Here is a 72,089-nt window from a genome sequence, read left to right as displayed (position 1 = left end):
AGACACTGTGGCATATTAAGTCAGTCACTTGAAGCATCTTAATCTAGTGGACAGAGAAAGGTCATTTGGGAAACCAGTCTCTGGATAATGACTCTTGATACCAAATCAAGTTACCTGACTAAGACTCTGTTTCAAAACAGAATTGCTTTGAGTTGTCTTCAGCTGTGTTCTCAAAGTAATCACACTTCAAAGAAGACACAGTAAACCAGATGCCCATCTCATAGGATGGCAGATTCCCATTCCTGCCATCTCACACTTGGCAGACAGATGCCATGAATTATGCAGTGATTTCCTGGAGGGTGGTTTGCATTACCAGTATCCTGCTCCCTTACTGAGGTTCAGGACTGTACAGGACTTTGAAGCACTGTTAACTCCAACCAATTTGACTATCTAGTGCTGAAAACTCATAATTCAAAAGGCAGGTACTTATGACCATAATAAAATATTGACTTACATCTATATGTCACAAGCAAACATTAGAATATATTAAAAATTATGAAAAATGTAGTTTTGCAAATGTGTTTTTGCCACAACTGGCAATTTCATTAAACGTCTTTGATGTAGGCTCTGTAGTCTATTCAAAAAGAGATTTTGAAATTTGAAGAGAAATGATTCATGTATCTTTGCTGTCACTTTTAGGTTGTCTCATACTGAGACTATGGGACTTTTAATGACATGGAAACTGTTGACTTGATAGAACACAAGAGTGGGTGAATTGTGCCCAAATGTAGGACTATGTCCTGGATGCTGAGAGACACATAGATAAACTTGATGGAGGTTTTTCTCCCTTAAAAGAATTTAGTATTTCCAATAATGGTGAAGTCACGTGTATACAATAAAAGGTAGGGAGTGAGAAGTGTAAGAGTTACATCCTCTTGAGGACTGTAGGGGAGCCTTCATAAAGAAGGAGGGATAAGGACTTCCCTGATGGTCCAGTGGGTAAGACTTCACCTTCCAATGCAGGAGATACAGGTTTAAGCCCTGGTTGGAGAGCTAAGGTCCCATATGCCTCAGGGCCAAAAAACCAAAACATAAAACAGACACGATACTGTAACAAATTCAATAAAGACTTTAAAAATGGTCCACATTAAAAAAAAAAAAATCTTAAAAAAATAAAAAAAAATTTTTTTTGAAAAGAAGGAAGGATAGCTTGGAGAATGGATGGATTTGGATATGGAGATGGGGAGACATTCAGATGGGGAAATGCTTGGACATGAAGTGTGTAATCACGGGCATGCAAGGCAGCAAAGCTTCTACTTCTGTGTCATCATTGTGTCTGTCTCATTCGATTCTTTTGGAGCCTCAGGATTTCTCCTCCATTTCTATTTTCTTAGTTAGAATCATGTTAGTATCTTTATTCTCACATTTGTACAGTCTGCACTGATTCTCAAATGTGTGTTTGACTTCACAATTTTGATTAGATGCTGTTTTGAATCTATAGTTTTCTCTGTGTCTTGTTGTAAGCACGTTGAAGGTGAAGAATTTGCCTAATTTGCTTTTGAATCCCAGATCCTGCCACACAGTCATTACTAATAACAGTTTACTGAGGAAAACATGGTAGTTCAATGTGCAATAGTGCAGCTGACCTGGTCATGCCATTTTGCATATTAAACCTCTCTTGGTGCTTATCTTATAGAAATTGAGCATTTTCTAGCTCTGTTCTTCTCAGCAGTGTCTTATCATTAACTTGTTTGAGTTGAAAGGAGACTGATCATCTAAGGAGGACATCAAGAAATTAAAATTACAAGCTAGTATGTCTTATGGATACAGATACAAAAATCTTTAACAAAATATTAGTGAATAGAATTCGGCAACATACAAAAGGATAATGCATCATGTCTAGGAGCTGGTTGTGTCTCCCTGCCAAAATCATACATTGTAGTTCTAACATTAGAACTGTAGTTCTAATACCCAGGACCTCAGGGTGTAACTCTGTTTGGAAATAGTGTCTTTAAAGAGGGAATTAGAATATAATGCAGTCATTAGGGGGACCCTAATCCAGTATGACTGGGGTCCTGGTAAGAAGATAAAATTTGGACACAGACACACACAGAGGGAAGAACTTGTCATGACACAGGAAGAAGATGACCATCTATAAGCCAAGAAGAGAAGCCTGGAGCAGATCCTTACCTCGTGAACTTCAGAAGAAACCACACCTACTGGGCTGACACCTTGATCTGGGCCATGAAGTCTCCAGAGCTTGAGGAAATAAATTTCTGTTGCTTAAGCCAGCTAGTCCATGGCACTTTGTTATGTCCACCCTGGAAAAACCAATACGCATCAAAACCAAAAATTAGCAGAATAAAGAAAAAAATCATATGATTTCAAATAGGTTTAGAAAAGTCATTTGAAAGAATCACATGCCTATTTAAAATTAAAAACTTTCAGCAAAGTAGAAATACAAAGAGATGTTATCAATCTGGAAAAGGGCATCCACCGAAAACTTAAAAGGGAAACTTGAATACTTTCTTCTAAGATCTAGAATGGGACATGGATGCTTGCTGTCACCACTTCTATTTTATGTTGTTTTGAAGATTATAGTCCAATAAGTTAAAAAAAAGAAATAAAAGGCATAAATATTAGAAAAGAAGAAATGAAACTACCTTTATTTGCAGATGACGTTTACATACAACAAAAACCCTCAGGAAGATGGAAAAGAACAACTAGAATGAACAAATTCTCAGAAAACAAGGTCAATACACAAAAACCAAACATATTTCTATAAATAATAACAAATACATGGAAAAAATTTTTAAAATCATTTGCAATAGCATGAATCTTAAAATTCTTAGGGGTAAATTTAACACAAGATGTGCAAGTTTACTTCACTGAAAACCATGAAATACTGCTGTTCATGAATTGGAAAACTCAATATATGTTGAGGCATCAATTCTCCCCAATTTCATCTAGAGATGCCACTTATTCAAAATACAGCATTTGATGGGCAAAATTGACAAGCTGATTCTAAATTTGCATGGAAATGCAAAGGACCTAGAATAGTCAAAACAATATTGCAAAATAATAAAACTAGAAGACTTACATTACTTGATTCCAAGACTTAAAATTATGGCAATAAAGACATAAAAATGGCATCCTATAGACGATGGAATAGAATAAAGTTTAGAAATTAGCCCTTCACTTAACATGGCGAATTGATTTTGACAAATGTGCTGCAGCACTTCAACAGGGACCAACCAACACTGGACCTATTGGATAAACTGGATGAACTGTTGAGAAAACTGGAAAAAGATGGCAGAAAAGTTAAATAAATTACTCAGTGTAATGCAGATGGGTCATGACTCTTAATTTGATGGCTTGGGGTAGTTTCTATTGCCTACAGCAGATATTTTGAAAATAGCTTGGTACATTTGTTTTTAGTTTGTATAAAATATAGCCTGAATTTATGTGGCTAGGTAATATCTCCAGTATGTTTTCTGATATCTAGTTCATTACTTAGGATTATTGAGATTTAGCAATAGGTGTCCTCCCAGGATGGTACGTACCCAGCTGGCTGCATTACATATGGTCTGATTTAATAAAAAATCCTAACAGTGAGAATCTTGTTTCTCAAGGGTTGTTTTTACCTAGCACTATCTTAATGCCATTTAAGAGTATCTGTTTTCATTTTCTTTTTTTTTGAGTTCTTGGCTTCTTATATGAAACTCTTCAGATAAGCAATTAAAAAGAATGAGCATTAGTTTCTCCTATTGTCATTTTCTCCTATTTTGATAATTAATGAATTACAGTAGGATAAAGGTAGAATTGGACAAAGGCAGAGGGAAATGGATTGATCGACAGTTTCAGGTCAGAAACCCCTGGGGTCTGAGCATTGCAAAGTTTTATGTTTTCTGACAGCCTGAATCCACAGGAGATTTTTATTTTCTGAATCCAGCTGGATAGTTTTTAAACATGCTTTTAAAAAACAGTATCATGTAGAAAGCTATGTAAATATGGCAGAGCATGGGCAAAGAGAATACTGACGATTAAAGATGTTCATGAAGGTGAGGCAAAATGGGGTAGGTAGACAGGTTTCAGAAAACAGCAAGAAATCTGGATTCCAGGATTGGGTGGGTTTGTGGCCTACATTCACCTGGACAAGGGTTCTGACATGCTAGAGAAAGAGATACTCTGTGGAAATCTTCTGTATGTGTTTGAAAATTTCTGAAATTTAGGGGCTATATAGTATTTGCAGCAGCAATTCCATAGGAAGGTAGTATACTAGATATGGGAAAGGACTTTGAGATCTCCTTATCCAACCAAATACAGAATATAGAGGAAGAAACTGAGGCCAAGATAAGTTAATTATTCTGACTTGCTCAGGCTGATGCAGTCACTGACTCTTCCGGAGGTGGGGTCCAGGTGGTCTGATGCCAAGGGCAAGGTTGCTGTCTTTGCATCCTGTCACCTGACAACTTCCATACCTTCCCCCTACCCCCAGCATCCAGGCAGTTTTAAAGATATAAAAGAATATTAAATGAGACTTTTCTGGTCTTGGATTTTTAGCTGACAAGAACACATTCTAAAGACCAGGGTTGGCATCTCCAAGGGCAGGGCTTGCTAATAGGTGACTGAGACATAGTCATAGCCCCACAACCACCTGCAGCCATGTGGGTGAAGAGTTGCCACTTGAGCATCTTACACACGGAGAACACTAACATCTACCACTCAAGCACCATTCTGCCAAGACCTTTTGTCCCCTTAACATATTTGGATTCCTCTCATCCCAACCTTAGAGAAACCACTAGCAGCTCTTGATTGGGGAGGATGTTGAGGGAGGAGGAAAAATATTCCTACTCTAGGTTTTTGAATGTGGATAAGCTCTGAGCTATGGGGAATGGAAGGAGCTATAGGTGGGATGACAAATGGAAAATTTTAATACGTGGTTATGGACTATTTGTTAACATTCATTTGTTTATTAGGACCTAGGGTACCTAGAAGAAATGATAGATTCTTCTCACATCATGGTGGGGAAGGGAGAGCCATCAGAGCATCTTTGAAGAAGAGAAATCAAGTTGTTTCCTGTTTGTGAGTTAAGTGAGCCCTGCTATTCCATGACATTGGCTATAATTTTCTGGTTCTTTCTCACTCATGAAGCATCTGTAGTCTTATCTGACTCACACTTTACTGGAGGGGGACTTCCTGATTCAGCTGAGTTTGGGGTTGGGGGAATAGTCTAATCTATCTTCTTGGTGATCACATGGGGCTATACCTGCAGTCATGAAATTAAAAGATGCTTGCTCCTTGGAAGAAAAGCTATGACAAACCTAGATAGAGTATTAAAAAGCAGAGACATTACTTTGCTGATAAAGGTCCATTTAGTCAAAGCTATGGTTTTTCCAGCAGTCATGTATAGATGTGAGAATTAGACCACAAAGAAAGCTGAGTGCCGAAGAGTTGATGCTTTTGAACTGTGGTATTGGAGAAGATGCTTGAGAGTCCCTTGGACTGCAAGGAGATCCAGTCAGTCCTAAAGGAAATCAGTCCTGAATATTCATTGGAAGGACTGATGCTGAAGCTGAAGCCCCAATACTTGGGCCACCTGATGCAAAGAACTGACTCCTTGGAAAAGACCCTGATGCTGGTGAAGGAGGGAGGAGGAGGGGATGATGAAGGATGAGATGGTTGGATGGCATCACCAACTTGACGGACATGAATTTGAGCAAGCTCTGGGATTTGGTGATGGAGAGGGAAGCCTGGTGTGCTGCAGTCCCTGGGGTTGCAAAAAGTCGGACACGACTGAGTGACTGAACTGAACTGATACCTGTTGCAGCATGACTGATCAGGCTTCTATGAAAGAAAAGGAATTTCTGACTCTATCTTCTGAGAAATAAGTGAAGTTTCCTTCCTAGGCAATTGAACGCCCATAATAATATTGGTCACTGATTAGGAGGTGTGGCCCTAAATAGGAAGAGATGCTATCTGTTGTCTAAGAATTATGCTTCTCAAATTCTGTAAATGCAGAACTCTTGTAGTTTCTTAAATCATCAAAATTTCTACAAGGACATTAATATGGAAAAATTTTAAAAATAACAAGCAAGAAGACCCTTTAAGAGTGAAACATTATACAAGAGCTTCAGATTGCATATAAAACTGAATGATTCTAATTAATTCCCTAAAACTGTAAAATCTTTAAATCTGACATCATCTGAAACTGGTACAATCTCTAAAGTCTGATTCTTTGCTTTAAGTTTTTACTCAATTATTTTTGTTTCTGGGGAAAGTGTATTTTTAGCTTTGAAAAAATGTAATGATTGCACAAATTCTTTTCAGCCCTGTAATTCGGTTGGCAGTTGTTCTGTCTATGTGTATGTAGATGGTGGGAACATAACTTCCTGATGAATTGTTCTTTTTTTCCATTCGATAAAGGACTTTAAAATATATTCTTGTTCTGTCTCCAAATACAAGTGGGTCATTATTTCCACTTCATTGTATCCTCAAAAAGATGAGGTCTTGTTCATGAGCTGTGCAGATAAGCTGGTTGGCTTCAAGCATACTGTCAAAAGTGCCATATCTTGGTTCATTGTGTTTTCAAGCAACATGTTGCTCTCAACAGCTGTCAACCTAGGGTTAGGGCCAAACTTTGCTACCTAAGGCTCTGCCCTTTTTCCTCTTTATGTAGGATATTGACAAATTATGTTCCTATTCCCCTTCCTGAATACTTTCTTTTGTTTAAATTTTATTTTGACTTTTATTGAAATATATTTGATTTACAGTATTATGTGAAATTTGAGTGTTCAACATATGAATTCAGTATCCAACTCCTTGTGACCCCATGGACTGTAGCCTGCCAGGCTCCTCTATCCATGGGATCATTCTGGCAAAAATACTGGAGTGGGTTGCCATTTTTTCCTCCAGAGGATATCTTCCAGACCCAAGGATTGAACCCATGTCTCTCGTGTCTCTTGCATTGCAGGTGGATTCATTGCAGACAGTTTCATTACTGCTGAGCCATCTATAACTATTATTACTTTAATGGGCATTAGTGTATCATATCAATGAGTTGATATGATCAATCAGTGATGGAACTTAGGGCTCCAGAAATAAGCTGGTTGGTGAGATATTTTGAAGAGAGGAAATGATATTGAAGTCAATACCAGTTCCAGTATTTTCCAATGTCCTTCTGCACTGAAGGTGGAAAATGAACTCTCTGGCCAGAGACACCTATGCTGAGGTCCCAGTTCTGCCAGGTATGACCCAAATGACCGTGGGGAAGTGACCTTGTCCCACAGAATTATTTTGAAAACTTGCTCTAACTTTTTTCTCTCCAAAAACAGATTAGGTGCTCAACAAATGTTTTTCATTTGGTAAATATTAGCTTATTTCCTCTTCTGTTCTTTCAAACAAAATCATAAAAGCCAAGAAATGTGACCCAAATCAATGAAGAATCACAGAGACAAGAGAGCCAGGGTCTCAGTAGTCGTAGCAGTAAAGCTAAAACTAGCTCTGGGTGTTTAATTAGCTCTCTAATGCAACTTCTGTGATTTCCCAAATGTAAGCAGCTTCTCTGGGAGCTGGAAAGTCTAAAAGCACATTTGTTTAGCCCAGATATTCTCTTACTTGGATCAGGAATTAAAATCCTGTGACTCGGATTCTCCTAACAAAAATCTCAACTGTAACTTTATCTTTTCTAATATTTGGTAAACCTTAGGCAATGGCTCATTTATTGAGCCAAAGTGGCACCGTTAAGTATGTTAGAATCATGGATTCACAACAGAAATGAGAAATAGGTGGACTTCTCTTCAGTCATAGAGCTCGTTAGTGACCATGACATGACTCAGCCAGACGTTAACTGTCTCGTTAAAGTGTTCTTTTTAGCACATGGCTATGCTTTTTTTTTTTGTTAGAAAAAAATGATATTGAAAAATTCATTTATGCTTCTTGGCCTAGACAGTTTTAAGAACTGTGATGCTCTTCCTGTTAGCTTGGGGGAGCCGCATAAATGAAAATGAAGCTATTCATCTTATGGCATCATAGGTATGGAGAGTAGTGAATTTCTGTAATTCCAGCATAGCCCGTCAGATCTATCAGTGCAGGGAAACACTGTTAGGCTGTCTGTGGTCAAGTGAACATGGCCGGAGGAAATGGAGCCATCCTACTGATGTCTTCTAGTGGGTACTCAATAAACTTATATTGAACTAAGCTGGAGAATTGTGGCTTCACTTTCTGAATATGTGATTTTCTCACTGAGCTGGAAAACCAAAGTGACATCCATGTGCTTTCAACCAAGCTGTGCCTCTGCTGGTGAAAGTATTATTATTTTGAAATTGAAATGAAATATAAAAGAAAATACTTTAAGCAAAATAAAGTTAAATTTTACTATAAAATGTTATGTGAAAGTCTCTCAGTCATGTCTGACTCTTTGAGACCGCATGAAGTATATAGTCTGTGGAATTCTCCAGGCCAGAATACTGGAATGGGTAGCCATTCCCTTCTCCAGAGGATCTTCCCAACCCAGGGATCGAACCCAGGTCTCCCACCTTGCAGGCAGATTCTTTACTAGCTGAGCACCAGAGAAGCCCAAGAATACTGGGGTGGGTAGCCTATCCCTTTTCCAGCAGATCTTCCTGACCCAGAAATCGAAGCAGGGTCTCTTGCATTGCAGGTGGATTCTTTACTAGCTGAGCTACCAGGAAGCCCCATAAAATGTTATACTTGACCAAAGCTAGGAATATTGATATTTTGTTTCCTCTGTTTCTAATTCTATGGTAATTAATAAAATAAGGATACTGATAAAAAATGTTCTTATGGGTCCACAACTATTAGCTTCACTAATTAATTCACTTTAGGGATTCCTCATTAAAAGATTGTGTGGTTTTGAATTTGTAATGGAAAGCATCCAGTTTGGTTTTTTTGTTATTCATTGTCATAGCATCAATATATTGAAGTCACACTCTTGTCAATGGATTTCATGGTCATGACCTCTTGAGAAACTTGCTGTAGAATGTGTTGTTTTGAGTTTTCCTCCTAATGAAAGTATCTTCACAGTAATTTTGAGAATAACAGCAATAATTACAGATTCCTGTGGATGGAAATCAATGAAGAAAATGAAGGCCTGGCCTCTTGTCTAGTTACTATTGCTGGGTGACTTCAGTCATGTCTGACTCTTTGCAACTCTGTGGACTGTAGACTGCCAGGCTCCTCTGTCCATGGAATTCTCCAGGCAGGAATACTGGAGTGGGTTGCCATGCCCTCCTCCAGAGGATCTTCCCGACGCAGAGATCAAACCCATGTCTCTTACATCTCCTGCATTGGCAGATGGAGTCTTTACCACTAGTGCCACCTGGGAAGCCCTTAGTTACTATTGTACTGTAACAAATTACTGGAAACTTAAAGACAGAAAGCCACCATTTTATTAAGCTAATATAATGACTAGAACACCTAGGCATTGATTCTCCATGTGGCTGTTTGAGCATCCTCACAGCATGGTGCCTGGGTCCAACAGTGAGTGCCCTGTGGGAGCCGGGCAGTAGATGGATCATCTTTCGTGATCTGGCCTCAGAGGTCACATTGGGTCATGGAAGCCCTTGTCACAAGCCTGCCCAAATTAAGTGGAAGCACCATAGACCCATCTCTTGATGGGAAGAGTGAAAGAGGGCCAAATGTATGGAAGATACCGTGGGCATCTTTGGAAAACACAGCCTGCTCCATCTCTGCTCTGTGGGAATGAGGGATGCATGCCAAGACCCTGTGGCATGGTTTTCCCTTGGCCTCCTGCTCTGGTTTGGCTACTTCCCCATATTTTACAGAGTGTGGGACTAGCTCTCAATTGATTCTAGTTTACAGCTGAGGTTGTAAACCAAGGTGTGATGATTAATTTTGTGTGTCAACTTGACTGGGCCACAGGGTGCCTAGATATTTGGTCAAATGCTATTCGGAGTGTGTTTGTGAGAGATTTTTGGATGAGGTTAACATTTGAACAGGCTGGGTAAATTGAATGAAGCAGATTGCCCTCCCTACTGCAGGTGGCCCTCATCCATTCCTTTGAACAAAGAGCCTGACACCTTCCCTCAAAAAAGAGGAGACTCCTCCTGCTTGGATGCTTTAGCTGGGACATCAGTATTTTTCCTGCCTTCATATTTGAACGGAAATGTCAGCTCCTCTCAGGTCTTGAGCCTGCTAGCTTTCAGACTGAAATCAATACCATTGGTTCTCCTGGATCTTTGGCCTGCTAACCCCCAATCTTGGAAATTTTCAACCTCTATTGCATAAGTAAGTTTTGTAAGTAAATTCTCTATCTATCTATATATCTAACTTTCTATCATCTATCCATCTACACATCCTGTTGATTCTATGGAGAACTCTGACTCAAACACAAGGATTTAGGGTCTAGCTTCTTCTTCTTTTTTTTAATGTGGACTATTTTTAAAGTTTTTATTGAATTTGTTACAATATTGCTTCTCTTTTATACTTTGATTTTTGGCTGTGAGTATTGTGGGATTTCAACTCCCTGACTAGGGATCAAACTTGTGTCCTCTCATTGGAAGGTGAAGTTCCAACCACTGGACAGCCAGGGAAGCTCCATGGGGGTCTAGCTTCTTGCCAGCTCCAACACTGAGGTACCATTCAGGATAGATTTCAGGCCCTCCAAAGTAATGAGGAGTTATTTTCCTGGCCTCTCAGTTTTCCGCCTTGATCTTGAATGTGGAGAATGGCGTGGAAGAATGTGGGCTCCTGAGGGTGGGGATAACAGACAACGAGAGGCTGTCAGCTCAGTCTCCATCACTGTGATGATGAGTGACAGGAGAAGTCCTGGTGTAGGAGGTACTGGGGGACATGAATGCACCTGATAATGAGAGCACACCTCACGTCAGTCTGGATGTGGCATATGTTCATTGGCATTACGATGCAAGATAACTGGCTTAGAAAACGTTGAGTGACTGAATGAGTTAATTCTTCAAAAACATCTCCTTCAGCAGAGGTCCTGTGATATTTGAGAGGCTGTAGTGATGGATAGATGTATGCTGAAAGATCATAAAGAACTCTCAAGATTAAAATGAAGGCATCTGAGCAGAGAATGAAAGGGAAATCAGGCTGAGCATAAATAATGTGAAATCAAATGTGTCTCTGGCAATGGGATGCTTTGCCATTTGTGGGGGAGAACTAGCTGCAAAATCCACACAGTCAGCACGTGGCTGTTACGCAGTTACTGTTGGGAGAGGCACGGACTGTGATGTGGAAATTAGTTCAGCTCATCCCTTGCTCATGCTGGAAAGACGATTGACCTGTGCGCAGCATGTATTTTTATTCTCAAACAGGGAGTGATTTGGTAGTGTTTGTCAGAGACAGTGTTCATAAACCATTTGTCATCTTCTGATGAGAGAGTTTGCATTATTTAAACTGAAAATGGAAATTACTTCTTTTGTTTTTTTTTCCAGATGATTGAACAAATGCAGCATTTGAAAGGTTTGGCATACTCTGCCTCGTGCACTGAACACACGCGCACACACACACACACACACACACACACACACACACGAGCTCTTTCTATGATGATTAACTGCTTATTTGTGTGTATGGAAGAGGTAGGCAGGGAGAACGACATCACTGAAAACAAGCCACTTCATATTTTGGATGCCAAACCTGCTGAAAACCACAATGTTTTCTCAGTGTGAAATGAGACAGCTGATTCTGGATGAACTGTTTTCCAGTCCAGGGGTCCAAATAGTGTGAAGAAGCTTTCTGAAGGTCACATGAGGTTGAGAGAATTTGTCTTTCTACCCTTAGAACAGTGCCTGGAAAATTGTTCCCCAAACTGTCAATATTTCACAACAGTCCAAAAATATTCTTAGGTTATTGATCATGCCTAAGCTACTGCTTATAGTCATCCTTTTATCCTTTGATATTTTTCTTAAATGTTTCACTTCTAGCAGGTACATTTATACATTAGATTAGAAACTCAAGGGTAAATTAACTTATTTGCAAAAGTCTTGTTGGATTATTAATTTCTTTGAATAATTTCTAGAGTGAATTTTAAAATTAGAAACTCTCATTTGGTATTACTTTTGCTGCTCAAATCTTCCTTTGGCATTAAAATATTTTTTGTATAAAATATACAGCAATCATTAGGTCTCCATCTGTGATACATGGTATGATTCATGAAAAACTCCTCATTGATTGGAAAGTTAACTAGCCAGCAGTTAGTGACTCGGGTTATTTTGCTCCTAAGAAGGGTATTTGTTGATGCAACAGGAGCTCAAAAGCATTGGTGCTTAACAGACTACGGGCACCAACCCTCTGTGCAGTTAAGAATCTTCGTGTAACTTTACAGAAGTTTACAGCTGACCCTCTCAACCAATCGCAATCCACCACTATTATGTGGTACCATAATAAGTGTTTAGTGAAAAAAATCCACATGTAAATGGACTTGTATGGTTCAAATCTGTTATCCAAGGCTCTGTTTTGTTTATATTTATTTATTTAAAATGTATTAGTGGTTAAATTTTCTTAATTTTAATTTTTTTATTTATAGCATGCAGGATTCTTAGTTCCTCAACCAGGGATTGAACCCATGACCCCTACAGTGGAAGCAGAAAATCTTAACCACTGGATAGCCAGGAAAGTCCCAAAGGGTCCACTGTACTTAGAAAAAACACAAAAAATAATTAGACCAAGGGTGTTTTTTAAGGCAACTATAAACTAGGAAAAAGGAAAAACATTGTAATCATGGATTTACACTTAGTGTTTCAGGAAAAAATATATACATATTATATATGTATAAAATATATATGTATAAAATGTATAAAAAATAAATACATATGTATTTATTCACATAAATCAATAGCAAATAATGATTTACTTAACTTAATGATATTAATGGAAAGATGAGTGAAGGATGGTGTTGTAAGAATATTGTAAGAAAGATAAATCTTTATCATAATGTCTAACATTTAGAAAATTAAGATGCAAAAATAATAAAGCATGATAATTTAGAAAAACAGGTTACCAATGGAAGTCAGAGCTTAGTGAGTTAAAAAAAAAAAAATCAGGACTGGGAACCAGGCCTAGAGGTGATGAGAGATACACAGAAGTCATTTTGAGACATCTGATACTTTTTATTCTTTTCTCCTTTGATTAATGAAATTAAATTATGTAAATGAAAAATAAATTTATATATGTAAATTGAAAAGGAATGATAGGGTATCTTTCAGATGAACAAAGCTACTAAGAGCTGTAATCTAAGTGGCTTTTGAATAGCATTTTAAGTTAGGAGTAAATATAATCCAAAAGAGAGAGATCAGGAACTAATTTAATGATTTAATAGTAATCAGTTTCACTTGCTACTGAAATATCAACTCTTTGAAGGCAGTGGCAATCTGTTTTAGGAACAAACTAGACTTGTTTGGGTACAAGTCAGTAAATGACTTGTCTTTCACTGGTCTTTCTCCTGCCCGACTGATGTCTGAGCTGATGTCTCATAAAAACCAATTTCCTCTGGTTTTTAAAGGAAAGGCAATCTCTTTCTTTTCCATCCTCCCTCCTTCTCTCTCCTTCTGCCCTTCTTTCCTTTCTTCTCTCCTCCTCAATGTCTTCCTCTTCCTATTTTACCTCCTCATTCTTCTATTACTACTTCTTCTCTTCCTTTTTCTTTGTTAGATGAGTCCAGTGCACATCAATATTTCTCACTGGTTCTTGAAACTTCCTGTATAATAAGCTCATGAAAAACAGTTTAATGAACAACCTGGACTTAAGAGAAGTGAAGTTTTAGAGCACATTGATTTTTTCCTCAATGACATTCCTAGGATGGTATCTTTGATGATCTTATAGATTTTTCCTTCACTTCTGTGTGTTCACGTAGAGTCTTAGGTTCAGATTTTTAATGTTTATTTAGCCATAATAGAAAAAAAAAATGAAATGTAGCCTTATTGATCATGACTTTTCCCCCATCCTCTCAGCTCCCAGCCTGACATAGGATTAGAAGTCTACAGTGAGGAAGGGACTATGGCTTGACATTTAAGCTATCATCCTGGGTTTTTCATTTCCTGTCCTTCATGCTGCTGGTCCTAACTCCTCCAGGACTGGATGAATGGGGAGAAAGAGAGGAGAGCTAAAATCTCAGTTGGCTGCTATTGTCTGCATCTCTCCCTTGATTCCCAAATGCCCTTGGTCATGGTAAACATTCAAGACTGACTGTTTCTCTCATAGCAAACATTTCTTTCTCGTGAGAAAACACTCTTTCCCTTATTGGCTTTGAAACTGGTTGCTATGCTGTGAGCTGCCTGTGGAAAAGGCCCTGTAGCAACGAGCTGAGGGCAGCTCCCAGTTAACAGTAAGCAAGATACTGAAGCCCTCAACATGACTCTCATGAGGAACTTGAAGCTGCCCACCTCCACATGCGATTGGAAGTGGATCCTCCCCGAGTCGAGCCCCAGACGAGACCACAGTCCCAGCCAGCTTCTCAGTTGCAGCCTTGCAGAACACCCAGTTCAGCCGTGTCTGGACTTGTGGCCCACAGAAACTGTGCCCTGGTTCCAAAGTTTGCGTTCTTGCTTTTTCACAACCGCAGGTAACTAATAGCTCAAACAGATTTCTTCATACAGCCTCCCTCCTGAGGTTTCCTGTCATACTCTGACTAATATCTTATTACTTACCCTTCTGAGGCTCATCCCTCACAGCCTCTTTCGGTTGGGCTCACCTAATTCCTTGGCACACATCTTGGGCAGTGTATCTTTCAAGATAAATCAAGTCCAGCTAAATTCTGTGAGGTCTACCCTCTTCCACGGGTGAATTCATCACTGGAAAGGCATTTTGCTTTCACGACAGCTTCTCTACTTACTCTGCTAGCAGGACAATCCGGTCAGGATAACGTCTGATCTTTAGAATTTCTCCAAGCAAGTGTCAGGCAGAAGTCTCTGTGTTGCTTGAACTCAAAGGGACACATATTAGGTTCTTTCAAGATATCTGTCTCCACATCCTTCTAGGTCCCTTAGTAGAGAGGGACCCATGTATTTACATAGCTTGGCAAGCATACAGTCAGAAGATGTTTCTGTTCTAGAAAATGTTCCCACATTCTTTGAGCAGTTCTCCAGAAGCCTTCTTTACTTGGCTTGAGGTTGGGGTAGGGGAGCTGAGGTCACCTCTCTGTTTTTATTTGATTGTATTTATTTATTTGGCTGCTCTGGGTCTTAGTTGCGGTATATGGGATCTAGTTCCCAGTCAGGGGTCGGACCTGGACTCCCTACCTTGGGAGCATGGAGTCTTAGCCACTGGACCACCAGGAAAGTCCCTTGTTTGTTTAATTTTTTAATCACCTGTTACCATGTTTTATATTGATCATCCCCTTTCTTGAGAATATGTGAACACCAAATACTTTATATTCTCAACTCTTAAGCGTCAGCCAAAATTCTGTGATAACAAGACAAACTTAACACCTTGATAGAGTCCTCATTTTTTAAATTTTATATATGTTATAAATGTTCATCTTTCTCTTGCATCATTGTAGTGTGTGCAGGGGACCTGGAAGTGTCATTTTAAAAAAGGAAAAAAAGTGCAAACAAGTAACCTATTATTGCCAAGGGAATAGTCTTCCTTTTAACCTCTTTCACAGAAGCTATTAACTTCACTTTCAAAACACAGAGGAAAGAGAAACAGCCTGTCCAAATTGCTGAGCATAGGGTCTTGAGAGATAATTGGACAAAAGGATTAGAAAAATCTCCAAATAGTCACTGGGATCTGGAGGTCAGAAAAGATGAGAGGAATCCCTGAGAGTTAAGATTAAGAACAAGCAGGAGGAAAAATGGCAAATATTCTACTCCTTCACTCCGACACCATGGCAGGTTGGATATCCTTAAACTAAATGAAAATTAATTGTATGATTTCTTATGTTCCATAGTTCAGTTCAGTCGCTCAGTCGTATCCGACTCTTTGTGACCCCATGAATCGCAGCATGCCAGGCCTCCCTGTTCATCACAAACTCCTGGAGTTTACTCAAACTCACGCCCATCGAGTCGGTGATGCCATCCAGCCATCTCATCCTCTGTCGTCCCCTTCTCCTCCTGCCCCCAATCCCTCCCAGCATCAGGGTCTTTTCCAATGAGTCAACTCTTCGCATGAGTTGGCCAGAGTATTGGAGCTTCAGCTTCAGCATCAGTCCTTCCAATGAACACCCAGGACTGATCTCCTTCAGGATGGACTGGTTGGATCTCCTTGCAGTCCAAGGGACTCTCAAGAGTCTTCTCCAACACCATAGTTCAAAAGCATCAATTTTTTGGCACTCAGCTTTCTTCACAGTCCACCTCTCACATCCATACATGACCACGGGAAAAACCATAGCCTTGACCAGATGGACCTTTGTTGGCAAAGTAATGTCTCTGCTTTTTAATATGCCATCTAGGTTGGTCATAACTTTCCTTCCAAGGAGTAAGTGTCTTTTAATTTCATGGCTGCAGTCACCATCTGCAGTGATTTTGGAGCCCAAAAAAATAAAGTCTGACACTGTTTCCCCTGTCTCCCCATCTATTTCCCATGAGGTGATGGGATCAGATGCCAAGATCTTAGTTTTCTGAATATTGAGCTTTAAGCCAACTTTTTCACTCTTCTCTTTCACTTTCATCAACAGGCTTTTTAGTTCCTCTTCACTTTCTGCCATAAGGGTGGTGTCATCTGCATATCTGAGGTTATTGATATTTCTCCCGGCAATCTTGATTCCAGCTTGAGCTTCTTCCAGCCCAGCGTTTCTCATGATGTACTCTGCATAGAAGTTAAATAAGCAGGGTGACAATATACAGCCTTGACATACTCCTTTTCCTATTTGGAACCAGTCTGTTGTCCCATGTCCAGTTCTAACTGTTGCTTCCTGACCTGCATACAGGTTTCTCAAGAGGCAGGTCAGGTGGTCTGGTATTCCCACCTCCTTCAGAATTTTCCACAGTTTATTGTGATCCACACAGTCGAAGGCTTTGGTATAGTCAATAAAGCAGAAATAGATGCTTTTCTGGAACTCTCTTGCTTTTTTGATGATCCAGTGGATATTGGCAATTTGATCTCTGGTTCCTCTGCCTTTTCTAAAACCAGCTTGAACATCTGGAAGTTCTCGGTTCACATATTGCTGAAGCCTGTCTTGGAGGATTTTGAGCATTACTTTACTAGCGTGTGAGATGAGTGAATTGTGTGGTAGTTTGAGCATTCTTTGGGATTGCCTTTCTTTGGGATTGGAATGAAAACTGACCTTTTCCAGTCCTGTGACCACTGCTGAGTTTTCCAAATTTGCTGGCATATTGAGTGCAGCACTTGAACAGCATCATCTTTCAGGATTTGAAATAGCTCAACTGGAATTCCATCACCTCCACTAGCTTTGTTCATAGTGATGCTTTCTAAGGCCCACTTGACTTCACATTCCCGGATGTCTGGCTCTTGGTGAGTGATCACACCATCGTGATTATCTGGGTCATGAAGATCTTTTTTGTACAGTTCTTCTGTGTATTCTTGCCACCTCTTCTTAATATCTTCTGCTTCTGTTAGTTCCATACCATTTCTGTCCTTTATTGTGCCCGTCTTTGCATGAAATGTTCCCTTGGTATCTCTAATTTTCTTGAAGAGATCTCTAGTCTTTCCCATTCTGTTGTTTTCGTCTATTTCTTTGCATTGATCGCTGAGGAAGGCTTTCTTATCTCTCCTGGCTATTCTTTGGAACTCTGTATTCAAATGGGAATATCTTTCCTTTTCTCCTTTGCTTTTAGCTTAAGCTCTTCTCAATTAGACCCTCTTACTCGATTGTTCAAGTTTAAGTAGAATTCCCATGACCCAGGTGGGCATAGAGTCACCTAGAATTCCCAAGAATTGTTTCTGGACAGGAATGTAAAAAAAAAATGGGACCTGGTGATAGGAACCCATAGGCAAGTGATGCTCAAACACTAACCATCCTTAAGTTTTGGTGAGTCAATTGTTATTGATATGGTGACTTAAAAGGATCCATTCTTGGTCTAAGGTTGTGATGGGGAATTTGAACTGGGGCTATAGTTGATTGGGTGACCTAATCATTATCATCTCCCCAGTTTTCCACATATCCATATCCTGGGGTTTGCTAAAGTACTGTCTGGCAACCAGTGTGTCCAAAGCAAAGTGAGGTAGAAACCATTCTAGAAACAGGCATGCCGGTGGACATAGCTGGCACTTTTGCATCAATAGTGCAGGGCATTTTTAGGTCTTTCTCTTGAGTTATTTGCATGAATGTTGCATACTGGCCTTTCCTACAATCTTGTCCTACAAGCTTCAATAATACTGGCTTTCACCTCTTATAGTATGGGAAATGCCTATAGGAATCTTTTAAGAAACCTCTGCCTAACGAGTCTGACTTTTACCATAAGGGCTGTCTTGTTAAATGTGCCAGAAGATCTCTTTATAAACTTTGTTTTTATTATATTTTTAAACTTAGAATATAGAAGTAAAGTTTAGTATTATAGGATGTTTCTGGTATATTCTCTGTATTTTTTTTTTACTGCTCTGCTGAAACTGTACCTTCCTTTTGGTTATTATTATCACAGAGGAACCAGAAGTTAAAGAAAAGCCAAGTGATTTTTCTATTTTTAAAAAATGTCCTGCAAAAGTTCCTTCTGGCTTCTCTTCATTTTTGTGTTTCTTACTCCTGGAGTTTTTCATTGTGTGCAGTTGATGAATGCAGTTGACTGCTAATCAATATTAGCATCCAGAGTAGTAAAGATATTACTGAATTATAAATGATCTTTAAAGATACATTTCAAGAAGCAATCAGTTTTAGAGCTGCATTTGTTATCACATTGTTGACAACCTTGATATCAGGATTTTAATATCCTGTAGGATAATGAAATTTCTACCCGATGCAGATTTTCTCTGTCTTTGTACTATAATAACTGTATATTACTTCAGGTGGGTGGATGGTAATATTTTCTTGGCCTATTTTCATATTAAGGTTCTTAAGAGGGTTTCTTTTTCTTTTTTTGCCCCCAAGCCAGAGGAGTTCGTAGACCTAAGGATAAAGTAACAAAGGAGAGGTGCTTATCCGAGAAGAAAAAATCCTGTTCTCTTAACTTCCAGCTGGTCATGTGCTCCTGGCAGATAGCCTGCAGGTTATGTTGGGGCTGTTGATCTCTCACCAGCGGTTGACAGGAACAATGACAAGAATCTAGGGAAAGAAAGTGCCTTTGTAGAGGTGAACACTGAAGGGAAGCTTGCTGATAAGCTTGTTTCATGGAAACAGAAAGTCGGAGTATCACAGGATCTCAAATAGGTATGAATTACAGCAATTGCGAGGGCTCAGGAGGGAAAATGACCCTCACTCCACTCAACTTGCTCCTGCTCTTGACACAGTTCTCCTATGATGCAATGTGTCTTAAATTTTTTTGTTTCTTTATTTTGTTTTATTTATTAAGATAAAAACAAACGACCAAAAAAGATAAAAAGAGGAAGTCAACCTTTATAGCCTCTGTTGGTATTAGTGACCAGAACAACATATTTTTATGTTCTGAAAATCATTATCTTGGAATGCCAGGCATACACTTTCTAATGAGATTGGCTATAAATTATTACTGGTATTAGTTAATGAGCTTTGCTTGAATATCAGCTTGTCTTTAGAGCACTCAACCAGACCCTCTTAATTTTCAGCTCATACCTGCTGGCATTTAATTATATTCCACTGTATATAGACACCATTCACATGCATGAGCCTGGTTTCCTGAATCACCTTGTAATGTCTGTGAGTCAGAAACTGGTTATCTCTTCTCTTGATTTTTCCAAAGGGTGTAGCATGTAGTGCCCACAATAACTATTGATAGAATTGAGAGAAAACACCTTATGGTTGTTGTTCAGTTGCTAAGTTGTGTCCAGCTTTTTGCAACCCCATGGACTGCAGCACACCAGGCTCCTCTGTCCTCCACTATTTCCTGGAGTTTGCTCAAATTCATGGCCACTGAGTCAATGATGCTATCTAACTGTCTCATCCTCTGTTGACCCCATCTCCTTCTGCCTTCAATTTTTCCCAGCATCAGGGTCTTTTTCCAATGAGTCAGTTCTTCACTCATATGACTTAGTATTTAAAAAACATTAAAAATGGGCAGAAGGCCCGAATAGACATTTTTCCAAAGAGGATATACAGATGGCCAACAAGCACATGAAAAGATGCTTAACATCACTAATCATCAGAGAAATGCAAATCAATACCACAGTGAGATATCACCTTATACTTGTCAGAATGACTGCCCTCAAAAAAAATCTACAAATAACAAATGTTGGTGAGGGTGTGGAGAAAAGAAACCCCAACACACTGTTGTAAATTAATGTAGCCGCTATAGGGACCAGTATGGAGGTTCCTCAAAATACTAAAACAGATAGACCTACCATATGCTCCGGCAGTTCCACGCTTGGGTACCTATCTGAAGAAAACAAAAACACTAATTTGAAAAGATACTTGCACCACAATTTTCACAGCAAAATTTTTATAATAGCCAAGATACGGAAGCAACCATATATATATCTCCACAATGGAATATTACTCAACCATAAAAAAGAATGAAATCCTGCCATTCACAACAAGATGGATGGACCTAGAGGGTATGATGCTTAGTGAAATACAACAGATAGATATAGACAAATACTGTATATTGTCACTAATATGTGGACTCTTAAATATAAAACAAACAAATGAATATAACAAAACAGCTTACAGTTATAGAGAACAAGCTAGTGGTTACCAGTGGTGAGAGGGAAGAGGGGAGGGGCAAAATTGCAGTGAGGGATTAAGAAGCACAGACTACTATGTATAAAATAAATAAGCTACAAGGATTTAGTTTACAGCAGAGGAAATACAGTCAGTATTTTGTAATAACTTTAAATGAAATAAATCTATAAAAATATTGAATCACTATGCTGTACACCTCAAACTAATATAATTTTGTATATCAACTATACTTCAATTTAAAAGAAGAATAGATTTGAGGTATGAAATCAAAATAGGGTTATAGTTAGTACTAGTTCTTTTGGAAGTGAATTTAGAAACTGGGTCATCTTGGTGCACTAGAAACAAGAGTTAAAACTCACGAATGCAGTAGAAACTTGGGAGCGTAATCAAACACAGCAGACTTCCTTGCTTTAAGCAAAAAAGGAAGCTGGAATGGCCTGCATCACTTAAGCCTGAACTTCTGAAGATCTTGTTGAGGCCTAAGAGATTAGAGAGGAGTCTGACTAAAAAGATTCCTTAGTTAGGGAGCAACTAGAGTAAAAAGTGCTCATGAACTGAGAAGCAGGCAGTGGAACTAAAAGGAAATAAAAAGGAATTTTTATAAAATGATACTAGAAAATTTAAGGAATATGATATAGAAGCTGCAAATGAGACGTGCCATCAAAGGGATGATGACTACAGAGAGACATCAGAGAAAAATATATGCTTCTCTGTTAGCAGGGATTTTAATGAATGAGAAAAGTGTGGAACATATGAAAACCCTGCCTAACTAACAGGATATCTTTCCTACCAATGGCAAAGGCCAGGGTCATAGATGGGGATGTGTCTTATAAAATCATTGATATAATGAGATCCTATTATAGGAGGGAGCAGTTGTCTGTGGGGGTGAAATCTCTGGAGCCTGTTAGTCAATGGCAAGTGGTTGACACTGCATTCCTAAGGTATAAACAGCCTAAATTAATTACTAGGGGGTTTTAGAATCTAGTCATTCTAGACCACTGGCCCCTGAACCAACTCAGTCTCTTTTTTCCGCGTAATAGGAGCACTGGCAGCTACATTACGGAGAAAACAAAAAGGAATTGAGAATGTTCTAAGTCTCATACATATTATGTATTATGCCACCTAATTTTTTAAGCTATAGTGGAAATTTTGTTGCTGATGGAAAGCTAGATGGAGTGAGCAATTTGGGCTTCCACACTAGAATATGGTTTCTAGGTTTGTGAAATAATTTAGTATATACTCCAACGCCTGTGATTAACCATATAGAAGAATATCTGTTTTGCGTGCTTAGTGAAATTGAATTCATCAGTGTAGCTTACTTAACTGTACTTGAATTTCTGAGCAGATTGACTTTAAAATGAATTTTGAACTTTTAAAGCTTGTGATCTTACACACATCTTCCAAGTCTTGTCATTTTGGGGTGAATGGCCAGTTAGTCTCAGGAAGTAATTTCTTATTTCCACAGGCTTTATGTTCACCCATGGGGGACCCTGAAGGCCCATGTAGGGTATAGTTCCCTGTGGATTTTGAATTAGTTGATTCCTCTTGGCATTAGGGACCATTAGCTTAAGTAGAACAGAATGGAATAAAGAGAATGAAAGAACAGAAGACTGGTGTTCCGAGGTTACCTTCTCTCTGGCAAGCAAGCCACACACCCTACAGTCTCTCTCCTCGACTGTGAAACCATGTGTGGTTCAAGTGAATTCTACTTGTAAGTTTTCTCTACCAAAATGATCTTTGTAAAACTCAGACTGGCATTTCATCCTGTTTATTGGTGATTATCCCTATCCAAAATGTTTAAACATTTTATAACGAGATACTAGGGTCCAGAGCTGTATCTGAGAAGCCATAAATTCAGCATGTTGGATTTTGAAATTAGAAATCAAAACCCACACGAGTACTCATTTTATTTTATTTTATGGCTTCTTTGTCCAACATAACATCCTGTGCTAAATTTATATGCCTTCCTCACTGAGAAACACACGCCTTCTAATACTGACCACTTTACAGAGTTTCTCATTTTAAAATATGCTGTAGTCTTCAGTTAAAAAAAAAAACAACAAAAAAAAACCTACTAATTTCAAAGTGTTCCCGCTGCAACTGGTATTATTTTATTTGTTTTTGCTTATTTTGTGATACATGATTTTTTTTTTTTTTTTTTTTTGGTAACATAAAGGAAAAAGAAATAAAATGAAACATAACCTGGACTAGTTTTCAGCTATGGCAATTGCTTTTTACCATTTTGAAATTTCTCAGTCCCAAACCTTAAAAGTGCTATTTTAAAGATAAGGGCATATATCAAAAAGCAGAAAAAGGGTCAAGTTATTTAAAAAAAAAGTTTTAAAAAATGTCCTTAACAACTTAAAAACTTAGAGTTCAGTAGTAAAATCAGCAACTTGGGAATTGGTGATCATGGTAGAAAAACGAAGACATCCAAAGGAATGGGTAGAAATTACACAGACTATCTCTCTCTCTCTCTTTAATCGCTAAGTCATGTCTGACTCTTGCAACCCCATGGACTGTAGCCCGCCAGGCTCCTCTGTCCATGGGATTCTCTAGGCAAGAATACCGGAGTGGGTTGCCATTTCCTTTTCCACGAGATTGTCCCAACTGAGGAATCGAACCCGGGTCTCCTGCATTGCAGGCAGATTCTTTACCAACTGAACTATACAGAGTTACTACTTACTAAGTGCAGGAATCACTATTTCTACAGCTCATGCAAATGACCAACCAACCACTTCTTCAATAGAAACCCATATCCCCATGAGGTTGGAGAAATTGGGTATTTCATTACTGGAAAGGAATTATTCCTCCATTGGCTAAGCTAATATTTGTCCTTTATGACATATACTTTTTGCCCTTAGTTCTCCTCCTTCCTATAGCCTAAGTCCTCATTCTTCTTCTCACCTGGGCCTCCAAATAAATTCTTTCTTAGTAAATATCCTGAGTTAACCAAGGAGGTGGTATTCCTCCTACTTGTTTTGATTCATACTCAGAGTAGAAAAAATGATATTTTACATCATAACCCATCATATACACATACACACGTATATATATACATGTATATATGTGTGGATGATTACAATTTTTTTCATATGCTTTTCCTTGATGGTTTATTACAGGATTTTGAATATAGTTCCCTGTGCCATACCGTAGGACCTTGTTGTTTATCTATATGTACCAGTTTGCGTCTGCTAATCCCAAACTCCCACTCCTACCCTCTCCTAACCACTCCCCCTTGGCAACCACCAGTCTATTCTCTATGTTTCTGATTTTGTTTTGATTTCATAGTTAGTTTCACTTGTGCCATGTTTTAGATTCTACATGTAATGATATCATATGGTATTTTTCTTTTCCTTTCTTACTTACTTCACTTAGTATGATCATCTTGAGCTGCCTTCATGTTGCTGAGAATGGCATTATTTAATTCCGTTATATGGCTGAGTAGCATTTCATTGTATTTATGTACCATATCTTTATCCATTCATCTGCTGATGGACATTTAGGTTGTTTATGTGTCTTGACTATTGTGAATAGTGCTGCTATGAACATAGGGGTGAATGTATCTTTTTGAATTATGATTTTTGTCTGGAAATATGTCCAGGAGTGGGAATGCTGGATTGTCTGGTAATTCTATTTTTAGTTTTCTGAGGAACTTCCATACTGTTTTCCACAGTGCCTGTACCAACTTACAATAGTGTAGGAGGGTTCTCTATTCTCTACCGCTTCTCCAGCATTTTTTATTTGTAGAGTTTTTAATGATAACCTTTCTAACTAGCATGAGGTGATACCTCATTGTAGTTTTGATTTGCATTTCTCAAATAGTGATGTTGAGCACATTTTCATGTGTCTGTTGGCTATCTATCTTTCTTCTTCAGAGAAATGTCTCCAGGTCTTCTGCCTATTTTTTGATTGGTTTATTTGGTTTTATGTTGAGTTGTATGAACTGTTTGTATATTTTATATTTTACTGATATCTTAAAGGGCTTGGTGAAAAAGGGCCCATTCAAAAACACAAGAATACCAAGGGCAGAGTTGAACCAAACAGGTGCTACTCAGAAACAGAAGGAGAACTCAAAGTAGCAGCTCAGGCTTTTGAACCTATGCTCAAGGGTGGTAGTTATAGTCTGAGAAACCCACAGTTTAAGAACCACACATCTCCTCTTCTCATAAGCACCATTCCCACACTTCCAATTCCAAGGGTATAAGCATTGCATTGCTCCTTGGAAGGAAAGTTATGACCAACCTAGACAGCATATTAAAAAGCAGAGACATTACTTTGCCAACAAAGGTCCATCTGGTCAAGGCTATGGTTTTTCCAGTAGTCATGGATGGATGTGAGAGTTGGACTGTGAAGAAAGCTGAGCGCCGAAAAATTGATGCTTTTGAACTATGGTGTTGGAGAAGACTCTTAAGAGTCCCTTGGACTGCAAGGAGATCCAACCAGTCCATCCTAAAGGAGATCAGTCCTGGGTGTTCATTCGAAGGACTGATGCTGAAGCTGAAACTCCAATACTTTGGCCACCTCATGCGAAGAGTTGACTCATTGGAAAAAACCCTGATGCTGGGAGGGATTGGGGGCAGGAGGAGAAGGGGATGACAGAGGATGAGATGGCTGGATGGCATCACCGACTCGATGGGCATGAGTTTGAGTGAACTCCAGGAGTTTGTGATGAACAGGGAGGCCTGGCATGCTGCGATTCATGGGGTCGCAGAGAGTTGGACATGACTGAGCAACTGAACTGAACTGAAGCATTGCCCTTGGGTTAGGAGCCAGGCTGAGGGGCAGAGCTACCATGTGGTCCAGTTCAATGACCAGTCCTCAGTGTCGAGCCAAGGGTGATCATTGTCAGCTTAGAACTCTGCAGATCAGGAAATGGCTGTTGCTCCTGGTGGCTTCATTACAGTGAAACAGAAGAAACTGCTGATGATCTTCTTAGCACTTAACTGCTGCCTCCAATCAGTGCACATTTAATGAAGGACATTAATTAATTAATATAAGTTATAAATGCTGAATAAGTGAAAGTAAAAGAAAAAAAGGTGAAGAAGGTGACTTCTGTGTTTTTTCAGGATCAGGAGGGTTTTTTCATTAGAAATAGCTTTGGGAATGACAAGTAATATGTGAAGAAAAAAGAAATATTACTTCTCACACATGGAGTAATTAAGTTTAAAATTCACAGTTGAAAATAAAACCTAAGTTACTTATGAATATTGTTACATGGCAGTGGAATTATGCAACATTTCCATCTATTGTATGTGATGAACTATCAACATAAAAATAGAATGATGATGAAAAATATTAAATTAGCTTTGAACCCCTGTTGTAAAGCACAGAAATGTTTCTGATTTTTTTTTTTTAATGTGTTAGACTTAAAAGGCTGGAAAGAGACCACAATATGTGAAAGCCAGAGGAATTTTATATAATATTTTGTTCCTCCCTTTTGGCAGTTAAGTAAGCACAAATCATTTTTGGAAAGGGATAGGAAGAAACAACACCACACGGTTACAGCCTAAACCAGAACAAAAACAGCATGTTTTAGTGTCAAAAAACAGTCTCATTTTTCCAAGTTGACTTGGAAATATCATTTCTTCCTCATATAGTCATAGTCTCTCTCCCCTTCCATCATACCCTCCTCCTCCTCCTTCCTCTTCATTTTTAAAGAATTTCACTGCTCTTTAAATAGCTTATCTAGCAGGATGATCACACAACCTAGTCTGCCAGGCACAATCAATCCTGAATTGTATCAGTTGCCCTCGGATTCATCCAAGTTGTGTCCAAATTCTTTCAAATATATTTTAAAAATTATTAATAGTTTCATTGACATGGTTTTTAATTATGATTAATCTTACTATTAATAGCTGCATTTACAGTAAGGGTGGAGGTTGATAGACCTTCATTTTATCCTTTCATCTTCTGCTATGGTCTCATCCCACGTTATGGTAAAGGCATGAGTGAATAGTTTTCCTGTTGATAGCCTGAAAGCATGGTTAAACATGAAAGACCACAAACAGTAACCAGTCTCTCTTTTTATGAGTCTTTCCAGACTCAAGATAACTAATAATATCCTTTTAAGGACATTAATTTTTCAGGACATCCAGTGATAAAGCCAAGTGCTCCTGGACACACAAAGGGTAAGTAACTTAATTCCTTCTTGTTTCAGACAATGATAAAAGTATTTGCTGCCTGTATTTGCTGTTGTTACTCGGTATATCAGCTAGTTGTCCTTTAGCTCTGCTATAACCTTCAAGATGTATAAAATCATCCGGCTGCTGGTCAATGAAATCAGTGGAAAATGGGAAATTATATTTGTGTGAGAGCTAGAGGCTAAACATTTCCACCACAGAGAATTTAGAGAGTGGTCTGCGTGCTCTTACTCCAGTAACTCATTCATTCTCTAGGATAAATCTACCACTATTTATTTCTTTCATTATTTGGCAATTAAAATTTTTTTTAACAACAAACCATTCAGAACTGACTTAAAATGACTTAAAAAAGAGAAAGCATCCTGTGGTAAACTGTAATGGAAAAGAATATTTAAAATATAATGTCAGAAAAAGATATACATGTTTTCTGAAAAATTAAATGCTGATTTTTAATTTTCTCAGACAAGTTGACGTTGAATGTGTAACTTAAACATTTCTCATCTGTGAGGCAGATGATAGTAATATCAGCGACCATACGAAGACCAAAAGACACAAGGCTATCAAGGGAGCATCTTTATCTTTTTAAAAATCAGTTATTTTAAGCTAGCAAGTTATCACAGGCACTGCAGAAGGTCTGTTTAGATGTCTATCTGAGAAGCACAACTTTTCATTTAGATCAAATGGATGTTTTGGTCATGCCTTCAGAGTAAGGGTCATCCTGTAGATTACACTGCTTGGTACATGAAAACTAAATTTATGTTTGTGATAGAAAGGAAGTGTGCTGCAGTGAGAACTAGGTATCATTAGGAAACTTGTCTCCTACTTAGGGTTCTTATAATCCAAAAGGGTTTATCCTAGAGCATAGCCATGATGCTGTTCAGTTGACATTGGTAATTCTCTAGTCATTTTCTCACCTAATCCTGGCAGTAATTCTGAGCTGGCTCTGTTGGGTCTTAACACCAAATTTTCTAATTCCAAGTTTAGTACTGTTCCTTTGGTCTTTTGTATTCATTACCTTATTCCTAAATTTTCTGGCTTCTCCACACCAGAGGCTCTATGGTCTTGGCTTCAGATCTCTGAAGATTCTCATTTATTTTAAGTGTAATCCATAAAGGCAGTATCTGGGTCATATTAAAGAGAGCAAGGGCTCTGGAGTGGGTCCCTGGGTTTCTTCAAGTGTAAAGTGGAATAGTAACAGGACTCAACTTAGAGAACTATTGGGAGGATTAGAGTTCATCAGTGAAAAGTGGTGGCAGACAATAGACACGAGAAATGGTAACCATTACCATCAGACGTCACAGGACAATTCAGTAGATACTGAATGAACACCATCAGTGAACCAGGCAACACTCTGGGAAATGCACAGCTACACCCACGTTCTCCTTCTCTGTGAGAGCTTACTGCCAGTGGTGGGGCCAGAGAGAGAACTATGCACAGAAGAGAGACACTCGAGAGGATTTGTTACATTTTTTTTCCTTTAAAAATATTTTTGTTTTATATTGAGGTATAGTTGATTTACAATGTTGTGTTAGTTTCAAGTGTATAACAAAGTGAGTCAGTTATACATATATCTATTCTTTTTCAAATTCTTTCCCCATACAGGTTATCAGAATATTGAATAGAGTTCCCTTTCCTCTACAGTAGGTCTTTGTTGATTATACATTTTATATATGGTAGTGTATATATGTTAATCCCAAACTCTGGATGTATCCCTTCCACCCCCACAACATTTCCCGTTTGGTAACCACAGGTTTGTTTTCCAAGTCTCTGAGTCTGTTTCCATTTTGTAAATATGTTCATTTGTATCTTTCTTTTTTTTTTTTAGATTCCATATATAGTAATACCATATGGTATTTGTTTTTCTCTATCTGACTTAACTCAGTGTGATAATCTCCAAGTGTATCCATGCTGCAAATGGCATTATTATATTCTTTTTTTATGGCTGAGTAATAGTCCATAAACCTCTCCAGCATCATGTTTATTTTTAAACAGTTTTCCTGAAGTATAATTGACATACAATAAGCTGCATATATTTAAAATGCATGATGTGGTACATTTTGGCATATACCTGTGAAACCATCACCACAATCAAGATAAGGAACCTACCCATAATTCCCCAAAATTTTCTTCTGCTCCTTCAAAGTCCCTCCCCTCCCTCCCAACCCCTATTCTCAGGAATTTCTTCCATTGGAGATTTTTCCCTTTGGATTAAGAAGTATTTTCTATTAAGAGAAAATCCTCAGAGAGATAAGATAGTCATTTAGCTGAATGTTTCCAAATGGACAGCTGGGGGTTGAGGTGGATGAAGTAGGAGGTAGAGTAGAGAGAACAAGAAACCACTACATGATGGAAAGCGAAAAGGTGATGGAAAAAAATAAAAAAAAATAGGTTTGAAGTCAGAATTTTATTTTGATTGATTGATTTTCCTTTTTTTTGGGGGGGTGGATATCTTTACAAGATAAGAATTAAGTTGAATAAAAATGGTGACTACTGCATCTTTGCTGAGCTACCCAGAAAGCTTTGATGACTGAAGCAGAGAAATGGAATGAAAATAAAAGGTCACAAGTCAAAGCCATGCAGTTGAGTAGAAATCATTGACTTATCCTTCATTTTCTGCAGTCCTGAAGCTGACATGGTATTAGCTGAAGTGGGGACAGGCATGATGTAGATTGCAAGAGAGAGAAAATCCTCTTTATGTGCTAAGAAAAAGTAGGTGCCAGGTACCATGGGAAATTGTGAATACACACCCAACTCAAACTCAGAGAAGTGTGCCTGAAAGCAATGCAAAAAAGAGAGAGATCAGGGGAGACTCTCCACCCCAGACAAATCAACAGAACAAAACCATTCTAACGTGAATGAAAAACTAAACACCAGAAAAAGTACCCAGTCCTGGGAACAATGATTCAGAAAACAAACAAAAAAGGAAAGGTAAACAGCTGAGGTGTCGATTTTGAATACTTGGCAGTTGCATCCCACTTCCTGTCAAAACTCTTGCTGATGGCAAAATTCTTTAAGATTTCAAGTTCTTGCAAACATGTTACCCCTTACAGGTGCAAGTCTGTCATCTCATGGCTTGGTCAATTTAAGCAAATGATAACATCAACCTGTGTTTGATTGAAAGTTCGCTTTTGTAGCCACCAGGAGAAAAGTCAGGCAGTTCTCAACTCTAGGCAACAGGCTAGAGAATGCAAAATGAACAGTAGTGGATTCTCTGAAGCTTACTGAGAAGTTTTCTTCTTCGGAACTCAGACTGAATCCTGATCTCAAGTGGAGGGGCATTTCCTTGTAGAGCCAAGCTGTAAACATTCCAGGTAGGAAAATTCAACTGCAAAACATCCAGAGTATAAACAGATGTTCAGTACATCATTATCTATGGAAAAGGACTTGTGGGATGGCTTAATTGTAGCACCCCTGTGTGGAAGCCTGAAAGGATTCCTTTAAAGCGCTTCATGAATATTTATTCAAGTGGTAAATAAGGATGGCTGATGGGTCTCTATCTCTATTGCAATATCCTGGGAGAAGGAAAATGTTGGAAGTGGTGAGGTTCTTATTGCCTGTGTGTCAGTATCATCTTACTCACAAATGGCACAACCATACCGAATTGTAGCTTTTCTCCCCCAAATCGCCATTGTGTTTTACTACCCACTCTATTCTCTTTGAGTTGCTGCTTTTTACTTTCATTGCCTATGGAGCGGCTCAGTTTTCTTTCCTAGACTCGCAGGTGGGGATATATTATCGCATGCTAGCTGAGCTCTGGGAAGCATGCCTCTGGTCTCCAATGAGCCTAGAATCCATTTGGTGGAAAGTTAGTTATTTGCGGCTTTTCATTCTGCTGTTGAACATCTTTCCTCTTACTTCCAAGCTCTCTCTTCTTGCTTTTCCTGCTGCTCGAGGCCTCATCTGGTCCATCCACCCTGTTTTGTACCCTGTTCCCTCTGAAAAGCTTATTTCATCACCTGCCAATGAGACACTGTGATGTTAGTGAACATAAATTTATGAATGATTCTCCCAGATAAAATTCTTACCTCTAGCCAGGAAATCTTAATATTTAGATACAAGTGCTCAGTCATGTCCAACTCTTTGCGACCCCTTGGACTGTAGCCGGCCAGGCTCTTCTGTCCATGGAATTCTCCATTCTCTAGGCAAGAATACTAGAGTGGGTAGCCATTCCTTTTTCCAGGGGAATCTTCCTGACCCAGGGGATCAAACCCAGGTCTCCTGCATTGCAGGCAGATTCTTTACTGCCTAAGCCATCAAGGAGTCTATATGTTCTATATGCTGTCTAAGATTTTGGCTACTTGGGAGCTATTCTTGGTAGCAGAACTTTATCACAGTCTAAATGTAGCAGAATTTGTAAGTTGCAATAATTTCTTATATATTTGTTGGTTCTACTTAAAGTGTTTTTCTTAATTAAAAGAGTCATAGTTTTAAATCACTTTAACTTGGACTTTTTGTTTAGCCTCCTATACCAGAAGGGCACTGAAGATCTACAGCAAAATTCTCCTGCAGATAGATCTTAAGGTTTCATCTTGAGGTTAGCTTTAGCCTTACTTTCCCAGATCAAAGCTAAGATTAGCAAATGTTTCTAAATCTGATCCACAAGTTGACACTTTCTGACTGGATTCTTTTTCAGTCCGTTTCAATTGTATGTTTTAAAGCCCAAAGATGGCGATTCTTTTTTTTCAAAAGGGGAGAGGTAAAAAGGGAGGCATTCCTCTCATTTTGTGCCAGAACTCAATGAAGAATCTTTGATAATTGCTGCACTAACTCACTCATCATACTAAATGCTCACTGGATTAAACTGGGTTGAACTGAGGTCTGTATTTGAGAAATTATAATATGACTTTCATGTCCACTCTGTTTTTGTGATTTTTGAAATTATAGGGTTTTCCCAGTCACATCTCTACCAAGTAATGTGACAATCAAGGTTCTGGGATCATGTTCTTGTCCCTGAATCTTTTTAGTTTATTCTTCTCATCAGGTCATATCTCTCAATCTATAGGTTCATGTCTGGTCTTCAATCGTTTCCAGAAGGTGCATCCCTGGCACCTTTTCCCACTTCACAGAAGTTCTTTGAACCCAGATTTGTACATCAAATAACTCGGCTTTGAAATCTCCAGGCTGCAGTCTGGGTCCCTCCAAAGCCACAGCTGTAACTTGTTCCCACAGCATCTTGAGGAGCCATGGTTGGTAAACACTGTTTACACAGTCTCCTCTATCTCCTTGTGTTTATTTGGCTGGACTGTATGTTAGGCAAGCACCGCAGAAGTATCAACAGTTTGTGTCATTTGCATTTCACATGCTTGAATTTTCTACACCCTGAGAGGCAGGATCTGTTACACTATGGTTTTCCTTTGTGCCACTGGCCTTTGTTTCATCAAGATAGCGTTATCTTAGGATTTCTGGCCCATCTTTAGGATTTTCAGGGGAACGTTAACAACAATGCTTGTGTTGGGGAAGAAGAAATTTTCCTCTACCCTTGTAGGTTTCTGAGTGGTCTAAAAATTAAATTGACTTGAGCCAGATGAACAGGAGAAAGTCGAACAAAAGTTTAATAATGTACACATGAGAAAGACCCAGGTAAACTGAGTAACTCGCCAAAATGGCGGAAGCTGTCCCTTAAATACCATCTTCAGTTAAAGACAAAAGAGGGTGTTGGGGGTAGTGGTTTGGGACTTCAAGGGGGAGGAAGAAAATGGAGCATGCATGCATGTGTGCTAAGTTGCTTCAGTTGTGTCCGATTCTTTGTGACCCTATGGACTATAGCCCGTCAGGTTCCTCTGTCCATGGGACTGTCCAGGCAAGAATGCTGGAGTGGGTTGCCATGCCCACCTCGAGGGAATCTTCCTGACCCAGGCGTCAAACCCATGTCTTCTGTGTCTCTTGCATTGGCAAGTGGGTTCTTTTTCATTATGGAGGTAGAAAAGCACATGTTTGGTAAACAAATGTTTTCGGAGCCTGCAGAGACAATGGGACACAGAGAGGACCCTGGTTTCTAGGCCCCACCAATTTTCCCCCACCACACTCAGCCCAGAATCTTTGCAGACATGTCTGGGGATAGCTGTATTCTAGGAACAGGTTCTCAATCTAAATTCTTTTTGGCAGTTAGGGGTAAAGTCAAAATTTCTTCCTGATTCTTTTGGTTCTGGATTGTTTTCAGCTTGAAATAATCCACATGCCAAAGAGACATTCTGGGTGGCAAATCTTGCTTCCCTACATTGGCTGGTTTTCCCACATGCTGTCTTGTGCTTCTCTTCATGACCCAGTGAGCACACAATGAGATAGGAGACACATCAAGTTTCTGGTAGATGATGGATTTTTTTTCCTATTTTTAGTGGCACACAGCTACTTGGTTTACCACTAAGATCAAAGTTAACACTTCATTTTCACAATATACTGACATTTCAATGTACCTGTAGTATACCATTTAAAATTTTATTCTTACAAATTCATACTGATGATTTTTGCACTATGTCCTGGTTGAAGGCAAACTGTATACTATCTACTTTGAGTGCAGAGTCTAATAAGGAAAGACTCCTATTTGAAGCTTAAGAACAACTGTCATTCTGGAAAGACTGGAGAACATGTATCTTCCTGCTTTGATTTCTACTTTCCATTAGTCTGAGAAAAAGCCTGTTCTTGTTGCAGGGATGACTGGATGGGGAAGGGAGCAGAGATTGGAGGAAGACGGATAACCATTTAGTTCCTCCAGTGGCCCTAAAACAGCTTTTAGTGACGTGAATTCCTAGAACATCAGCGTGTACTAGTGTTCAGATACAGACACCCCAACTTACCTCAAAGCTAAATACACATTTAAAAACATTATGCCTTTGTGGTTAAGAAGGGCATCACTGCTCCCTTTCAACATGTTGAAATTTGGGAATTGAATGAATGTTTCTGCTTAACAATTTTCCTTATATTTTAAAGGTTTTTTTTTTTTTTTTTTTTTTTTTTTAATGTGGACCATTTTTAAAGTCTTTATTGAATTTTTTACAATACTTCTTCTGTTTTATGTTTTGGTTTTTTGGCCGCAAGACATATGGGATCTTAGCTTCTTGACCCACACCCTCTGCATTGGAAGGCGAAGTCTTAACCACTGGATCACCAGGGAAGTCCTTCAACAGAGGACAAGATGGCTGGATGGCATCACTGACTCAATGGGCATGAGTTTGAGCAAACTCATCCGGAAGATAGTGAGGGACAGAGAAGCCTGGTGTGCTGCAGTCCATGGAGTCGCAAAGAGTCAGACATGACTTAGTGACTGAACAACAACAGCATTGCAGATTAGAGGTAGAGCTCTTAAAAAATACATAAAAAAGGAAATCTGACTTCTTAGTTACAGCAGTTCACACCCATAATCTTCACCTTCACTCCAGTCATTAGCACCTGATATTTTGCAGCTGACTGAACCAGCTGTTGTTCCCGGGATTCAGGTGGGGATAGAGTGACATTTCAATTTTTGTAGCAGAGTGCTTTTGTAAGCCCAGGTAAATAAATATGTAGCAGCAGGTGATACAAAGACCTAAAGAAAAGAGTTGAAAACAGACAGAACCTCATCATTCAGGCAGACATAAAATGCAAAAATCTAGTCTGCAGCGTGAAATTCTGGAACACAGTCCATCCGTTGTCTTTCCCTCAGGTGGGGTGTTTTATTATCTGCAGAGTGCAGGTAGGTGAGGTTTGTACTAGCACAGAGTGTCTTTGTAAATGGGCCATCAGGGCCACTTAGATATGTAAATTTGTCTACCAAAATGGTCAGATTACTAAATCATCCTCCTGATTCCCATGTTCAGCCCCGTTTTCTGAGTCCTAAGATAGGAGAGCACAGCTATTACTTTTGAACTCTCCACTGTTAAGTGTTCAGACCTTAGGTACTCAGGACTGTATCTCCTTCCAAAATGCAGTCCCTAATTACGTTAGAAACACTGCTCAAGCCCTGTGCTTCTCATATGAGAGGCCTGGGCTGGTAATGTGTTTTGTACTTAAAGGCTAATAACTGTCTCTCCTGGAAGGGCCTCTTGGGACCAATGGTAGAATTAAACCATCATTGTTGTGACACCTCTGGATCGGGGTTTGACTTCTAAGATCTGTTTAGTGATGCATTCTTTTTGAAAAGTTGCTCATTTGAAGTCTCTTCCAAAAACTGTAAAAATATCTTTCCCTTTCAATTTTGAAATTGAAATTTCAATTGAAATTGTTTCCCTTTCCCAGAACAGTTTTTTTTTTTTTTCAAAACCAAGCTTAAATCTCTCTGAAAAGCTTGCGTAGGCTCCAGAACTATTCCTGAGGGGCTTCAGTTTGTTCATGCAGCACATCTGGGACAGGAGGAATATCATGGTGCAAATTTCCAAGTGAACTCTTGGCCAGGAGGCTTTGATCTCCACCTACACTTGAGAAGGAGAAGTGAGCAGTTCTATTTTCACGGTCATTTCTCCTTGGGTTTCCTCTGGGATGTGACCACAGCTTCACAGGGAGGTACAAGTGGTTAAAGTCTTATTTTCAGAATTTTTGTGCTGCTAGAAGGCCTTCAACCACTCCCCCTTAGCTACCAAATAATGTTCCAGCTCCTTAGTCTGGCTTATAAGATTTCTGAGCTTGTTCCATTGGTCCATAGTGACGTTTCAACAAGACCATCCTTCATTGGGGGGGGCTGCCCTATGAATCACAGGATGTTCAGCATGCATGGTCTTCCTGTTACTCTGACAACCAGACAGGTCCACATGCCCCCCAGGAGTTGGTAATATTCCTGGTCAAAACCACTCTTTCAGAGTATGGCCCTGGTCTACCTTTCCCACTTATTTCCCATTATTCTAATAGGTGAATACTATGCCCTAGACATAGTGTTTGCTACTTGCCACTGTAAAGATGAAATGAGATTAATAAAGCAACTTGTACACTCTTTGCACTTAGTGAAGGCTCTGTAAAGGCAGGATGGCTTCCACACTTGCATGTGTCTCATGCACAAGTTTTCTCTTATCTTCATTACATCATTCTGGGTGTAATATACATTTCTGACCTATGAATATCTGAACCCTACCTTCTTTTAGGTACAGTTTATGTGATATAGAAAATCTCTCTTAATCTCCTTATCTTCTAAGTTCTCTCACTGCTCAGGGTCTGCATTTGGCACTCCAGGACTTAGCTGGAGAGACAAATAGCATAGTGTTTATTGTGCGGCAGGGACGAGTACAGTGAGGGAAGCATAGACCTCAGGGGTCATGTGGAAGAGTCTTCATGAAAGATTTTCTGCCAGATGATGCTTGCTTTGAATTTTGAAGGCTAAGTATTGATTAGACGAAAAGGGAAGTGGCAGGCATATTCCAGCTAGAGACAAAAGTCATGTGTGAAGGCCTGGTGCTAGCAGTTCATTCTGGTGGAAGTAATCATAGCATATAGAGAAACATCAGGAAAAGAGGCAAGAAATGTATGTGGAAGCCAAACCACAGAGGGTTTTGTTTGATGAACAATGGAGTTTGGACTTCATTCTGCAAGGTCGGAATGTAGTTGAAAGATTTTGTTTTACTTTTCATCTTTCTCCACCTTACTTTATAATTACATATTTATATGTGTAATATCCAAACTGGACTATATCTTCCTCATGGTCAGAGTTGACCTTTGTTTCATCTTTGTGTTCACTACAGAGTTTACAAAAACATTTTGCAGACAGAAAATTTCCTAGGATTGTTTTAAATTAATCAGTGAATGAAATTGAATCATTTTTTTCTCACCTATAGAATGTGTAGTCATTTGTTTCATTTTAATAGACTGACAGGGGCAGTTTGGATTTACCTTTAAGCTCATTTATCAAGTAACTTTTTTTTCTTTGTGTAAGCAGTTGGCTTCCAGTTACTTTGGGCAATTGTCATAGTCGGTTGTGAGTTGAATCATCAATTCTTTGTTCTATCATTCATGTTGGTATTCATAAAACACATAAAGTGTGTCCTATAGTCAGTGATCATCTGGGCATGATAAATCAGAAATAAAAACACAGAGTGATTAATAATTTGGGTCTAAGACCCATAAAACCCTTCTTTTTTCTTTGGAAATACAGTAAGTCCCTTACATACAAATAAGTTCCATTCTAAGAGTGTGTCCATGAGTTCGATTTATTCAACAAGGTTAGCCCAGGGACCCAACAAACACAGTTGGCTATATAGAACTGTACTGTATCGGGATTGGGAATACATGTAAATCCATGGCTGATTCATATTAATGTATGACAAAACCCACTGGAAAAAAAAAATTAAAAAAAAAAAGAACTGTACTGTAAAAATTCACACAAATAATACATAAAACAAACAAACGCAAAAAATAAAGAACCATTTTTAATCTTACACTAAGTAATCTTATAGACATGTGAACCAACAAGGGATTGGACAGATGAATGCACATTCCTATCTTTGAATGTTTGCATGTAGGGGATTTACTGTAACCTGAACCTCAGATAATCTTGTCTCTCTGTCCTGAAGGCTAGCAGACTCCAGCCCAATGGCTTCTAGAGGGGAAGGGAGACCAAGGAAAGTAGTTCCTTCATGGAAAAAGGCTTTGTCTTCATTCTTCAAACTGTCAACATTCACACTCGGGCTTATCTCAGTTGACAGAAAATTGGAGGAGAAATATTTTCACATCCTCCTGGGCCCTGAGACTGGAAAGCAGATAGATCGCTTCATTCCCAAGGAGCTGAAACTGTGAGTGATGAATTATCTTTGTCAAACATATAACAGTATAAGTTTTTGTCATCTGTCTATTTATACTCACACCTTATTTGCAGTGCTTATTATCCTCTTCATTATTAGGAAGGAGGAAATAGCTAGAAAGTCTCAGGGTTCTGGACCAGGAGGAAGGTAGTTAAATAGTTAAATTAAACTTGCATATCCCCCAGGGCTTATGGGAACTCCTGCTGGGAATAATTTTTATAGCTCTCATGGTCAAGATTAATTAAGCTGATTTCATGTTTATATGAAGCCCTCATAAGGAGGTGAAACTTTCAAAACATTGCTGAACACTGAGCAGGCCATAAACTTGTTTTACCAGCTTCTTCATTTGCTAATTCAAATGAATGGAGAAAAAGGTCAAACTTCTGTGTGCTCAGTGCAACTTAGTCTGCCCAACTAGAGGATCTCTGTAGGTCTATGAGAAGGTGAAACTGTCTTGTCTGTGTAGTTTCTCACTGATTTGCAGTCTGTGATATGGATAGAGATAATGTGAGGTTGAAATATATATGTGTGTTCTGAAATGCCATGTGGCTATTGCTTTTTCATGCAAAAGTTTTGAAAATATTGGTAAGAGTTTACAAAAGTTCTGCCTCAATCTGGTCTCATTATAACAAATTATTATACTGAATTGACTCAGGTGATCCTGGAACATAGATAGTCTCCTGTTTATTTTATGGCCATTATATGTCTGTGTTACTTTAAGGCAGAGTGTCTCAACCTGGGAACTACTGACATATTGGGCTGGATAATTGTTATTGTCAGGACTGTCCTGTGCATTATGGGATATTTAGCAGCATCTCTAGCCTCTAGCACTAAACAGAATAGGAACTCCCATCTCCACCCCTGGTCAAGACTTGACAACCAAATATGTCTCTGGACACTGCCAAATATCATGGGTGGAAGGTGAGTAAAATCCACAGCTTTAAAACATACTACCCTTAACATACCACTCACTTCCCTGGTAGCTCAGACGGTAAAGCATCCACCCACAATGCGGGAGACCCGGATTCGATCCCTGGGTCGGGAAGATCCCCTGGAGAAGGAAATGGCAACCCACTCCAGTATTCTTGCTTGGAAAATCCCATGGACTGAGGAGCCTGTTAGGCTACAGTCCATGGGGTCGCAAAGAGTTGGCTAAATAGAGTTACAGCCTTAAAGACATTAAGAAATTTACCTCCACAGGTTACATAGCTGTGCAATTAACCATCAGCAAACATTTATCTAGAAGCTAATTCAAAACAACAAATAATACTGAACAATCACTGTTTTAAAGGCTCCCTGCTTCCCTGGCAGCTCAGTTAGTAAAGAATCTGTCTGCAAAGCAGGAGAAGCGAATTTGGTCCCTGTATCAGGAAGATCCTCTGGAGAAGGAAAGAGAAATCCCATGGACAGAGGACCATGATGGGTTACAGTCTATGGGATCGCAAAGAGTAGGACACCACTGAGTGACTAAACCACCACTAGTGGGGATACTGACCAATAGCTAAATGAATAAAACATTATATTAAAATTAGACTATAGCTTTGTATTCAGATTTGTCACTTGGAGAGGACATTTGCCATGAACCAAACAGCACATTTCAGCAAGTATTGGGACAAAGCTCGTGGCCAGACAGGGACTGAACACCCCAAGCCTTGGTTTTGTATGCTGCTTTCACTCACATTTTATCCCAAGCTTTAAAATAAATTATGAAGAAGTCACAAATACTTTGAAAGAGTTCAGCTTCCCCAAAAGATAAGGGAAGCCTCATGCTTACTTACTTGTTTGTTTTGGCCACTTTCAAAAAAGACTTAGCATTTTTATAATAAAAGCATAATTTATAACTTGTTCTTCTCCTACTCTTCCTGGGAAAACTCATTCATACCCATGGCTTCAACAATCACTTATATGTTACGATGGATACTTTTTTCTCCTGTGTCCAAAATTTTTTTTATTGAAGTATATTCACACAGTATAAATTGTATATAAGTTCACAAACACAAATTGTACACTTTAAACAAGTATCATTCAGTAGTTTCTAGTATATTTTATTTACAAGGTTGTATAACTATTGTGTTGTTTGTTCTTAGTCTCAGAGTTGTGTCTGGACTCATTCAAGATCTCAGGAATGTAGCTCTCCAAGCTCCTCTGTCCATGGGATTTCCCAGGCAAGAATACTGGAGTGGGTTGCCATTTCCTTGTCTAGGAGATCTTCCCCACCCAGGGATTGAACCCATGTTTCCTGCATTGGCAGGTGGATTCTTTACCAGTTAGCTACCTGGGAAGCCCTGTATAACCATTGTGCTCAGTCACTCAGTTATGTCTGACTCTTGGGACCCCAGGGACTATAGCCCACCAGGCTCCTCTGTCCATGGACTATTCCAAGCAGGAATACTGGAATGGGTTGCCATTTTACCACTATTTAATTTCAAAACATTTTTGTCACCCCTAAAAGAAATCCTGTACATATTGACAATCTCTTCTCCCCAAATCCTTGGCAGTCACTAACTACTTTGTGTCTTGATAGATTTGCCTGTTCTGGAAACTTCATAAAAATGGAGTAATACAATGTGACTGCTATGGTCTGAGTGTTTGCGTCCCTTCCGAATTCATATGTTGAAATCCTAATGTGATGGTATTTGGAGGTGGAGCCTTTGGGAGTGATTAGGTCACAAGAGTGGAGCCCTCAGAAATCCCACAGAGCTTGCACATTCCTGCTGCCACGTGAGGTTGTAGTCACAAGGCTACCATCTAGGAAGTGGGCTCTCACCACACACTGAATCTGCCGGCGCCTTGATCTTGGACTTCCCAGAACTCTGAGAAGTGCTTATTTCTTATAAGCTGCCAAGTTTATGGTATTTCTGTAATAGCAGCCTGAGTGGCCTAAGTGGTTTTTTTGTGTGTCTGGCTTAGCACTTAGCCCAATCTTTTCAAGGTGTGCTCTCAACTCAAGACCTACTTCTCCAACCATCTGCTTCATTGCCTAACCTATGCCTTCGCCTGCTTGGTCTGGATAACTGACCCTTACCTCCCAGATTATTCCTGTTCTGTCAACGGCGCCCCAGCACCCAAGCCCTAAACCTGGAGACTGCCTGATGACATTCAGCTGGTGGAAGCGTCTTGTCCATTTAGTGCCAGTGCCTTAACTCAGATCTTCATTATTCTGTCCCTAGATTTGTTGAACTACCCCTTAGCAGATTGTTTTGTCTTCAGGCTCACTTCTCTATAATCCATCTGTTGTCACTGTCTTGCCTGCTCCAATTCCTCCATGGCTCCCCTCTGCTCTCACAGGTTAACCTCCTCAGCAAGGCAATCATGTCTCTTCTGATCTGACCCTTTGCTATGTCTCCAGTCTCTTCCACTACTTTCCTCACCCCTTTTCTACCCACCTTTTAGTATAACAGTATTCATTTTTCTCAAACTTTCTGTGTGTTGTAACTCTGTCATTGTCTTAGCACATGCTGTTCCTTTGTTCTAGAATGCCTGGTAGCTCCTTTTCTCCTCCTCCAAGAAGCCTTCTCTGATGTCCTCCACCTTCAATATGGATATCAGCTTTTTCTCTCATGCTTCCTTGTGTCACAGCAATTAACACACTGCAATTTACTGTTTCTTACCTGTCTCTTTCTCTAAATCGTGAGCTCGCTGATGTAGGAATTATGCCTTTGTATTAGTCTGTTACAACTGATGTAACAAAATACCACAGACTGGGTGACTTAAACACGGAAATTTATTTTCCTCACAGTTGTGATGGCTGGAAGTACAAGATCAAAGTGTTGGCAGATTTGGTTTCTTCTAGGTCTCTTGTAGATAGCCATCTTCTCTGTATCCTGATGTCTACTTGTAAGGACATTGTATTGGATCAGGATCCAACTGAATGGTGCTGTTTTACCTTAATGACCACTGTAGAGTCTCTGTCGCCAAATGGGGTCACATTCTGAGGCCCTGGGGGTTAGGACTTGCATGTGTGAATTTTGGAAAGGCACAGTTCAGCTGATAACAGCTTTCCGTTTCACTTCACCAACATCTTGTTCTTAGGTAGACTCTCAATTAATATTTGAATAAATGAAACAGTACAAGATCAAAGGTCATGGAGAATAAGGTGATTAGAAAGAAGGAGGGAAAGAGAAGAAATGTATGTGTAGCAAATCAGACCAGTAACCCAGGGTCATGATGCTGCTAAACCTTTGTGTCGCGTTTAGTGCTGGGCTCAATTTTGACTTCCTGAGGCCAGGGAAAAAAGGAAAGCACTAAGAATTACCTTACAGTTTATAAATGATTATTTTAAGAATAGAGAGTTAATGCAATTTAAAGCAATAGATATATTTTATAATTTTTAGTTTTCTCCTTTTCTTTAAGGGTATTCATTCTGACTATTTCCTCTGGATTTTTGGAATGTGTTTAAATTTAGAAAACCAGAAGAACTCTGTTCTAGGACTTATAAAATTAGTTATAAAACTTGATTTCATTTATTTACTTGGTCAGGTGGGGGAGTGAAAATCAGTGGCATTTCAATAGCATTCACTTCTAAAAATGACTTTATTATGCTTAATAGGAGCAGGATTATTGCCACATTCTCTGTTTCCACCCTCAGTGTGATTAAATCCTCCTACTGAGGATTTAACTTTGACATTTGAAGGGATTGATGGAAAACTAGAATCATATAGGAAACCATTCATTAGCTTGTGTTTTGTTTTCAGGAAGAGGTCTTCTCTAAGGTTGTATCTAATTTAAGAGTTCATCAAAGCTCTTTGCTTTTGAGTGCCATTGACAATGAGAACCACAGACACTTCAAGGTGGTCTTCCGTGACACCCAGTCCATCAAGCACTCAACTTCTTCCTCCAACAGGTGAGGAATTTGGGCAAGGAACTTTATGGAACGATCTGCATTATCATTTTGAAATTTTTGGATTCTGGGGTATTCCAGAAATTAGTGTTTCTGATATTCTCCCAACAATTATAGTCTAGTAACTGACATCACTATCAATCATCATGATTATTGCCAACATTAATTGAATAATTAGCATGTGCTCAGGCTGTGCAGAATGAGCACTTTGTATGCATTATCATTTCATATAATCTTCACCACAAATGAGGTAAATGCTATTATACCCTTATTTTATATATAATATTACTGGGGTTTAGAAAGAATCTCTTAACGTCCAGCTAATAAACAGAGGTGCTTCCAACTGAATGCTGGTTATGTGGTTTTGTGGTTTGGTTATACACTCTAACCATTATGTTATACCATTAGCATAAGTATTTGGATAGGATTGCACTTAGACTGGACTTGTTGCAGCAAAGCTGGATTTTTGTCTCATGGGTTCATGTGTAAGTGTTAAGACTTTATATATATAAACCCTTCCACATTTTTATGCCAAGATAGTAGGATGGATAACAAGAATAGAAAAAATTACAAATGATTCAACTCGCGACAACAAGAATTAATTAGGTTCAAATCGTTAATTTTGTTTACATATGTAGAACATAAAAATCTTGCTTCTTTTACTAGCTTTTTCTTTTACTTTGTTATAAATTTGTGATTTACTTGAGCTAAAAAGATCCCTGTCTTGGGTGAGAAACTTTATATTAGGCTAAAATTTATTTATGTAAAATAAGCTGTGTCAAGCTAGATAAATTACCAGTTTGCCTTGTGACTCAGTGATGCATTTCTTTTTAATTATAAATCCCTTGGAAGGATCAAAAGATTTTTTTTGTTTTTTATACTTTAATGTGAAGCAATTTTATGAAGTCTTTTCTTTCCTAAAACCCAACTGGTGGAGCTGGCAAGGAGGGCAGACCTGAGCATGGTCCCTCTATCTCTTGAAGACAATAGTTACCTGAGACAAGGGGCAAGGAGACTGGGGAAAGAAATATGGAAAGAGCAGCAGGCCAGAGACTCAAGTCATCGATTTCGAAAGTTGGTCTAGGACTGGCCCTGCATCAAGGAAGGAATGAGTTGATCCAGATCTACCATCTCCTTTTGCACATGCCTCTTGGCCACTTCTTTCCATATCCACCAGGGAAGCCTTATATTCTGACTAGCATATGGAATAAAGAATGGAACCAAGAGTTCCATTATTGACCTACTTTGTAGGTAGGCAAAGTTTGAAGGCCTGCCTAGAAACTCGCTTTCTAGTTGTAACACTTTGTATGGCACCATACCTTCCATTGACAACAGCTTTTGGAAGGGTCTCTGGAGCAATTCATATTTAGATCTACCTGCCCCTACACGAGTCCTGTCTTAAGAAGACAAGCCATGGGCAGGTGCTGATGGGGAGCAAACATTGAGGGATGCATATAATTTACATAGAGTAAATCTCATCCTTTGACAATTGCATACAGTTGTATAATCAACATAATCAAAGAAAAGTTCTATTATCCCTCCCTCAAATTCCCTCACATTCCTTTGTTTTTTTGTATTCAACCCTTTTCCAGTCTCTGGCAATCACTGATTTTGTTTTCTGTGCCTGTGATTTTGCATTTTCAGAGGAAATTGAATCATACAGTATATAGCCTTTTGAGTCTGATTTGTTTCACATAGCATAATGCATAGTAGGCTTATCCGTGTTTTCACAGGGTTCAGTAGTGATAAAAAGGTTCCTGCTGAGTAGTACTCCATTGTATGTATGTGTTTATCCACTCAGCAGGTGAAAGACCTTTGTGATAGTCCTTAGTTTTTAGCAATTATGAATGAAACTTCTATAAATATTCATGTACAGATTTTTGTTTGAATGTAAGTATTCATGTTATTTCCTTACTTTTAATGTGAAATGCACTTAGGTCAATGAAAAGCTGCAGAGAATCTCTAACTTATTGAAGAATCTATAGTGACTCCTTTTAGGAAATTGAGAAACAGATAAACACTCAACTGGGGAAGCAGGGAAACAGGAAAACCTCATTAATTCAGCCTGTATTTCTTAGCTGACAACTGAGCTTATAAGCATTTATTTTGGCAAAACATATATTTGGAAGTAGATAAAGTCAAAGCTAAGAAAGGTGTTTGGCCAACACCTTTAAAGAAGGTCCTAGAACAAGATATCTTGTGTAAAGAAAGCAACCACACAGTTTGGTAAAATACATTTTTTTTTTCTTTTAATGATTTCTCACCAGTCAGTGATGAGGATTAGTCAAAGCAGCTTCAACTTCTCCTCTATCAATATCTATCACTGTGTAACTCAGAAAAGTTAGTTGATTGGTTTTGAAGAGCTAGAAGTGTGGGCCCCAAGAAGACAGGTGGAAATGGTTCTATCCAGTTGGTACCCAGGTGAGTTGTTTAATGATGTTACTGAAAGTGTCATGGAAGCCACTTTTCTAATGAATTAAACCCACTGTGAGCCCTACTGGTTTTGTACAGTCATGATTCTCTTGCCCAGGGTAAGGAAACCCAGTGAACAAGATTCCCTACAGAGTAACACGTAATAAGACTCTTTAAGATTTTTTCATGCAGCCTTCCTCAGCTTCTTTTCATAGATCAATTCCTATGTAGGTGTTTGTGGGTCATTGAAAGCAGAAGTGAACATTATCTGAAACATTTCTTTGGAGGCCAAAGACAAAGGAAAAGTTACCCCTGATCCATGTAGATTGTCTTATCCTTTTGTTTTTATATCAACTGCAATGTATAGATTTGAGAAATTGTCCTGGGTTCAAACCCTTTGTGGTGGTCACACATTTACTAGGTACCAACACCATACTTTTGCTTCTTTTCTCAATGAGTGTTTTTGTTCCTAAGGGGAAAAAATGTGTTTTGCTATTAATTGAATCTTGTCTTTGAGTTGATATATCATTCAGCCTGCAATTTGCTTTCTTTGCCTTACCTCCAGGCTTTTGTTTGTTCTTTCTGTTTGTCTCTAAGGAAGCTGAAATGGATGCAGGCTGCCTTGCCATGTCAGGATCTTTTTGAACATCTGTCTGGTCGTCTGATAATCCATTTCCTCTTCCCACTCACACAGTCCCACAGAGATGAAACTTGCCCAGGTTTGCACATATGGCTGATGTTCACAGCTTGAAATTGTCCAAGCTATTTAAGCTGGATTTTTATTTTAATGAATGCTTATCGTTTTGCCCAGAGATGAAAGCAAGGTGTTAGAAAACTCTAGATTTTCAGGTCGTTAGATCATTTAAACATTAGTTCAATCGCAGCTGCTCTATTTTTAGTGGAGGAGCATGCATTAGTGAGTACAATTCAAAAATATCCACCTGAAAATTTCAGAAGGTCCAAAATGTACTTGAAGTATCTGATTTCAAAAGTTCCTTTGAACTTTTAAAATTCCATTTTAGTGGATTGTATGGTTACCACAAACAGCCAGAAAGGTAGTTCATAGAAATATTCGATCAGGAATAAAGCAAATGCATTTTTGACATGTAGCACCCCAACTTGGATAAAAAATTCAAGGCAGAATTCTTCAGCTGGGATGATGACCTACTTTATACACCCTCTTTGCCCACTGGGGTTGTGACTGGCCTTTTGGGCTCCATCTGACTTGTTATGGCAATATTTGGAGGAGGATTTAACTAGGAATTGTACAAAGATAAGAGGATTTTGAGAATGATTTGACTCAGACTTTTCATATCTCCAAGGCCTACCTAACACACTTAATGGTCCATAAAGAGTTTCCAATAAACTTATTTGAAACAGAATTAACTATGGAATGAGAATAATAGTTCACCATGCAGTTAACTGAAGTACAATTATGCTGTGAACCAGACGTAATACACAGTGGTGTTCTGATAACAACTTCTAAGCTTTCCATTCTTCCTCAATAGAAATTGATGGCATCATCAGCCAAGTAGGTCTGGGGAGTTCTCTTATTTCATCTTATATGATTCATGTCCTGCTGATTCTGTTTGGAAAGTCCTGCGCCAGGCTCATCTTATGTCATTCTGAATTGAAACTGACTAATGGACATATGCAGAGAGATATAACTAACTATATTTAAGCTCTAAAAAATTCAGGCACTTTAGTCTGAACTTACGCCAAAAATCTCGAAGTTCACTGAAAATAGAGAAATTTGACCATTGCTTTCCAGGTGGTTTCTTCTCCATCCAGCATTCTGCAAAAACACCCACTGCTGTTACTTACCACCCCAGCAACGGTGTGGTCCCTGATGTCCTGGTATCATGGTTCTTCTCTGTTTATCTTGGTCTCTTGCTCCATGGCATCTTTGATCCAGCCACTTAGAGATGGGAATTGTGTTCTTAGTTTTTCTTCTATTGGGAAGAGTAACTTGAACTTTGGGAATGAGATGAAAACATTATCTGTGAGGCAGGAAGTCATTTTGCATTCCCGACCTCCCATGTAACATGGCACTTGGTGAAGATGCTTCCTCCTTTCCCTCATTTCATACCTACACGAAGTGAGCAACATCACATCCCAGAAATGCCTACTCTTTTCTTCTCTAAATACGAGAGTGAGATTCCCAACAGAGAAGAATACGCTGGCATGGAGGAGGAGGTGGTACTCGTAGTGCATATTTTTATATGCCTGTGTTTTAATAATACCCACTACAGAAAGTAAAATGTGACACAAAGCTTCTAGGCTGGTAAAGAGAAGATACACAATAAGGGCTGTTTTTTTCTTTTTCTTCTCTTTCCTCTTCTTTTCTTTCTCCTTCCCCTCTTCCTTTCTTTATTTTTTTTTTCTTCCTTCTTTCTTTCCCCCTTCCTTCCTTCCTTTCTTTCTTGTTTAAGGAAGATGGAATGGTTAGTTAGTCACACATTCCTTCTCTGCATCCTATCTCCTGGACTGATGTTCTGATTGGTTGGTGTAGGTTTGACCCTAATGTAATCCTCAGGGTTCTGCTCACCCTCCATATACATTGTTTCAAGTGTCCTATGCTTTCCTGATCAGCATTTCCTCTTCCACCTGCACCTCACATGGAATGGGCAATGTCCCCATACTTGCTCCAGGTGGCATTCCTTCCCCTGCCCCCTTCTCCCCGTGGCCAGCCTGGGTCCCACACCCTTAGCAGCTGTGAAAGTACAGTCAGACCTGGTGACCAGCATTTCCTCATAGGGAATCTGTGTCCAAACCCAGTGAGTGAGAAGTGAGAAACACACACCCATTTTTCAGTCAGAAGACCTTAAGCCAACAGTTAGCATTTAGCCTCATGAGTAGGGCATCCATGATAGATAGTGACAGAATTTATGATGGGTAATGTCAGGGAAAATTCTAAGTCCTTGGGGCTGAGGAGGGCGGATTCCTTCACACAGGAGGGAAGGCTATTTGATGCCCTTGTCATGCGTTTAGAGCATTTTTATGGTTCGGGGTGGGGGGAGCATTGAAAACAAAATCACAAGCTTAGTGTTTTGACAAGAGTGACGCACCAGATGGAATTTTAGAGTTTTTGCATCTTTTTATGGTTTTTAAAAATAATTTATTTGATCTTGTGCAACTTCCTTTGAGATTCAATTTTCCCGGAATCATAACTGGAGCACTTCTTAGTAAAAAGGGAAATTGTTCTCTTTGTTAGAGAAGTTGGAAGTCTCTCTTGTGGATTTTAGACACTTTTTTAAAGTTTTTATTTTTTTATTGGTTTTACTGGTTAGGTCTATTGGTCTTGATGGCATCTTACCATCTTTCTTCTCAGAACTGCCTGTAACTTTCTTTCCATTTCTTTCCAGTTACATTTCTCCTCTTCTGTGCTATTCTTTCCTGCAATAATTTGAACTGAAGCATATCAATCATATATTCATATCTTTTCTCCCTTGATTAGGTGAGAGTGTTAGCAAACAGGCAATCATTCATGAAATTGATTTTTAAATAATAATGGTGTGAACTCACTAGATAAAGTGTCCCAGATCATCAGAGCTCTCACGAGTCCTCCCAGTTCAATTTGGGTTTATTGTGACTGACACGTGCTCAGATCTGCCTCTCCATTAATGTCAGCAGTGATGAAAAAGAAAGCTGTAGCCCTTTCTGAGAATAAAATCAGGACCACAAGAAGAATCACAAATACGTATATTTTTTTCTGGTTCCTCCTTGCCTGGTTCCTTCCAATCTGCCTTGCCCATAGCCCCTCCTTAAGTTCCTCCAGAGAAGCTGAGTTAGTTCCTAAATGATCTTTCAGATGTGTTATGAACAGATTCTTCTTGCTATGTGGCACTGTGGTCTGCCCTTCATTGTGGGATCCCCTGATGATTCCTGGGGGTGTAGCTAACTGGTTGCTGCAGATACAGCTTCTAGAAGACTTCAGAATGCTCTCTGTGTCCAGTGTCAGGATGCTGTCTCCTCCAAGGAGTGTGGGATCTCATGCCTGACTGCTGGGCACTGATGCTGCTGGGACTTGAGCTTTTGGTGCCATCTTTTTGGACTCTGTGGGAGATGTTTTGATTTTTATTCCTGTGTTTTATATTTTTGCCCATGAATCCATGGGTGAGAGGCTGGAAGGCTCATACATAATAGAACTTTACTGTGCTTGGGATGGTCCTTTCCAATGCGAGGCCACTCTTCTGCGGTTGTTGTTTAGTTGCTTAGTTGTGTCCAACTCCTTCCGACCCCATGGACTGTAGTCCACCAGGCTCCTCTGTGCGTGGGATTTCCTAGGCCAGAATACTGGAGTGGATAGCCATTCTCTTCTTCCAGGGGAATCTTCCCAACCCAGGGATCAAACCCACGTTTCCTGTATTGCGGGAAGATTCTTTACTGCTGAGCTACCAGGGAAGCCTGACTCTTCTATTACCAAACATATATAACTTAACTCTCCTGATATGACTCTCCCTTCTCCCCATTAACCTCAGGATAGTTTTTGGTTTATCTGATAAATGATCTTCTGAGGATTTTACCCCAACTGTTCTCCTGTCATTCCAAAGTGAACATAATTTAGGTTAATCTAGAAATCCTTCTTGGGCAGCTCCATCCAGATTACCCCAGGAGTTCCACCCCTCTTTCTCTCCTGGAACCCTGGGGTCCACCACGTGTCAGAGGCTTTGCCCAGGCCATCTCCTACCTGAATTCTGCCTGCCTGGTCACACAATTGACTCTTCAAGTCTATGGGAAGATGTATGATGATGTCCACCCAAACTGAACCCAGGAATCACCCAGGACTTTCTAATGCGTGCTCAGAATGGAGAAGCCCTGCGTTAGGCAAGGAGGTACTTCTGAGTTGGGTGAGGTTTTGGTGAGTAAAGAAAAAAGCATAGTATGGAAAGAAAGGGATCTTTTCAGTAGAGAACGCAGCAGTTCATAAGGAAGGTAATGCCGTGGGATACTTCTGAGGTCCCTGTGTATTAGATTTCTAGGGCCACTGTAGCAAAGCACCACATGGTTCCGCTGAAGACGCTAAGGAAGCCTCCTTAGCTTCTAGCCCTACCTCCTAGCTTCTGGGAGTTCCTCAGCTCTTGTCAGCCTAACTCTCACCTTCACAGGGCATTCACCCTGTGAGCATGGCTTTTTAAAAATTTGAACAAATTGATTTTATTTATGTATTTGTGTATATGTTATATATGTATGTATAATAAACAGATAAATGCACACAGTCTATTCAGATACTCATGGGCTGTGACACCTTACACGGCGGTGAACTGTTTTTATCAATATAAGGACACTGGCTATACTGGATCAGGGGCCCTACTCCATTATGACCTCATCTTAAGTAATTACACCTGTGATGACTCTCCTTCCAAATAAGGCTACATCTAAGGTGCTGCTGCTGCTGCTGCTGCTAAGTCACATCAGTCGTGTCCGACTCTGTGCGACCCTGTAGACGGCAGCCCACCAGGCTCCCCGGTCCCTGGGATTCTCCAGCCAAGAATTCTGGAGTGGGTTGCCATTTCCTTCTCCAATGCATGAAAGTGAAAAGTGCAAGTGAAGTCACTCAGTCATGTCCGACTCTTCTAAGGTACTGGAGGTTAGCAATTCAACATAAGTATTTGGGGGAGGGCATAATTCAAGTCTTCTTTCTGCTTTATGCCTGAATGTGGAGCCACTTTAAACTGGAAGTCAGACCAAGATACAGCTCCTACCACTGCTGGGACCAAAGTACTATTGTGTGTTTTATGTAGACATGACCTAGATGTGCTTTTCAGAGATTCTGAATTTCTGACATTTTTCTCCAAGGTAAATATGGTTCCTGAACAAAAAATAGAGCTTTAAGAGACGTGTGTTGTGCCACTAAGGGACTGTCTGAAGGTAACTAACCTCATAGTGCTAGCTAAAAATGAGAGGAAAATAACCCAGAAACAACTTTAAAAAAAATTTTATTTATTGGCTGTGCTGGATCTTTGTTGCTGTGTGGGCTTTTCTCTAGTTGCACAGAGCGGGGCCTACTCTCTAGCTGTGGCATGCAGGCTTCTCAATGTGGTGACTTCTGTTGCCGCAGAGCACGGGCTCTAGAGCCCAGGTTCAATAGTTGTGGAGCATGGGCTTGGTTGCTCCGTGGCAGGTGGGACCTTCCTGGACCAGGGATTGAATCTGTGTCTCCTGCATTGGCGAGTGGATATTTTACCACTGAGCCACTAGGGAAGCCCAGAAACAATTTTTTTAAAAGGAAGTTTTACTTGTGTTACTTTGAATAATATCCATAAACCAAATAGCATTCAGACAGACACTTTTAATTCAGAACTGCAAGTATGAGAAGGATTTCTGGGCTTGGACCAGCACGTATTTTGGCCACAATTATGATTTAGAATCCTAACAGGATGTTATGGAGCTCTGTGTTCCACTGCTTGAAGGGGACAAATCTCCCGTGCACAATTATTTCTTTTAAGTCACTGCTCACTTAATGATCAGACTTGAAATTAAACAAGTCTTTCCAGTATTGACTGTGTCAAGGCAAGGACTCAGGAGATGAAGGAACTTGCAGACTTAATTTTTCAACTTGTTGTAACTTAATTTTTCACCTTGCTACAAGGTTGGGGGAGACGTCTGCTTCTAAGGGTGGTTTTGAGAAAACACTTAAAAACTCCTACTCATAAGCCAGTCTGTGTATTCAAAGGGGGGACTTCCTTGTAATCACTTTGTAACATGCCTGGCAATTTGGAGATGGATGAGCCTTCTTGTGGGAGCTGAGTTTGGTGCTGGAGGGAGATTGGGCCAGGGCCTTGTGTGTTATGATTTGGGGGCTGCACTTTGTGACACATGCCCTCCCTTCCCCCATTTACTCAGCTTCATTTGTTAAGCATTTGCCGTCATGGGATTCAGTAACTAAACTTCCACTCATAGATGGTATGTATAGGGACTCCTTGACATTACATGGGTTTATATGATTAAATTTCTCTCCTGTTAATTAAATCCACAGCAGAGGTTGTAACTTTAATTGTGGTCTCTCTGACTGATACCCAATAAAAGATAATGGTTTCTCATTTGATGATGCCTTCATTCCTGTGCTTCTTTCTGATACAATTAAACGTGTCATTTGAGAGTGGTATTCCAGATATTTCTACTTGTTTCTAGCACTGTCTAAAATAAGAATGCTTATTTGTTTGGGGCTGACTGCTGTTCAACCCTCATTTGACCTAAGGCAGGAAGGGGGGCACCAAGAAATATGTACCATAAAACATTCATGATGAGACTGTGGGATTTATACGAGAAGGAGGTAGGGAGGGAGAAGCAGACATCTTGTTTTCTCCTTTTCCTCCCTCCTGAACTCCAGTCCATCACTAAGCCTTGTCTTTTCTACTCCAACTCTGTCTGAAGTCTGTCTGCTTCTCTCTACCTTCCCTTCTCAGGCTAAGCTGCCCTCGCCCTCACCATGATCCAGCATCAGCCCTTCCTGCCATTGCTCTGCTTCTATTGTCTGTCCTTCAGACCCTCTACCTAGAAACCTGGGTCATCATTTGTGGGAGCAGAAATCTGTCCTGGGCCTGTTCACCCTTTGACTAAACTCGAAACTCAGCCTGTGAGGTGCGTCATGGGCTTTGCCTGGGGTCCCACATACTCTGTCCTCCAACCCAACACACGCCGGGCAAACTGCTCTCCTCATGGGTCTTCAAGTTGGTGGAGGACTTCTCTGTCTCAGGGCCTTCTGCCTGGAACACTAGGCTCTCACCACCATGCCCTGCCAGCACACACATGTGTGCGTGCACAGAGGTTTACACACACACACACACTCACACACAACCTCCTCCTCCCCGCATGCCAGTCTTGATGCCAACCTCTCCCCTTTAAAGAAGCCCCCGAGGCCCCATGTCTGAGTGTCTTCCCTCCTCTCATTTTCTGCCCCTTCATCTTGTTCCTGGATTTCACATCCATCACAGTTTTGTTGTGGAGTCTTCCTTCTTTCCTTACTTCTTCCTGTCAATTTTCTCCACTAGATGAGCATCTTGTCAGTTTTCTTCTTCAGCACATACTGTGTTCTTCGCACAAGCCTGGAAAATCATAAGCACTAAATATTTGTTGAATTGATAAATGAATGAGACATGTAGAAAGAAAGGGGAAAGAAAAGAGAAAAATGAGGATAAATGGGTCTTCCCCACCCTCATAATTTTAAAGTTGAAAAAAGCTTTTGATTTTAAAAAGAATTATAGAGAACGCTGTAGGCGAATGGTTATTATATAAACTATCTACTTGGATCATTACCTGTAATTTGTCTGGAAATTTCATTCTAAGCCCTGTGTAGCTTTTTTTAAGTAGCACTTCTGCAAATGGAATTATGCCATGATAAAAATGCTGGCTTTTTAATTGGGAAAGGAAAAAAGAAACTTGGAAAGTAATTTTTCTAGGTGAATCTCCAGTATTTTTTGTATCTAATAAGATGTCAATTCTGCATATATTTCTCTTCCTGGCTTTCAAGACTTGTTCTACTTTTTCCCAGATTACTAAATGATCTTATTTCTTGTGGTGTTTCAACTATGCACCTTTAACTACATTCGTTTATTCAATATATATTTCTGAGTGCCTTATATGCTCCAATACTTTCCAGACTTTTGTAGTCATTTCCATATTATTTCCTTTGTTAATGCTACTTTTCCAGACTGGAAAATCACTTTCTCTTATTTTTTTCCATTCAGCTTTCAGATTCTAGCTCTGTCCTACTTTTTCTAGGAAGCCACTCCTACTTTAACTCAATGATAATTCCTCCATATTTAAAACTTTTTGCATGTATGGTCTGTAACAGCCATTTATGGTTTAAATTATTTTTACATGGAGTAGTTTGCTCTCCAGAGACAGACCAAAGGATTTGGTGACTGGAGACACTTGCCTGTCTTGTACACCATCCTACATAGTAGAAATCTGGGAACATAGTAGGTACTCATTAATTATCAGTGGATTTATTAATTGACCTAATTGCTGCTGTGAGTACATGGGAACAATAGCAGGTAAGCCCTATGCACCAGAGGCACCTGTCCTGTCCTCTCAAGGACTTGGGAGTCAAACACAGTGGGTGGGCTTACTTGTGGTTGTGACTGAATGGAAGCCAAAGTATTATCATTATATGTTTGAGCCCAAAGGGTTGGTCACTCCGATAGCTGAGACAAAAGATATTTCTCCCCCAAATTAATGCCATGATGTCCAAACACCATTCAGGGAGGAGGAGACTTCAGTCCATTGATATATGGATTCATTGGCAGAGCTATTCCTGTGGCTGGTGAAAGTCTGAGGCATTAGTCACTGTGAGATTCATTTTCCTTTTAAGATCCTCTTCACTCCTGAATTCTGCCTCTGTGCTTGCCGTGAAACCGTCTAATAACTCCGTCTCCCATATGCTTGCTTCTCATTAGATAACCATAAACAGGCATTCAGACTCCATGAACCTGATTAAGGCAAGCTTACCTCTGAGGGGTGGCAGAGCTACTTCCAAAGGGCTCAGGGAAATCAGGTTTCCTAACCTGCTAGCCTGAGACCAGTCCTTGGGCCGTAGTGACCTCATCAAGGTAATTGCAACCTTGTGGGAACTCTCTGAGCAACCAGCCATAACATTTGAAACTTGTTAAACTCTCTCCAGATAGTAATTTTGACCTGCATCTTGCTGTGGTTTATTTGAATAGAGGGGAGGAACATTCACTCCTTTGCACCACCTGCCTCTCTCCGGCAGCAATTAGGGAGAAATCTTCATCTAGACTTCTCTGTAGGGGAGCGGGACGGGGTGGGGGGGTGGTTGGTGGTGAACATAGTCTCCTATTTGTGCTACTGTCTCCCTCTCTTTTGTTTTAGGTTAGGTTTTTTGAGTTGCAGAATTTCCTTCAAGAGAAAAACAAATAAACTCTCAACCCATGATGGCTTTGAAATTCCCCAAAGTCATCTTAACATTCATATCGAATTCTGTCACTTGTTCTTGAAATCCAGGAATAATTTTTAAAATTACTTAGACTAATTTTCCTAAAGTCAACAGCACACAGATCAGGAAAATAAAGTTTGACAGGTGAATTGCAGTCAACAGGAGCAGGGTGAGGGTGGGTGGGAAGATTCTGCTGCTTGTTGTTTTTCAAATGTTTCTTTGCACTAATTCTGCCACCGTCACCCAGATGTGTCTGCTGCAAAAAGAAGATTCGGCAAACAGCAGGGGCTCCAACAAAAATGTATATGAGAACTATTAAGCTGTTACGGAAGAAAATTAAAATGAAATTGACAGTAAGGTACCTCTTTAATTTTGTAAGGAATTTTTGAGAGAAGCATCTGTTTCACCATCACATATGCTATTTAACTTTCTTCTCCATTTAAAAAAGAAATTTGAAAATATCAGTGATATTCTTTTTCCTTAAGTAATTTTTAAAAAATTAGAATTCACTACCCTGCCCTCAAACAAAAACAGAATTATTGCCTCTTTAAATAATTGGTGAGGAGTTTCTGTGAAGACAAAGAGTCCCAAGAATGCCAGCTTATCTGTGGCATCTGAAATACAGACAGATCTGTGATTCTGAAGCATTTACTCTATTAACGTTTGGACTTGGGTCTCTGTGAGCTGGTAACATGGTTGAGAGAAAATTGTCATGTCCTACTCTATAGTTTTGCTCCAAGGCATCACCAGTCATCTCCAAGGGTATTAGAGGATATTAAAATTCTTAGATCAAAATTGATTTAAATATACTTGAATTTCAAGAGATATATAAAGTGTGAATTAGAGAAAGATGTAAGTGACTCCTACCACCAGAGGAGTATAAATCATGTCACAGGTAGGCAGCACATGTTTTGGTTTGCAGTGTTGACCCCATGGACTGTAGCACCCCAGGCTCTTCTGTTCATGGGATTCTCCAGGCAAGAATACCTGAGTGGGTTGCTGTTCCCTTCTCCTGGGGATCTTCCTGACCCAGGGATCAAACATGGGTCTCCTGAGTTGGCAGGTGGATACTGTCTGAGCCACTAGGAAAGCCCACTGGCCATCTTATGCTATGTTTGTTTATATATGTTATTTCATGTCTGCACAAAAATACATCACCATTCTTTAGAGCAAAGAATGTTCACTAAAGTGCATAAATACCTCTGAGTAGTACTGTGACTAGGTAGAAGGAACAATTGCAAAACCAAGAGTGAGGGTTTCTGATGACTGAGAGGTTTCATGGGGGAAAGGGCAGACGTTTATGTTGAGGCATTGAGGTGGCTTTCCCAGATTCGAAGACTTGGCTTTCTCTAATAGATGGTCTTCAAATTGTTGAAGAGTCAGGTAAGCAGATTTGGTCTGAAAGAAAATTATGAACATGAAAAACATTTCTCTGAAGGTCTGGCCATATCTTGGGAGAGAAACAGAAAAGGTCTAAAAATCTTTGTTCTTTTCCAAAAGCAGGTTGACCTGACTTAATGTTGAGCGTCTCTGCTGGGTGAGTTCAGCCACAGGATGGATGTCATGAGGCTCCTGCTTGGGAGAGTGGGAGGAGGAGAGGTGGGGAGTGAGACACACAGGAGTCCTGGGCCAGCCTGGAGGTGGTCGGGAACCGGCGGATGGGCAGAAGAATGTTGTCTAGATCTGATCTGGGTCAATGTTGGTCTTTAAGAAGGTCTGCTCCTGGAGGTCCAGGATCTTAGGAAGAGTGTCAGTCAGTGTCAGCTGTGTGTGTGTGTATCCACACAATTTATTAGGGTCCCTGCCTGCAGTGCTAGGAATACAAGCGAAAGGATTCAGTGACTAGAGAGAAGCATAGGGCCAAGTCAAGCTGATTGGCATTTGTGATAAGAATTTAGCAGAAGCCCTGTCAGATGGACTTGGACAAAGAGTGAACATCACCTGACAGCCCGTGTGCAGTAGGCAGGCAGATGACCTGGGTTCACCGCAGCCTCACTGGGCTCAGATTTATTTGCAGTGAGAGCAGTTTCAGGTGGCACCAGTTGGTCCATGAAAGCCTACTGATCTCTGGCCCACTTCAGTCAAGACTGATTTAGGAACTTGCTATTGGGTTGGGTTAAACTAGTGCAGGGGCCAGGGAAGGCAAGAATAAAAATTGCATATAACAGATTCTTTCCACTCTGATCAAGAAACCAAATATCAAAGCCAAATATCTGACATCTTAGTAAGTCCATATGTTAAAACAAGTGAAGACGGAGTTGTTTTGCTTCTTGGAGCTCAGAGACTCTGCAGAGTTTGTCTTCACAAGGGCAGACTGGGCATCGGGTTCTGAAGTATTTAAGAAGATCTATGCCAAGGCAAAGTCCCCATATTTGATGTTTTCACTGCAACGGTGTTCAACAGAGAGCATACTTTCTGTGAGATTCTTTCTTTCAAATAGAAATACCCAACTTGGCAATTTTCCTTAATCACCTGACTTGACTCTGAATAAAATTGTGGGTGTGCAACCTTGATCCCACCTGCAATCATCCTAGCCTTTGAGACGCAAATAAAAACTATTTCCACTTCTACAAAGGGGCTTCCCCCGTGGCTCAGTGGTAAAGAATCCACCCGCCAATGCCGAAGATGCAGGAGATGCAGGTTTGATCCTTGGGTCACAAAGATCCCCTGGAGAAGGAAATGGCATCCCAGTCCAGTATTCTTGCCTGAGAAATCCCATGGACAGAGGAGCCTGGTGGGTTACAGTCCTTTGGGTTGCAAAGAGTCGGACCATGACTGAGTGGCTGAGCACACACCACTGTACAAGTCCTAAGATGTTCAGTGTCCTTGAAACATCTCTGAGTTTTTGGTTGCTGTTGTTTTTATCTATGTTTGCAGTGGATGGTTAGGGGAGCTAGAAAGCTGTTTTATGTGGGCTCTACTGGCTCTGAGCTTAACTTCATTGAACCACGTCGGTCTCTGAGTGATTTTGCTGTTTTCCAAGCTCTTCTTGTTCTGCCTTATGCACATGTCATTCTCATTGACCTCTCTCAAACACAAAACTGTAAAATGCAGCACAATTTTAATGACATTTTGTAGCAATAGGATGGTTAATTACCTTGCTGTCCCTAGACGCTTTAACACAGATAATTAACCCTCAACTTACAAGTCCTTGTGCATTTTGTCACGGAGCATTTCTCCTTGGCCAGTTTCGCCAGTTTCCAACCTCTTACCATGTTCCTCAGTCTTCACTGCCTTTCTTTTCCCCACTCCTCCCTTTTGCCTCCAAACTCCTGTGAATTTTTTATTCAAAGTAGATTAGCTTTCTCTGTGTTTTAATCATTCCTTTCTCAGCTGCAGGTTGTGACCAATTATTGGGCTGAGAAATCCATTCCGTAAAGTGAAATAAGCATTTTAAGAAAATATAATCAAATAGGAAATACCCAAGTGCATTGCTCATCGTGAAGTGGAATTTTTCTGTAGATTTCATCCTATTGTGAAGGGTGTTTTTACTCCACTGCTGCAGGCTATGCAGTATAAAGCTTCTTTCCACTCACAAGTGTTCTAGCAAGGTATTTTCCAAAACAAATGACATTGTCCTGTTACACTGATTCTCAAAAACCAAATCCACTATTCACAGAAAGCCGTGTTCCACCAGGGCTGCTATGGCAGCATGGACTTTATTTATTTATTTATTAATTTATTTTATTTTTTTTTTATTAGTTGGAGGCTAATTACTTCACAACATTTCAGTGGTTTTTGTCATACATTGATATGAATCAGCCATAGAGTTACACATATTCCCCATCCCGATCCCCCCTCCCACCTCCCTCTCCACCCGATTCCTCTGGGTCTTCCCAGTGCACCAGGCCCGAGCACCTGTCTCATGCATCCCACCTGGGCTGGTGATCTGTTTCACTATAGATAATATACATGCTGTTCTTTCGAAACATCCCACCCTTACCTTCTCCCACAGAGTTCAAAAGTCTGTTCTGTACTTCTGTGTCTCTTTTTCTGTTTTGCATATAGGGTTATCATTACCATCTTTCTAAATTCCATATATATGTGTTATTATGCTGTAATGTTCTTTATCTTTCTGGCTTACTTCACTCTGTATAATGGGCTCCAGTTTCATCCATCTCATTAGACCTGGCTGCTCTCAGGGACCTCCTCGGTGGTCTGGAGGTTAAGAGCCCACTCTTCCACTGCAGGACATGCGAATTCAATCCCTGGTTGGGGAAACTAAGGTGTCACATGCTGCTCAGAATGGCCAAAATAATAATAATATTAATGAGAAGTTTCAAAAAATCTTGGCATGGCAGGAGCAAAGGCTCATGTGATGATATCTTTCAGGGCAACAACCTTTATTTAAATGTGTGTTGGCCTTTATTTAGGAAAAAATCCAAGCTGATTCCCCAATTTCACGCTACTCCTCTGTTACTAAATACTATAGAGTGAAGAGTGTGGTGAGGGAAACAGGGAGATGATCTCACTTAATTCAGACATTCCTCATTTAGGTTATTGGTGTCAGTATTGCCCGACTGGGACCTGCCAGGTCAGGCTGCTGAGATCAAGTGTGTGTGAGCGCTGGCATTGCGCTGGCAAAGTGGGAGATAAGTAATTAGGGTAAAGGACTCCTGTTTGATAAGCAACATAAGTTAAGAGATAAGGGAATTTTTTAACAACTTGTTTTGTTTTCTTTCTGGATCACAGAGCAAGAATTTCCATTTAAAATGATGACTTCTTTTTTCTTTAATTTTTATTGAAGGCTAATTACTTTACAATACTGTAGTGGTTTTCGCCATACACTGACATGAATCAGCCATGCGTGTACATGTGTTCCCCATCCTGAACCCCCCTCCCCATCCCATCCCTCAGGGTCATTCCCAGTGCACCAGCCCTGAGCACCCTGTCTCATGCATCGAACCTGGACTGGAGATCTATTTCACATATGTTAATATACATATTTCAATGCTATTCTCTCAAATCATCCCACCCTCGCCTTCTCCCACAGAGTCCAAAAGACTGTTCTTTACATCTGTGTCTCTTTCGCTGTCTCACATATAGGGTCATCGTTACCATCTTTCTAAATTCCGTATATATGCGTTAATGTATTGTATTAGTGTTTTTCTTTCTGACTTACTTCGCTCTGTATAATAGGCTTCAGTTTCACCCACCTCATTAGCACTGATTCAAATGTATTCTTTTTAATGGCTGAGTAATATTCCATTGTGTATATGTACCACAGTTTTCTTATCCATTCACCTGCTGATGGACATCTAGGTTGCTTCCATGTCCTGGCTATTGTAAACAGTGCTGCGATAAACACTGGGGTACACGTGTCTCTTTCAATTCTGGTTTCCTCGGTGTATACGCCCAGCAGAATGATAGTTCTTGCATGTGTGCTCAGTCGTGTCCGACTCTTTGCAGCCATGTAGACTGTAGCTCGCCAGGCTTCTCTGTCCATCGGATTTCCTGGGCAAGAATACTAGAGTGTGTTCCCATTCCCTCCTCTGGGGGATCTTCCCTTCCTACGGATTGAACCTGCATCTCCTGTGTCTCCAGCATTGCAGGTATGTTCTTTGAAATGATCTTCTGCCTAGCACTTAGTCCTAGATCAATATTCCTATAAAATTAGAACTTTTCTCAAACAAATTCACAGAAATAATTATGACTAATTCATAAAGTACACACAGGAGTCACAGGAAGAAGTCTTCATCTGTAACAATGATTTGAAATTCCAGGGACTTCCTTGGTGCTCCAGTGGTTAAGACTCTAGACTTCCAATGCAGGGGGCACAAATTCAGTCCCTGATTGGGGAACCATGTTGTGCAGTGCAGCTGAAAAAATTGAGAAATAAAAAAAACTTAAAAATGAAAATTCCATTTTTCCTTGCTGAGTAAGACTACGTGATTGATTGGCTCTGGACACTCAAGGCAAGAGAGCAGACTCTAAAACTCAGGATGCTTTAAAATGTTTACATGGTCTAATCTAGTGTTCCAAGTCACAGAGAAAACCAGTTCTGTGCAGCTCCATCCGGTTTAGGGGAGGGAGTACTTTGTTGTAGCAGCAGTATGACACCTTCTTGGTGTCAGTATGACTACAGATGACACCTTCTTGGGAGAAGATTTCTAAACCATTACGTATTCAAAACTGTTTGTAAAACATATTAATAAACTTATAACAATACTGCATTGTTATTAGAATCCATGATGCTAATGCTAGCTGAGTAAGGAGAGCTTTGACCAAAACAGATCATAAAGCTTTAGAGTCTGTCCCATTCATTGTGTATCTGTGGTTATTTTCTGCTCACTGACCAAAGATCTTTATGGAAGTTTGATTACAAACAGTTACTACCTATAACCAACTCCATTTATAGTAAAGGCTATTTTAATACCTAACAATAGAGGTCTCTACTTTAGACAAATGCTATGAAATTTCCAGTGTCAGCAGTAGCAATGAAGCTATTTTTCAACTACTAGAATGCAAGACAGCATTTATTCCTTTTTATTTTTCTTGAAAGAGTACCATATGTCATTATTCTCCCTTTGGGAAAATAGCCAATGTTCCTGTAGCACACTTGGTCATTTTATGAAGCTACCAAAAGTAAACTGTGCATCATCTTCCTTATGCTACATTTTAAACCATCATTAAGAAGGGTTAGTTTCCACTTCTAGCTACAAGTTAGGAGTACCTTTATTTCTGCTGAAATAAGACATTTTTAGATGAAACCTCCACCCCCCAGTCTTATTTTTCTTTAAAACCATGGAATAGTGATGGACTCAAATACGTGTGAAAGAATTAAATTTCCCAAAGACAAGGGCTTCTTGGATGAGCAAGAGACAGAAGATACTTTCATAAATGCAACCAATTTTAAAAAATTTTTTATTAAAAAGTTTTATTTGTATTTATTTATTTGGCTGCATCAGGTCTTAGTTTGGGTACACAGAATTTTCATTGCACCACGCGGGATCTTTTGTTTTGGTACATGGGCTCTCTAGTTGTGGAGTTAGGGGCTTAGTTGCTCCATGGCATGTGGGATCTTAGTTCCCAGACCAGGGACTGAACTTGTGTCCCCTGCATTGGAAGGTGGAGTCTTAACCACTGGGCCACCAGGGAAGTCCTGCAACCAGTTTCTGTGTTGGGAGCAGGTTGGGCAGAGGAGAGATCCTTCCAGGAAAGGACAGCCTTTATTCTTTACCTTTAGGTTAGGAAAAAGCAACCAGACTTTGTACAACAGCTTGCTGGATTTGGATTTTGGATTTGGAAAGGTTTCAGGAGATGAAGAGGGCTTCCTTGTGGCTCAGTTGGTAAAGAATCCGCCTGCGTTGTAGGAGACCTGGATTCCCCTGGGTCAGGATGATTGCTTGGAGAAGGGAATGGCTACCCACTCTAGTGTTCTTACCTGGAGAATGCCATGGACAGAGAGCCTGGCCGGCTACAGTCCATGAGGTCTCAAAGAGTTGGACACAACTGAGGACTAATACTAACACTTCAGGAGATGGAGATGGGAGGCAGCTAATGAAGGATGCTTGTACAGAAGGAAGCAGGCATCTGGGTGAGTGAAGTAAAGCAGGCAGGGCTCTTCCTATTGGTCTCTCAGGAGATGGTGGTGGCGAGGCTTTAGGTTTAGAAGGCACAGTGGTGTTACCAAGATCACACGGGTTTCTGGAATTCCCCTTGGGTGCGAATAACCTTGTAAGAAAGACGCATGGAAGCCATGTATCCCCAGCACTTAACACATATGATTGATGTCTAATAAGTATTTGTTGGCTAAATGAATAAATGAGACAAATAGTGCTGAAATTTAATAGTTAACTCTGTAGAGGGGAAGAAGCATAGTGTTTACCTCTTGAGGAGTCACTGAGGAGAGAGAGCACTGTGCAAATCCACAGAAGAGACACTAAAGGAATGTCTCCTTCGCTCTTGAACAACTTTGTGGTTCAGATTTAAACACAAATCGTGTTCATCATTACAGAACTTGGCATTGTTTTACTGAAGTACAGAAAAGAACTATAACATGAACAACTGCCCTTCTAGTTTTAACGTGAAAGACACGCACATTTGACTTATTGAGTCAGGAACATAGTCTACTTTGCAGAGAGGCATAGGAGACTATTAATTGGATTGTGGATGGTGATGATCAAAGATGATCTGTCTATTATTCTTGTCTGGGCCAATTAAATATACGGGATCCTGGGAGATTGCTTCTTGTGGCTCAGTTTGTTCTTTCTTAAAAACAGGACTTAGAATTTCTGAGGTGTTAACTGAGAAGGGCTAATAGACTGCCAAAAACAATTTTGGTTGGCCTCAGAACAAGTTGGAGCTTGCTACCCAAAGGGTATGAGCAAAGGAGCTGGTTCCTAATGCATCTGGGGAGCTCATGTGGGCTCAGTGAGACCTGCATGGAGACTTGCAAACAATGCCTAGATGCCCAGCAGAGGGAAAGACCAGTCTTCTAGGGACTTCCTAGTGGTCCAGTGGTTTAAGACTCTGTACTTCCAATGCAGGATGCATGGGTTCTATCCCTGGTCTGGGAACTAAGATCCCACATGCAGCCAAAAAAAACAACAACAACGACAACAAAAACCAACCTTCGAGCCCCTGATGACCTGTGTTGGGCTTAGTCAATTTCTTTGTCCATATAATGGGGGTAATAACATGAGGAAATCACTTGTAACTGTTTCCAAGCCGCTAAATTGCTTTAGAAAACCAACTTTAAATGCCCAGAAGGGGAAGAAAGCAAAACCTCTTGAAGAATTAAAATTTGGAGGATAATCTGCCTATGATGTCAAAGTCATTTAAGCCATTTTGGGAGCATGTATAAAGTACGTAGGTCATTCACTTCTGCTTTACTACTAAAAAGTTGTGTTTGTGTGTGTGTGTGTGTAAACTACCATTACCATTCTGGGGGCAGCTTTTACAATGGCAGTTACTGTCAGGAACCCTCAAAGTCTTAACCATCACCTCTGTGTCAGTGGTTCTTAAAGTGTGTTCCAGGGACTACTTGGAGGGGGTGTGCCAAGACTTTCTCAGGGGAACCACAAGGTAAAAACTATTTTAATAACTATGCTAAGATATTCCTAATTTTTTTTCCATTCTATTTCTTTCAAGAGTGAATAGCAATAGAGTTTTCCAGAGGCTACATGTCACAGTAAGATGCTATTTACATTAATGTGTAATAAATTCATTATTGCCATTAAATAAATAAGTATCTAAAAAATTCCCCCTTTTAATTTTGAATGTTGTAAATGTTAATAGATGACCCTCATAAACAAAAACACTTTGGAGGCTCTCATAATTTTTAAATGTGTAAAGGGTTCCTGAGGTCAAAAACAGTGGGAACTGCTGCTCCATGGTAACCTAGAATCATTGAACTATGGGACTTGCCTTTTCTCTACCTGAAAAAGCATACCTAAAAGCTCTCAACTGCCCCACCCCCCAGATGACTAAATGACAAAATCTGAGGCTGAAAGCCAGCCCTAGAATCAGGAGGCACGAGGCTGTTTGCTTGTGATGCTTCTTCTGGCTTACCTGGGCCACAAGGTGTCCATGTATCCGAACCCACTGAGGCGCAGACCCCATCTGGGCTCCTGCTAGCCTCAGGCCTTTTCCTGTTGCTGCCAAAGCTGTGGCACTTGGTGGATGCTCTCAACTGGTAGAGACTTTGCTAACCATGGGAAAAGAGAGAAGAGAACTAGGCTTGGAAACAGGTACTTGGGCAGCTGAGAGAAGTGCTAGACTCTTGTGGCCCTAATCTGTCTAGACCTGTCTGCTCTGGCCTAAGACACCTTGAGGTCTTCTGAGTGCCCAATCTTTAGGGTTACAGACTTTGCAGATAGGCTAAGATTTTTTCTAAAGTGAATAATATTCAGTCCACATACACATTCAAACTTTTTGCTGAGCTAGAATATCTGCTGACTGCATCTTTAAGTTGGACTCAACCCTCTGGTGATTAGCTCTCTACACGATATGAGCTAATCACCCATCCTGGACTCACTTGAAAGGTCGTTGCTGTTTCATTTGACTTGCAGATGGTGAAACAAATCTATTGGTGGTGGTGGTAGTGGTGGAGTTCAGAAAGGTCATTTCTTCTCAACTATGACTCTTTTCTCCCAGCATTTAATTATAACATTTTTCAAATACACAGCAAACTTGAAATGAAGTATACAGTGAACACTCCTTTTCTGCAGCCTGGCTTCTACCATTATTCTATTTGATTTGTTGCTCATCTACCTAACCCTTTATTCAGTCATTAAATGTAATTTTTAATTTAAACTTCACCAAACAACTTGACCAAAACAAAGAAGTAAATCTTATTAGCTAAATAATTTCCACGTGGGAAATAAAATCTAACTTAGTAAATTTTTGTCTGAATCACTTAAACCATCAGAAGCAAAATATTGATATCAAGACCCACTATTTGGCAGTTTAGTACATAGATGGTACATTTTGTCCTAAATACTTTTCTCCTTATTTTATAGTGAGGATTTGCACATTTACTGATTTTTTTCCCTGGAAATATTCTGGGTATCTTAAGCTATGAAACCAATATGAAAAAGCTATTAGGAGCAGCTGAATGAAACATAGGCAAGAGCTGGGGCCATTGGATTTTCCTGGGCAAAAAAAAAAAAAAAAATTTCAATCCTTTCAAGCATTTTAAAAGTACAGAGATTTAAACACTGGTTTTAGAGAAAAAAAAACAACAACAACAACACTTAACTTGCCTGCTGCTGCTGTTGTTCAGTCACCAAGTCACCCTTTGTGACCCCATGGACTTCAGCATGCCAGTCTTCTCTGTCCTTCACTATCTTCTGGAGTTGGCCCAAGTTCATGTCCATTGAATTGGTGATGCTTTCCAACCATCTCATCCTCATCCTGGGCCCTTCTAATTTATCATTTCTACTGTACTTCCTTTAAGGTTTAAGAAAATTATAAAATCTCAGGGAATAATGGAAGCCTATGCAGTCCACTAAAACTTACCTTCTTTTAATATTCCATTTCCCTCAGGACTCTGGTTACAGTAATTATTTCTTAAAAGATCTCCCAGTGTTCATGTTTTGGTATCTTTTTCCAGTAAGCTTTTGTATATACAAACTCATGATTTTTCTATAATTAAAACAAGAGTTGGGTGTGATTTTATGACATCTGTTTCAAATTTATTTTTCTTTATTTTGCAGTCATGCATGGAGCTTTCCTATCTGTCTTTTGAAGAAATAGTAACTGAGTTTGGCATTCGCTAGGCCAGTTAAGACTTTATATACAAGAATGAAATTTCTCCTGAACTGTCTTTTATAGGCTATAAATTCAGTTTTTATAAATTTTAGTTTTTATGGTTTCTCCTTATAGTTTCCCTTTGTCCTTGTATCTATAGCCTTGTCTTATTTTAAAACTTTGCAAAAAATCTGGTAAAAGCCAAAAGAGACAGTGGCCAGAATTGGCCATCAACTCCTAATCCTGCTGTCAAATTAAATCAACCTGGCACCTTCCATCCTGCTCTTGGTTTTTGAACAATAATATTTCCAGCCAGGTCTTGACAATTTGAGGGACTTACAACATTTTCTCCATTTCATTGACATAATTTCAGATGCCAGTGCTCAGTGGATCCCCAAATGCATATAGTATTTTTATATTCACTTTTTGCATGAGACAAGCTGAAGTTCATTTTTTACTTTTCTATATCCTGGAAAAGTCATTGAAATGAAAATCAGTAGTATTCATCCTTCAATAATTTTGATAAAGAAGTCATACCAGCAAGAAGGTATTTCCCTACCTAGAGTACTGATTTCAAGATTCCATTCATGTTAAAGTGGACTTACTAATTTCAGACTCTCACCCTACTTAGGAAACCTCATATTTCTAAATAACCTAGACCTGGGCAAACTCTTAAACAGGAAAATCACAATATCGTCATTTAGGTGGCTTTGTTGTTAAGTCTAACTTATAAAAAGCAAAAGAAAATTGCCAGAAGACATGAGAATTACAGTGGCTATTTAACTACAAATGAATATAAGCTATAGATTCAGTTAATGCATCTTAAAAATAGGAGAGCACTTTACCATTTTCTCAGCTTTAAAAAAAAAAAAAAACAGCCTGGATCTGGCTTTCTGATTCTTCCAAACTGATATTCAATCCTTGTGTTAAAAGAAGTGATTACCATCAGACCACAGGATATGAGAATTCTCCGACCAGCTCAGGTCTCCAAGTAAGCATTCTCTTGTTGGTAATTTAATAATCTGTATCTGTCACGTTACTGCTCATTTACCAAGCAGAATATTTTATATTATCTTATGAAAAACAAATGCCTTTTCTTCTTAAGAGAGCAGCATACTATAGAAACTCCCTGGAGGTAGAGTGAGGAGAGAGCAGAGGAACGTTTTCATCGTTGTGTGGCCTGTTGCTGCACTTTCGACTCTTCATTGGCTGAGGCTGGTCATGCTCTCTTCACAAATTTCAGTTGAAATAGGTGGATGGAGCCCCCTGTTGCCTAGGGGGCTTTTGACTTTTATTCTCGGAAGTAGAGGTACACATTCCCTCTGCAGTTTAAGGGATTCAGCTATATAATCCCTTCCAGTTCAAAATGTCTTTCATTTTTGGCCTTTACAAAATGGGTTGGTTTATAAATACCACTCAGACTGTGCTGACACATAACGCATTTTATAAAGAGACCATCTTATTTCATGATTTTTTAGTGTAGGTAAAAGCATCAACTGTTGTTTTTGAAAACACAAAGAAAGCACCTCTCTTGTGTTTCCTTTGGTTGGACCTGGTGACTATCAGAATACGTGCATCTCTGTAAGAGTTTCTAGGTGACATGTGTTTATGAACTCAGGTATAAGTAACCACTCTCTTCTACATGAAATTTCTGAAGTTAATTTGATTATGTGGTTGATGGAATATAGAGAGAAGTTTCTCTTCTTCCAGTTAAGTTACACCAATTGGACTAGACTGATGGCTATCACTCTCAAGAGTATGTGTTTCAGATTATGGTAGAAACAGAAGCTGGAGGTATAGGGGGCTAGGAAAGGGAAGAGTGAATCCTTAATAAGCTTTCAACTTTATTTCCTGGGTCAAATTTCCAGTTTAAAAAAATTCCTGAGGTCCTTATTTTCTACTGCTTATCTGTATGAACCTACATCTGACAAATTTATTCCTGTCAATTCCAGAAGTTGAACTTCTGGTCTGTTTGAGCCTGAGCTTGAATGTCTTGATTACAAATGATTTATTGATGAAATCAAAAGTGTTGGCCTTTGTGGGGAGGGGATCAGCTGTGTGTAGACCTTTATCCTAAAGAGCAGGCATGGAAGGTCCCCATGCAGTGATCACGTGAAGAGGTGGTGGGATTGGGGACTTCTGTAGAGATTGAAGATGGCCTTGGTAGGGAGGTATATTCTGTAGGGGGAAGGGAGCCTGTGTTATTGAGATAAAAAATGGTCCCACTTAAGCCATCAAATGCTTTGTGTGCTATTTTCTAGAGTTTTTAATGTACCAACTTCACAAACGTAAGCAGGCACTCCCTATCTTTTCAGAAAAGCCCAGGGCAGAGAAGAAAAGGTTACATCTGACAGGTGAGACGGCAGCTTTCCTATAGTCCTGCTGAGCATGTTGGCATCTTGGTTGTTTGATGGGCTGCTTTTGTGCTGTGTGGTGTCATCTTTTCTTATTTTGGTGCCTGATGAGAGAGAAACTGGCACAAGACTCATGGGAACGACGTGAACTGTGGATTTGTAGCACGTGTCAATAATATGTCTCTGTCTTCAAACACCACCTTCAGATCGCTTTCTTGAATTTGATGGTTGAAATCTTCCCAGACAACATATTTTAGCTGAGTAAGCAGAGGGAATAAATAGGCACCCAGCCAAATGCACTGTTACGGATAATGAGCAAGATTCTGGTCCATTGCTGGGACAAGGAGGCAGGTATTCTGCTCTGAGATTGCCCTAAGTGAGTGGAGAGAGTGTGGTTGAGCGGGTGAGGAGAGGTGAAAGGATGGCCAGTGAAGGCGAGAAGAGAGGCATCGTGCATACAAACTGACCTCATTTTGTGGAAAGACCTTGTAAGTGATGGATGTGGTGGAGAGACCATTCTGAGCAGCCAGCAGCACTTTTTAAAAATGTCACAGCAGCAACTCAAATGCATTATTCTCCATTCAAACAAAGATATCAAAGAAACTCAGTGGAAGGACTAAGAGAGAGGCAATTTCTAGGGAAAATAAACAGGTCTGAGGCAGTTTAATGAGCTCCTTAGCATGAGGCGAGGAAGGTAAGTGGTTAAGTGAAAGAAAAGAGAATTCAGTCAGCAAGCAGGCCTTGTTTGAAAAAGTTTCCAGTTCTGAAAAAGCGCCCTTTGGAAGGTTAACTTGGGGACATTTGTGCTGTTCCATCAGCACCGGGGTGTCTGTAAGGACTAAGAACCTGTCATTTTAATCTGCATGGCGTTCTTTGTTCTTTTCTATAATTATATTGTTCTTCAAAGAAGAAGCCAAGTATGCTGGGGAGACTTCTCTGAAATAGAAAACCTGAGCAATCTCCACAGGGATGAATTGCTTGCAGTGAAAGAAACCCTTGATCCTGATTTTCAGATCATTTCACTCCTATCAGAGAATATTCCCTAAGAAGGCAACGTGCGCTATTTAAGAGGTTCTCCTGAGGTCATGTGGCTCCCCCCAGGAGATGAGCTGGGGTGCTGACAGCCCAGGTGGGATGTGAAAGGGGAGAAGGGATGGGCTCTAGTTGGAAGGTGGGGCTGGTCCCCCAAAGGGGCTTCTTTAGGGTCTTAGATTAGGGGATTCTTGAGAATTAAGTAAGGAACTTCTAAGGGCTGTTTCAGTCAAGAGATGAAGCTGCGTTCTTACAGCCATCATGGAGGAAGGAAATGGGGAGAGGAAAGGCCACGGTGAGGTAAAAGTCTGCATCCCATTTACAGCCAGAGCGACTCTGCTTGACTTTGCTTTGCATTAAATTTCTGTGTGAGATTTTATATACCCAACAGTTGGGAAGTGTAGTGGATGCCATGGTGCACTGCTCAGATGCTCACTTTAGGGCCAGGCAGTCATTGTCCCAGCCACCAGGGTGCTGGCTGATGACAGCTCAGAGCTGAGGCCCTCCCCTGCCCAATCACAGGGGCAGCTCACGTCTGATGACCAAGACCCAGCCTCCAGCCTTAGTGGGGAGCTCATAGAAGTTCCAACTCAGCTTCAGAACTCAGGGCACGGGCTGGGTCTGTGTCATGACTGCTTCCCAACTTCCCTCCACCCCCTTCTCCTGCTTCCCTCAGTCCCAAAGTGTTGCTCCTGACAGCACCTTCTTACTGAAGTGGTTGTAGCCAAGTCTCCATCAGAGAGTTGGTTTCCTAGAATAACTGACTAGAGCAAAGAAGCCAGAAGTTATTTGAAAACAAGTGGACTCAGCAGTGGCTGTAGTTCTTTGACTCTGTATGTTTATTCATTCAAGAAATATTTAAGGAGAACCTACTCTGTGCCAAGGACTGTATGATTCTTTAACCCTGTGACTAGAGATGTTGGAGAACTTTACAGTCTTCCAGATGCCTTGATTAAACTTGACCTTCTCCCATGTACAGTAAGTCCCCCACATATGAAGGAGTTCCATTCCGAGAGCATTGTTTGCAAGTCCAATTTGTTTATATATCCAACAAAGTTAGCCTAGGCATCCATCTAACACAATTGGCTATATAGTACTGCCAATACAGCATTATAGGTTTATAATACTTTCCACACAAATAATAAATGAAAAAACAAATACAATAAATAATGAAAACAGTTTTAATCTTACAGTACAGTATCTTGAAAAGTACAGTAATACAGCACAACAGCTGGCATAGAGGGGTACATTCATATCTCTGAAAGTTCACAACTTGAGGGTTTGTATGTAGGGGACTTACTGTATAATCTTAGAATGCTCTTTGTACCTTGTTATCCTGAATGTCAAATCTGCCTATAAGGTACCCCCCGTCCCCGGGGACTTCCACAGTGGCTCAGTGGGTAAAGACACAGGAAGCATGGGTTCAATCCTTGAGTCAGGAAGATCCCCTGGAGAAAGAAATGACCACCCATTCCAGTATTCTTGCCTGAGAAATCCCATGAATGGAGGAGCTTGGTGAGCTCCAGTCCATGAGGTCACAAGAGTCAGACATGACTTAGTGACTAAACCACCACTCCCATGGAATAGTTTTAATGTTTTGATTTAGTTGAAAATTTTGAAAAAATAAGGGAATTTCATATAAAATCAAGATTCTGGTTGCTTCAAAAAACAGAAGATCTGACAACACAAGACCTGTGCTCCTGGAAGAAAATAATCAGCTGGAGCAAATTAATGGCTTCCTTAAAACTAGTACCCATTCTATTTTATCACAGTCCCCACTATGCCCTATAGTATTCTAGTTGGCCCATGATACTTACTTCTACTTCCTTCTAGGTTTCGATAGACATTCAAATTTGTGGCCCATTTCTCAGTGACCAGGTCCACAGTGTTTCTCTCAATCTCCAGACCATTCCTAATGATCCTGGGTTGGAAGACCTTGTATCTCTGACCTGCCCAGTCCATGGGAAGGACCATCTCAAAAGTACCTGACATTCTTCTTGTGATGCACATCACTGAAAAAATTTATCTTCATTCCTCTAGTTTCCTTCATTCTTGAACAGGCTTTTGAGAAATGATCATTTGGTGTGCCTGCCACGTTGAGCAGAGGGATCATTAGAGAATTCGTGAGCCGAATCCATTCTCACAGCTCCATGCTTTCCTTCAACAGCCAAGGACTCAAACTAGAGAGGTCAGGGTCCCCCGAGAGGCAAAGACAGGACTGGAGCCCAAGTTTCCTCCCACGGTCTAGGGCTGTGGCTCCAGGCTGTCCTGACTCTGGCATTTTAACTTAGGGCAAATGAAGACACAGCAGGAGTCGAGTCTTGGGAGAAGTTCTGCTGAGAGAGACAGATTTGTTCTGGCAAAGTTAAGGACACTGACTGTTACCCGGACTGTTCAGGGAAGTCTTTGGCACTGAGTCCAAGTCAAATTGGGTTAAGAGACCCAGCCCATGGACTGAGGAGAAAAAACCTAATCAATAAATCAACTGGCCTGGAGAGCTCTGGATGCTCCCGAGCAGGCCAGGAGGAACCAGGAATTCACCATGCTCAGAGTAGATAAGACACCCCTCCCACCAACATATCACCAGAGTTAGGAGTGGAAACAGGGCCTGAGGCTCTGTCCCCTTCAGCCAAGGCTCAGTTCCATACCCACCCCCAGTATAAATCCTGCCAATTAACAGTTGTATCCACTCCTTCCTAACAATGCAAATGAGCCCCATGAACTGTCTGCCTTGAGAACATCAAGACTCTTCTCATCATAGTCTTTATGTTTACTCCTATCAGACCCCACCAGAAGCATGGAATTCTAACCCCCAGACTCTAATCATCACCCATCATTTTCTCCCCTCACTTCACCTGCCTGCCCCCTTCCTG

The sequence above is a fragment of the Dama dama genome, chromosome 23 (assembly GCF_033118175.1).
Source record: "Dama dama isolate Ldn47 chromosome 23, ASM3311817v1, whole genome shotgun sequence".
NCBI lineage: Eukaryota > Metazoa > Chordata > Mammalia > Artiodactyla > Cervidae > Dama > Dama dama.
The sequence above is the reverse complement of the archived record's forward strand: the minus strand, read 5'-3'. Positions refer to the sequence as shown.